Here is a 72089-nt window from a genome sequence, read left to right on the forward strand (position 1 = left end):
TGGTAACGTATACCCTTTGGCCTGAGCTTCAAGCCTTAAAGGAGTATATTGATGAAAATCTGGCCAAAGGTTTCATACGTCCTTCTTCCTCACCAACAGGGGGACCTATCTTTTTTGTAAAGAAGAAGGATGGGACCCTGAGACCCTGTGTTGACTATCGGGAACTCAATAAGGTAACCGTACAAAACCGTTACCCTTTGCCTCTGATTCCCGAATTACTGGAAAGAGTCCGCCATGCTAAGGTGTTCTCTAAACTGGATCTTCGTGGGGTTTATAATTTGGTGCGTATTCGTCCAGGGGATGAGTGGAAGACAGCATTCAGATGCCGGTATGGACACTTTGAATATCTTGTGATGCCCTTCAGGCTTTGTAACACCTCTGCAACATTTCAACACCTTGCTAATGACATTTTCAGAGATTTGTTGGACCAGTTTGTAGTGATCTATTTGGACAATATAGTAATCTTTTCTGACTCTCTACAGGAACATGAAGAACATGTCAAAACTGTTTTAAGACGTCTGAAAGAGAATCATCTGTATATTAAGCTGGAGAAATGCGAGTTCCATCGTTCTGAGATACAGTTCTTGGGTTATATCATCTCTCCCCAGGGGCTGAACATGGAATCTGGTAAGATTCAGGCTATCCTTGACTGGCCGGTACCCAAGAACGTTAAGGAGGTCCAACGTTTTATTGGTTTTGCAAATTTCTACAGACGCTTCATTTGAAATTTTTCTGATATTGTCCATCCTTGATAAAGAAGGAAAAGCCCTTTAAGTGGTCTTCACAGGCTCAAGAAGCTTTTGATCGGCTTAAGATCTTTTTCACATCAGCACCACTGTTGATACACCCAGATCCAACACATCCTTTCATTGTGGAGGTGGACGCTTCTGATAATGCTTTGGGGGCTATTCTCTCCCAAAGAACTGGAGAGAAGGGTCTGCTACATCCTTGTGCTTTCTTCTCCCATAGACTAACCTCAGCAGAGAAGAATTATGACGTGGGAGACAAGGAATTGCTGGCTATTATTGCGGCTTTCAAAGAATGGAGGCATCATCTGCAAGGAGCTGCACAACAGATCATAGTGCTAACTGACCATCGCAATTTAGAGTTCCTTAGATCCGCTAGATGTCTCTCCTCGTCAGGCTCGTTGGAACTTATTTTTAAATCAATTTAACTTTGTTATCTCTTACCGTCCAGGTTCTCGTAATGGGAAGGCTGATGCTTTATCCCGAATCCATGCTGCGGATTCCGTACCTGGAGCCCCGTCCAAGACCATTCTATCTGATGCCAATTTTATCGGAGTTATCCACGATCAGGACTTGTGGAAGGAGTGCAGGGAGGCCTATGAAGGTGATGCATTTCTGGCCAACCCACCTGTGGATATTAATCTTGTCTTTAAGGGTGGCATGTGGTTCAGAGATCGACGTATCTATGTCCCTGAGGTCATCCGTCTGCAGATCCTCAAGTTGGTACATGACTCCAAGTTGGCTGGTCACAGGGGGGGTACAGAAGACACAAGAGTTCCTGAGCCGATTCTTCTGGTGGCCAACTTCCCTGAAGGATACCAAGGACTATGTTCTCTCTTGCGAGGTATGTGCCCGTTTCAAGACTCCTCATGTGGCACCTACGGGTCTTCTACAACCATTACCTGTTCCGTCCCGCCCTTGGGGGTCTATATCAATGGACTTTATTGTGGAGCTGCCTACATCGGGGGGAATGAATACAATCATGGTGGTAGTTGATCGCCTGAATAAAGCTCATTTCGTTCCGTGCACCGGCCTCCCCTCAGCTAAAGATACAGTGAACTTGGTTATACAGAATGTCTTTCGGTTGCATGGGGTTCCGGATGAGATCTGACCGTGGAGTACAGTTCACTTCAAGATTCTGGAAGGGGTTTTGCTCTGCACTCAATATTAATATCTGTCTCTCTTCTGCTTACCATCCCCAGACAAATGGTCAGACTGAGCGTACCAACCAGATGCTGGAACAATATCTAAGATGCTATGTGAGCCATCTCCAGGATGATTGGTTGGAGTTGCTGCCGTTAGCCGAATTTTCATATAATAATTCTCAGAGCGTCTCCACTAAATTTACACCTTTCTTTGCCAATCTGGGTTATCATCCGTGTATTTTACCTAGGTCTCCAATTAATTCTCCGGTTCCGGCAGTGGAGGAAAGGCTGACTGCGATGAGACAAAATCTGGAGGTTCTGATGGAATCCCTGACCACAGCTCAAGAACGTTATAAGAGATCGGCTGATAGATTCCGTAAACCTGCACCCATGTTCAAGGTAGGAGATTCCGTGTGGTTAGCAACTAAGAATCTGAAGTTAAACGTTCCTTCACAAAACCTTGGACAGAAATTCATTGGCCCTTTCAAGATCAACAGTATTGTGAGCTCTGTGGCCTGCCAGCTGAAGCTGCCTAGGACAATGAAGGTACAACCAGTTTTTCATGCATCTTTACTAAAGCCTATATCTCCTAATACCTTCCAGGGACGTGTTGTGCCACCTCCGCAGCATGTGGTGATTGATGGGCAAGAACAATTTGTGGTGGAGGAAATTATTGATTCCAGGATTCACAGGAATCGGCTCCAATATCTGATAAGATGGCAGGGATATCCCCCTGAGGAAGACTCTTGGGAACCTGTGGAAATCATCAATGCCCAACAGAAGATTTCTCGTTTTCATCAGAGATTCCCTGAGAAACCAGGTCCAGGATAGTCCTGAGGCCGCTTCTAAGCAGGGAGTAATGTCAGAACTCTGAACATTTTTTACCTTTTGTGCATTACTGCCCTTTTCCAAGATGGCGTCTTTGGTCTCATGTGCACTGTGTCTTCCTGCTATAAAACTCCACCCCAGCCTTCAGTCTGTGCTAGAGTATTCTGCCTTGCATCCAGCTCCTGACCTCTGATTACTCCCTGGCTATACACCTGCTCCTGTGAACCTGTGTGGTGATCCTGCTACTCTGCTCTGAGTTCCTGCTGCATACAAAAGTTTCCAGTAATCCTCCTTCATCTGCTGCTCGTGTTTACTTCGCATTTGCTGGACATGTAAGCTGCTTCTGCTTTGCAATAACCTGAGACTATTAACCAGGCCTCCCTGGTTGAGCTAAGATATGATATGAACTGCCTTATAAGCATATCTATCTGTGTTTGGACTAAGACAAGTATTTATTCGTGTCAAGTTTCCTCAAGAATAATTGTGCTTCATAGACTTTCTGCTTGATTGCATTTCCCTCTGAAGTTTCCTATAGACTGCTAAGCTGCGTTTATTATTTGCACCAAGTGTTGTGGACTTGAGTTTCTCTCTGCACCTGTTTGAATCACCGTGTGATAATATAGACTTTACCACTTATAAAACTGTGTCCTGTAGTGGTCTTGTTCCACGCAAAGAGTCTCCTGAGTTATCCCCTATAATTATTACACACACCATTACTGACCCACTGCCAAACCGGTCATGCTGAAGGATGTTGCACGCTGCAGATCGCTCTCCACGGCACCTCCATAGTCTGTCACGTCTGTCACATGTGCTCAGTGTGACCCTGCTTTCATCTGTGAAGAGCACAGGGCGCCAGTGGCGATATGTATATACACTGCTCAAGAAAATAAAGGGAACACTTAAACAGAATATAGCTCCAAGTAAATCAAACTTCTGTGCAATCAAACTGTCTACTTAGGAAGCAACACTGATTGGCAATCAATTTCACATGCTGTTGTGCAAATGGAATAGACAACAGATGGAAATTATTGGCAATTATCAAGACATACTCAATAAAGGAGCGGTTCTGCAAGTGGGGACCACAGACCACGTCTCAGTACCAATGCTTTCTGGCTGATGTTTTGGACACTTTTGAATGTTGGTTGTGCTTTCACACTCGTGGTAGCATGAGATGGACTCTACAACCCACACAAGTGGCTCAGGTAGTGCAGCTCATCCAAGATGGCACATCAATGCGAGCTGTGGCAAGAAGGTGTGCTGTGTCTTTCAGCATAGTGTCCAAAGGCTGGAGGATTATCAGGAGACAGGACAGTGCAACAGGAGACGTGGAGGGGGCTGTAGGAGGGCAACAACTCAGCAGCAGGACCGCTACCTCAGCTTTTGTGCAGGGAGGAACAGGAGGAGCACTGCCAGAACCCTGCAAAATGAACTCCAGCAGGTCACAAATGTGCATGTGTCTGCACAAATGGTTAAAAACCGACTCCATGAGGATGGTCTGAGTGCCCGACGTCCACAGATGGGGGTTGTGCTCACAGCCCAACACCGTGCAGGACGCTTGGCATTTGCCACACACCATCAGGATTGGCAAATTTGCCACTGGCGCCCTGTGCTCTTCACAGATGAAAACAGGTTCACACTGAGCACATGTGACAGAAGTGACAGAGTCTGGAGACGCCCTCCATGTTTCGCCAGAGGTAGCCTGACTACCATTAGGCACCGAGATGAGATCCTCAGACCCCTTGTGAGACCATATGCAGGTGCAGTTGGCCCTGGGTTCCTCCAAATGCAGGACAATGCCAGACCTCATGTGGCTGGAGGGTGTCAGCAGTTCCTGCAAGATGAAGCTATGGACTGGCCCCCCTGAACCCTAGACCTGAATCCAATTGAATACATCTGCGACATCATGTCTCGCTCCATCCACCAATGTCACGTTGTACTACAGACTGTCCAGGAGTTGGCAGATGCTTTAGTCCAGGTCTGGGAGGAGATCCCTCAGGAGACCATCCTCATCAGGAGCATGCCCAGCCATTGTAGGGAGGTCATACAGGCACGTGGAGTCCACACACACTACTGAGTATCATTTCCTTGTCTTGAGGTATTTCCACTGAAGTTGGATCAGCCTGCAATTTGATTTTCCACTTTGATTTTGAGCATCATTCCAACTCCAGACCTCCATGGGATATTAGTTGTGATTTACATTGATCATTTTAATGTTTTACTTTTCTCAACGCATTCCACCACATAATGAATAAAGTTTTACAACCTGAATATTTCATTCAGTGATATCTAGGATGTGGGATTTTAGTGTTCCCTTTATTTTTTTGAGCAGTGTACATATATTTTTACAAAAACTCATTGACCATTTTTTTGTTCCAATGGTCAGACTGTCCACAGCTGACCTTTTGGCGCCAAGACACCCTATATCTGACCCCATAACCACATTCCTAAAAACTCAGTCACCCCTATTTTCCTGCACTTTTATTAACCCCCTCCTACTCCCTTGCAGTCCCTAGGCATGTTCTTAACCAGTTAATACCTTATTAGAGATGAGCAGGACACACAGATGGTGTCGCTCCAGTTCTGGCTAATGAAAAGCCATGTCGGGGACACTAGATGGCAAAAAATGTGCAGACTCCGGACCAGACACTAGGTACCACTGACCTGGAGGCTGGACCAGAGTCCCATGAATCGATCCGCTCACCTCTAGTCCCAACTGTCCCGGATACAGAAGACAGTCCCAGATCTGTGTCTACACCCTGAAGTCTCAGGCTTCTGCTGAAATTCCCTCACTACCACCACCCCTCTGACAGTTCCTCTTGCTGGGGCAGAAAGAAATGGTAAATTGCTGTGGATTGGGGTATGGCCAGGGGCATGACCAAAATTTGCCACGCCATGCTGCGCATTATCTGTCTCTCTTTCTGATCGATAAAAGTTGGGAGGTAGCCTGTCAGTCCATGGAAATCGGACTTCACTCAGATGTCATCCGAGTGCAGTCTGATGTTCCCACAGATTCATTGGGCTGCATGGTCAAGTGTCATCCGATTATTAGAACAAACGGGGGCATGTAGCAATTTTTTCCTTGTACCTGCTCGCTTCAAGGAAAAAAACAGACATGAGCCAGACCCCATAGAATAACATTGTGCAATGCAATGCTTTGTCAGATCACACCCGGACTGAAAATACGGCCATGTGCACTAGCCTTTAGTCTAATGAATCTGGCCAGGGTAGAGAGGCTTAATTGTACCCCCTCAGGCACTGGACACTCTGGGCAAATGCCCAGTTAGCCTCTTCCTAATAGACCCCATGCGCCCTAATTTATTTCTAACGCTAAACCTACCTTAGCATCATTAGTAAAACTTGTTTTGTTCTGTTAAATATTAAAGTCTTGCAAACAATAAGAATCACTGAGTCCATGAGAGTATTATGTTCTATAGAGACCAAGTAATATAACCATCACTAGGGGGCACTATGGTGTTAGTACAGAATATACGTCTAGGTCTCGCTGAACACTAGTGGGTGGGATCTCAGATGAATCATAACCAAACTCAAGGAAGAATCCCCTCACATATGCTCATGTCATGTCTATCAGTATCTTTCTTTTTCGGAAAATGCCAACATCGAATACGTTTTTCTTCAAGGACACATTACTATTCCTTTTATGTAAGTATTTGTCTGATGAAGGGATGTTGTTATATGATCTACATGTCAATGATTGTTGTCTAGATTTCTTAAAATATTTATCTTCTATGTCAGTGGTCTCCAACCTGGGGCTCTCCACGTCTTACTGAACTATAACTACCACCATGCCCTGACAGCTGCAGATGGGAGTTGTAGTTGGAGATACACGGATGGAGATGCTGCTCTACACTACACAACTGTATATGTTATAGTTACATTATCAGTGAATTAGTTACTAATCTCGTGTATGTTTTTTAGGTTCTTTTTGCTCCTGTAATATTATACAGAAAGACAGACAAGACGTGATATCAGGAGAGCACTGTAATCTCGGATGTGACCACGCCGCTATAACTACGAATGACTACATCCATTGGTACAGGATGATTCCCGGTGAAGCACCAGTATTTCTAATCAGTGGCTACAATAACAAAGAAGATAATAGGTTTACTATAACTTTTGGCAAAGACAGAAAGTCCAGTGTCCGCTATATACGGGCTGTGAAGCCTGAAGACAGCGCTGTGTATCTGTGTGCTCAGGGTGACACAGAGCTACACACAGATTTCCTGCCTGTACAATATAACATTATATGACTACACTGAAAGTGAAATACAGTGCTGACAGTCCAGTGGTGTATGGGATAAATATGAGGAACATACAGTCAATATACCAAATTATAAATGACTGCCTGGTGCACAAATAATTTGTTAGAATATCAAAATGTTGGGCTCATTCCAGCCACTTAAAAATAGTTCTCAATTTCAGCTCCAGCAGTCTCTATTTTATTGATTACAGTGGTGATTTGCTGCCCCAACATGTGACTGATGATGATGATGATGATGATGATGATGTCAACATGATACAGAATATAACTGCAGCATCTAATGACTGTCTGAAGCAGACAAATGTGGGCGAGCATGAAATTACGTATAAGCCGATTTGTTACAAGATTTCCCAATAATAACTGCATTTGCATAGATTATTTAATCTTATGAGGCTGGTGTACTAGCTTTAACAACCCATGTTATAATGGCTCTGTAATCCTTTCTGAAAGTTTTCCATATGGATATTAAAGAAGCACTACTACCTGCAAAGATTTTACCCTCTTAATATATTGCAATCATCATATTATATGGCACTGTGCACTTACAATTGCTCATTCTGCCCTTCTACCCAGCTAACTCTAGTCTTTCTCTGCTGTATGTAGAATGAGGAAGTCTCTTGTCCCTGCAGAAATCATTCCCGTTTAACTCCTCTCCCAGCTTCTCCCACCTCATCCCCTGCCAGGAATATTAGCAGTGACTCATGAATCATGCAGGGAACATTGACCTCCTGTTTCTATATAGAGCTTAGAAGGATTTAGCTAGTCAGTTTGGAAAAGAGAAAAATTAGCTGGGTAGAAGAGCAAAATCAGCAATTGTAAGTATACAGTAGTTACATTCCAGGCTGAGGAACTAACGCCTGTGATACCAGACACTTCACTGCAGCCCATTGATTTCTATACAGCATTTAGCTACTCACCTTCCTACCCCTTCCAGAAAAATCCTGAGCTGTTATTAGAGATAAGCGAATATTTCAATGTTTGGTTCCAATTACAATTGCCGAATCTGCAATATACACTGATTAATTAGTTGAATATTCGCCAAACATATCAGAATGCCATTCAGCAGATAAAACAAATGCATGCACTACACCTTATAACTGCCCCAAATACAGCCAAAACACATCAAATGAGGGACAGACACCTGAAAAGTGGCCTCAATTCACCCACAGTACAAATTTTAGCATGGAACTGCAACAATCAGCCAGGCATGAGGTACCGAGGTCTGGGACAGCATTTACAGCTTTCAATTGAACGTAACAGTAAGACGAGGTGGGTGAGGGATCGGTGTAGCCCCCTTTGCTGGGAGACCTGATACCATATGCAAGACCTCTACCTGCTTTCATGCTGAGCCACACTCAGGTGGCACAAATATCAGTTTTGTAGACTACCACTGTCAGAAAAATTAAAAAATAGTAACAGGGTAGTTGAGTCCAAGGAAGTATAGGCCTGATGGTGTCGGAGGCCTACTGCTACAGGCAATACACATGAAGGAGCCCTAACCAGGAGTGTTCGCATTTCCAAAAATCATTGGCAGATACAACCAAAGTGGCATCAATTTCACCACAGTAGAAATAGTGTAATAGGAACCGATAGGTCTTCCACTAAACCCAATCCAGCAGATGAGTGCAGCGCCCCAGTGTCCTGGTCATTGCAGTAATGCCGTTCTTCCACCAGGGGGAGTGATATTATGTCTGATGGCAATAAAAGAGATCTTCCTACCAGGTATCACAAACCATACACCACACTTCACACTCCAGTCCACCAGGGGGAGCCTTGCTCCTATCTACTAGGGCACTCCTCACAATAGGGTAAAACTGGTGGACTGGATAGAAAGTTAGTCAGAAGCTGACTGGGCTTTGCCCAGGCAACACCTGTCAGGCAGACAGGGGGAAAGGAGGAACATCTGAGCTGCAGACAGAGAGGTCCCTGGCAGGGGTGGGATCCTGTCAGAGGCCTAGCTAGAAGGCTACGGAGCTGCGCCTGCCCCACGTGCGGCAGCATCCTAAGAAAGGACACAAAGAGAATTGTGTTGTAGAGGGTGAGAAACAAAGTCATAGCACAAGGAGAGGGAGTTCTGCCCTGTAAAAGGCTGCCTCCTTCAGAGGCGCAGAGGCCGGTGGCCGGAACACCGAGGGAGCAACCGTCTCCAAGCCTTGCTCCAGAGACCCGCAGGACAGTCAATTCCACGTTGGCTGCCCGACCTTAATACCTAGGAGGCACGGTGGCAACTTGTGGGGGTCGGGGCATCTCTAGGGTCCCTGTAAAAAGCCTCAGGCCACCAGTCATATGGGTTTGTCCTATCCATACCATCTGGGGGACAGAGAGGAAGACATAACATCTAGAACATCTACAACAGTTGTGAGGACCTTACCGAGATACTCAGCAGGGAGGTACTACAACACACAGGTGCTAGAGGAAGGCTACTGATTTTTCACCTGGATAAGGGGACTCTGGATTTGCCTTCAGACCGGCCGGACTCTGCCTACCCTGTGATCTGGTGCCCTGGACTGTGGATGCTGAAGTCTTCAGTAAAGGTAAAGAGACTGCAACCTTGTGTCCCCATTCTTCACTGCGCCTTACATCATCCACCATCACCACCTACACTTCTGGGAAGCCCTGGGGATACACTTCACCTGTGGGAAGGGATACCATCTTGCTGCCATAACATCACCCCAGCGGACCCCTAAGCAGCGTCGTCACCCTGACCGAATACCACAGGTGGCGTCACGAACATTTCCCCTTTAAAGACCTTTCCCCATCTATCAAACGGACGTTCCCCTAGGGCCACGGACCGGGTCAGCCACCGTGACATCCCCTGAACTGAAGGACCCGGTACCGAGTACCCCATTGCCCTTACGTGGGGGCACTCCATGAACACTCAACCAGGAGTGTTCTTCACATTTAAACAAATGAGGTCCTTACACCACAAAAGTGGCAGAAATTTCACAAGAGTAGAAACAGTATAATAGGGACCAACAAGTCTTTCACTACACCCAATACAGCAGATGGACACCCAATCAGGAGTGTTCACATTTAAACAAATGAGGGCCTTACACCACAGAAGTGGCATCAATTTCATGAGAGTAGAAATAGTATAATAGGGACCAATAGGTCTTCCACTAAACCCAATTCAGCAGATGGACACCCAACCAGGAGTGTTCATATTTCCAAAAATTTCTGGCAGACACCACAAAAGTGGCATCAATTTCAAATCAGTAGAAATAGTATAATAGGGACTGATAGGTCTTCCTTTACACCCAATCCAGCAGATGGACACCCAACCAGGAGTGTTCACATTTTAAAAAATGAGGGCCTGACACCAACGAAGTGGAATAACTGTCATGAGAACAGAAATAATATAATTGGGACCGAGACATCTTCCACTACAGCTCACCCAGCAGATGTAGACCAACCATGACTGTTCACATTTCCACAAATTTATGTTAACATGAGTAGCAGCAGCCACAGAAGCCACACTATGATAACACAGAGTGCAGTTATGTGACATTAATGCATCACAGTAAAAAATGCATTATCACCTAGTCTGTACAGTCTGCTATTGGGGTGCAAAAGTCCTTGGAGATTCGTGACTTGCTCATCTAGATGAAATTTAGGCAGTCTACACTTTCAGGGGACAGCTGGCTGTGCTTATCCGTCAGGACACCACCAGCAGCACTGAAGACACGTTCTGAGAGAATGCTGGCTGCCGGTCATGATAAAACCTCCATGGTGTGTGAGGCGAGCTCAGGTCACTCAACCATTTTGGAAGACCAAAATGTGAAGCGGTCCAAACCCTCCCTGACGGTATTTATATTTAGTTCTAGATACTCCTGCACCATCCTCTCCATTCGTTCACCACGTGTAAGACTTGGACTCTATTTTGCTGGTGCAGGAGTTGGTCTAAAAAAAAGTGTCAAAGGACTCACAGAAATTGCTTCTTCCACTTCCACCACTGTTGCTGCTGCTGCTAATGTTTTGGCATTGACAAATTGACATGCTGGAGGTAGGAAGTCTACAGATGCGATGCGAACTGTGTGCTTCACTGCTGTCTTGGGAAAAAGATCTCTTAAGGTTGTGTTAAAATGTGTTTAGAAACTCCAGCATTCGCTGGTCCCTTTCTAGGGCAGGAATCATCTGGCAAAATTAGGTTTTATAACGTTGATCTAACAGAGTGGTAACCCAGTAGTCAGCATTATTCCTAGTCACAACTATATGGGGATCATGTTGCAGATAGTGCAGCAAGAAGGCACTCATATGTCGGGTTCTACCATGAGGTCCAAGCCCATGCTGTGTTGGTGGCTGGGTAACAATGATGCTTGCTTCCTCCATCCCCTACATCCAACCAGAAACAACAGAGAGGGGAGGATTATCCTCTTCATCTGACTGTTACTTGCCCATCACTTCTTCCTCTTACATTTGTTCCTTGAACCTTGCACCTTCGATAACACTTTGTCTGTTATCACCAGCCCCTTTCAATCGCAGTAATCCACCCACCCTTAGCAGCCACCTGTGTAACCACAGTCTTGAACGTAGAGACAATGTTATCCCTTCCGCATCCTCCTCTGCTTCCTCCTCTTTTTCTGGGACCACCATCTCCTTCCGCAGGCTATTCAAAGTCAGCTCCAATATATAGATGACGGAATAGTTATGTTGATGACGGCGTCATCAGTGCAAACCACCTTAGTAGCCATTTCAAAACTGTGCAGAAGGGTGTAGTGGTCCTTAACCCCTTCACCCCCAAGGGTGGTTGGCACGTTAATGACCGGGCCAATTTTTACAATTCTGACCACTGTCCCTTTATGAGGTTATAACTCTGGAACGCTTCAACGGATCTTGGCGATTCTGACATTGTTTTCTCGTGACATATTGTACTTCATGATGGTGGTAAAATTTCTTCGATATAACTTGCGTTTATTTGTGAAAAAAATGAATATTTGGCAAAAATTTTGAAAATTTCGCAATTTTCCAACTTTGAATTTTTATGCCCTTAAATCACAGACATATGTCACACAAAATACTTAATAAGTAACATTTCCCACATGTCTACTTTACATCAGCACAATTTTGGAACCAACATTTTTTTGGGTGACGGAGTTATAAGGGTTAAAAGTTGACCAGCAATTTCTCATTTTTACAACACCATTTTTTTTAGGGACCACATCTCATTTGAAGTCATTTTGAGGGGTCTATATGATAGAAAATACCCAAGTGTGACACCATTCTAAAAACTGCACCCCTCAAGGTACTCAAAACCACTTTCAAGAAGTTTATTAACCCTTCAGGTGTTTCACAGGAATTTTTGGAATGTTTAAATAAAATTAAACATTTAACTTTTTTTCACTCAAAATTTGTTTCAGCTCCAATTTGTTTTATTTTACCAAGGGTAACAGGAGAAAATAGACCCCAAAATTTGTTGTACAATTCGTCCTGAGTACGCTGATACCCCATATGTGGGTGTAAACCATTGTTTGGGCGCAGGGCAGAGCTCGGAAGGAAAGGAGCGCCATTTGACTTTTCAATGCAAAATTGACTGGAATTGAGATGGGACGCCATGTTGTATTTGGAGAGCCCCTGATGTGCGTAAACATTGAAACCCCCCACAAGTGACACCATTTTGGAAAGTAGACCCCCTAAGGATCTTATCTAGATGTGTGTTGAGCACTTTGACCCAACAAGTGCTTCACAGAAGTTTATAATGCAGAGCCGTAAAAATAAAAATCATATTTTTTCACAAAAATGATCTTTTCGCCCCCATTTTTTTATTTCCCCAAGGGTAAGAGAAGAAATTAGACCACAAAAGTTGTTGAGAAATTTGTCCTGAGTACGACGATACCCCATATGTGGGGGTAAACCACTGTTTGGGCGCATAGCAGAGCTCGGAAGGGAAGGAGCGCTATTTTACTTTTCAATGCAAAATTGACTGGAATTAAGATGGGATGCCATGTTGCGTTTGGAGAGCCCCTGATGTGCCTAAACATTAAAAACCCCCACAAGTGACACCATTTTGGAAACTAGACCCCCCAAGGAACTTATCTAGATGTGTTGTGAGAACTTTGAACCCCCAAGTGTTTCACTACAGTTTATAACGCAGAGCCGTGAAAATAAAAATTCCTTTTTTTTTTCACAAAAATGATTTTTTAGCCCCCAGTTTTGTATTTTCACAAGGGTATCAGGATAAATTGGGCTCCAAAAGTTGTTGTCCAATTTGTCCTGAGTACGTTGATACCCCATATGTGGGGGGGAACCACTGTTTGGGTGCATGACAGAGCTCGGAAGGGAAGGAGCGTCATTTGGAATGCAGACTTAAATGGTTTGGTCTGCAGGCGTCATGTTGCATTTGCAGAGCCCCTGATGTACCCAAACAGTACAAACCCCCCACAAGTGACCCCATATCGGAAACTAGACCCCCCAAGGAACTTATCTAGATGTGTTGTGAGAACTTTGAACCCCCAAGTGTTTCACTACAGTTTACAACGCAGAGCCGTGAAAATAAAAAATCTTTTTTTTCCCACAAAACTTATTTTTTGGCCCCCAGTTTTGTATTTTCCCAAGGGTAGCAGGAGAAATTGGACCCTAAAAGATGATGTCCAATTTGTCCTGAGTACGCTGATACCCCATATGTTGGGGTAAACCCCTGTTTGGGCACACGGGAGAGCTCTGAAGGGAAGGAGCACTGTTTTCCTTTTTCAACGCAGAATTGGCTGGAATTCAGATCAGATGCCATGTCCCGTTTGGAGAGCCCCTGATGTGCCTAAACAGTGGAAACCCCCCAATTATAACTGAAACCCTAATCCAAACACATCCCTAACCCTAATCCCAACGGTAACCCTCACCACTCCTCTAACCCAGACACACCCAACCCTATTCCCAACCGTAAATGTAATCCAAACCCTAACCCTATCTTTAGCCCCAACCCTAACTGTAGCTCCAACCCTAGCCCCAACCCTAACCCTAACCCTAGCCCTAACCCTAACACTAGCCGTAACCCTAGCCCTAACCCTAGCCCTAACCCTATCCCCAACCCTAGCCCTAACCCTAGCCCCAACCCTAGCCCCAACCCTTGCCCTAACCCTAACCCTAACCCTTGCCCTAACCCTAACCCTAGCACTAACTCTAGTCCTAACTCTAGCCCTAACCCTAACGGGAAAATGGAAATAAATACATTTTTTAATTTTTTTATTTTTCCCTAACTAAGGGGGTGATGAAGGGGGGTTTGATTTACTTTTATAGCGGGTTATTTAGCAGATTTTTATGATTGGCAGCTGTCACACACTGAAAGACGCTTTTCATTGCAAAAAATATTTTTTGCGTTACCACATTTTGAGAGCTGTAATTTTTCCATATTTGAGTCCACAGAGTTATGTGAGATCTTGTTTTTTGCGGGACGCGTTGACGTTTTTATTGGTAACATTTTCGGACACGTGACATTTTTTGATTGCTTTTTATTCCGATTTTTGTGAGGCAGAGTGATCAAAAACCAGCTATTCATGAATTTCTTTTGGGGGAGGCGTTTATACCGTTCCGCGTTTGGTAAAATTGATAAAGCAGTTTTATTCATCGGGTCAGTACGATTACAGCGATATCTCATTTATATCATTTTTTTATGTTTTGACGCTTTTATACGATAAAAACTATTTTATAGAAAAAAATAATTATTTTGGTATCGCTTTATTCTCAGGAGTATAACTTTTTTATTTTTTTGCTGATGATGCTGTATGGCGGCTCTTTTTTTGCGGGACAAGATGATGTTTTCAGCGGTACCATGGTTATTTATATCAGTCTTTTTGATCGCGTGTTATTCCACTTTTTGTTCGGCGGTATGGTAATAAAGCGTTGTTTTTTGCATTGTTTTTTTTTTTTTTTTCTTACGGTGTTTACTGAAGGGGTTAACTAGTGGGGCAGTTTTATAGGTTGGGTCGTTACGAACGCGGCGATACTAAATATGTGTACTTTTATTGTTTTTTTTATTTTATTTAGCTAAAGAAATGTATTTATGGGAATAATTTTTTTTTTTTTTTCTTTATTTAGGATATTTTTTTTTTTTTTTTTTTTTTTTTACACACATGTGGGGAATTGTTTTTTTAACTTTTTTACTTTGTCCCAGGGGGGGACATCACAGATCATTGATCTGGCAGTGTGCACAGCACTCTGCCAGATCTGTGATCTGCTGTGCAGGGCTGCAGGCTTACCAAGTGTCTGCTCTGAGCAGACACTCGGTAAGCCACCTCCCTCCCTGCAGGACCCGGATGCCGCGGCCATCTTGGATCCGGGACCTGCGGCGAGGAGGGAGGTAGGAACCCTCAGAGCAACGCGATCACATCGCGTTGCTCCGGGGGTCTCAGGGAAGCCCGCAGGGAGCCCCCTCCCTGCGCGATGCTTCCCTATAACGCCGGTACACCGCGATCATGTTTGATCGCGGTGTGCCGGGGGTTAATGTGCCGGGGGCGGTCCGTGACCGCTCCTGGCACATAGTGCCGGATGTCAGCTGCGATATGCAGCTGACACCCGGCCGCGATCGGCCGCGCTCCCCCCGTGAGCGCGGCCGATCGGCTATGACGTACTATCCCGTCGAGGGTCAGATAGGCCCAGGTCACCTCGACGGGATAGTACGTCTAAGGTCACAGAGGGGTTAATCTGTGCCCACTCCATAAGCGTGATATGTGCCACATCTGTACTGCATTGGCACTGGCTAAATGATATGACATACTGCGTCAGGGCTAGTTGCTGCTGCCAGAGTCACTGCAACATGCGCAGAGTGGAATTCCACTGTGCCGACACATCACATATCAGCCTGTTAACTGGTATGTACAAAGACCTCTGTTTTGATGCAAGTCAGTGACCTGAGGGGTGCGAATGGCGGAAATTAGCACACAGCTTCCGTACTTTCTGGAGCAGCTCACCCAGGCCATTATAGTAGTGAAGAAAACACTGTACCACCAGGATGAGGCCGTGAGCCATGCAAGGCACATGTGTGAGCTTACCTCACCATAGGGCTGCCACCAGGTTTGCATCATTATCGGACACGGCCTTCCCTGGATGCAGGTTCAGCAGAGATAGCAATTGCTCAAACTCAGCCTGTAGAGCCGCCCACAACTCTTCCGATGTATGACTGATCTCTAAGGCATATCAATTTTAAAGGGAGTCTGTCACCTACTTTTTCATATATAAGCTTCGGCCACCGCCATCAGGTGCTTATCTACAGCATTCTGTAATGCTGTAGATAAGCCCCCGATGTAACCTGAAAGATAAAAAATACAAGTTATATTGTGCTCACCTGGGGGGCGGTCCGGAGCGTTCCGGTCCGATGCACGTCATGGTCCAGCGCCTCCCATCTTCATGCGATGATGTCCTCTTCCTTGCTTCCTGTCGCGGCTCCTGCGCAGGCATACTTTATATGCCCTGTTGAGGGCAGTGTGAAGTACTGCAGTGTGCAGGCGCTGGGCTCCTCGGACCTTTCCCGGTGTCTGCGCACTGCAGTACTTTACTGTGCCCTCAACAGGGCAGATAAAGTATGCCTGCGCAGGAGCCATGACAGGAAGCAAGGAAGAGTATGTCATCGTATGAAGATGGGAGGTGCCAGACCCGGACCGCAATGCCCATCGGACCGGACTGCACCGGACCGCCCCTCCAGGTGAGTATAATCTAAAGGCCCCGTCACACATAGCGAGATCGCTAGCGAGATCGCTGCTGAGTCACTAGTTTTGTGACGCAACAGCGACCTCAGTAGCGATCTCGCTATGTGTGACACGTACCAGTGATCAGGCCCCTGCTGCGAGATCGCTGGTCGTGTCGGAATGGCCTGGACCTTTTTTTGGTCGTTGAGGCCCCGCTGACATCGCTGAATCGGTGTGTGTGACACCGATCCAGCGATGTCTTCACTGGTAACCAGGGTAAACATCGGGTTACTAAGCGCAGGGCCGCGCTTAGTAACCCGATGTTTACCCTGGTTACCAGCGTAAATGTAAAAAAAAACAAACAGTACATACTTACCATCTGATGTCCGTCAGGTCCCTTGCTGTCTGCTTCCTGCTCTGACTGAGCGCCGCAAAGTGAAAGTGAAAGCAGATCACAGCGGTGACGTCACCGCTGCGCTCTGCTCTCAGTGTACGGCGGCTCAGTCAGAGCAGGAAGCAGACGACAAGGGACACCGAAAGGCGAGTATGTACTGTTTGTTTTTTTTGGTAACCAGGGTAAACATCGGGTTACTAAGCGCGGCCCTGCGCTTAGTAACCCGATGTTTACCCTGGTTACCCGGGTGCTGCAGGGGGACTTCGGCATCGTTGAAGACAGTTTCAACGATGCCGAAGTCGTTCCCCTGATCGTTGGTCGCTGGAGAGAGCTGTCTGTGTGACAGCTCCCCAGCGACCACACAGCGACTTACCAACGATCACGGCCAGGTCGTATCGCTGGTCGTGATCGCTGGTAAATCGCTATGTGAGACGGGGCCTTAATTTGTTTTTCTTATCTTTCAGGTTACATCAGGGGCTTATCTACAGCATTACAGAATGCTGTAGATAAGCCCCTAAAGGCGGTGGCCACAGCTTATATATGAAAAAGTAGGTGACAGATTCCCTTTAACACTGCCTGATTGCGGTGAGCCCTGCCTGCGCAGTATGGAGATGGTGGGGATTCTCTCAGTACTGTTGGAACGCATGTCTCATTAAGGCAGAGGGGTTGAGGGTGCAGGCGGAGGCCCTAGAGGAGACAGAGGAGGAGGTAGAAGCAGTGGAGGATGTGTTAAATGTAGAGGTTTTTCCTGCAAGCCTTCGGGATTCCAAGACTTGTGGAGCAGCGCCTGCCCCCACAGCCACCAGAGTCACCCAGTGCCCAGTCAGCAAGATGTAATGCCCATGGCCAGGTTTACTCGTTTACTCGTTTACTCGTCTGTGGTGAAATGCACCCTGGCAGATATAGATTTAGGCAAGGAACGGGTGATGTCTGCGACATGATGGTGTAGCGCAGTCACAGCTTTCTTAGAAAAGTAATGGCGACTGGGCAATTGGTACTGGGGGACAGTGACGGTTATCAGCTGTAGGAAACCGTCTGTATCTACCAGGCGGAAAGGCAGCATTTCCGCGGTCAACAGATTGGAGATTGTGGAGTTCAACCTCTTAACTTTGTCATGCGTAGGAGGAAACAATCTTTTATGTTACTGTGGCGCCCCAGGGTCCTGGTCGTCACAGTAGCGTTGCTTTCCTCACAGGGAGAGTGATGTTACGTTTGGAAGCGATGAAGGATATCTTTTATCAGGTAACCACCATAAACACAACATGTTCACACTGCAGGCCACAAGGGGGAGCTTTTGATCCTATTTACTAGGTGACTCCCCTATATATATTGTGGTTTGGAGGAAAAGTTAGACAGTTCATGCCAGACAGCAGACTGAAACAGTCTGAGGCAGGAAGAGAGCAGTCTACAGGACAGGAGGGGCCGTTCAGCCAGAAAGTGCTGAAGCTCCTGGACAGATATTACACCGACAGCAGAACATCGTTGAGTGAGCGTGAAGGAGAGCAAAGCACAGGAGAAAGATATCAGGGAAGACCAGCTACGAGAAGGCTGCCTCCCTCTGAGGCGCAGATAACTGGTAGCCAGACCACCGAGGTTGTAAGGACTCTACGACTTACATCAAAGACCGGCAGGACAGCTGAACTGCAAGTTACCTGTCCGCCTTAATACACAGGAAGCACGATGACACCTATAGAGCCAGGGGCATGCTAGCATCCCCGTAAAAAAGGCTTAAGTCACCAGTCATACGGGTAATGTCCTATGCTATATGGGGGACAGAGAAGAACTGTGAGGACCTTATCTGAAGCCATAGGCAGTAAGGAACTACAACACCACCATGCTTTGAGGAAGGCTTTTAACTCCCACTTGGTAAAGGGGACTCTGGATTTGCTTCCAAATCGGACGGACCCTGCCTGCCCTGTGATATGGTACCTGGACTGTGGTTGCCTGGAGTCTTCAGTAAACCAGGAAAAGAGACTGCAAACCTGTGTCCTCGTTCTTTACTGCGCCATTCACCATCTTCCATCTACACACCGGGAACCCTGGGGATACACTTCACCTGTGGGAAGTTATACCATCTAGCTGCCATAACATCTCCCCAGATGACCCCTTAAAGCAGCGTCGGTCCCCACTGATCGAATACCACAGGTGGCATCACGAACATAAACTCTATTCACCAAATCCCTTTAAAGACATTCCCCTTTTACATGGGCGCCCAGGGCCACGGACCGGGTCGCCACCGTGACATCCCCCTGTGAACACCAGACTCGGTACCGGGTACCCCACGGCCCTGACGGGCGACTCATCTTGGCATCACGAACAGGATGGACCGACCCTGAGAATTGGGTCATGTGTGCCTAAGAGACTGTACTGTAAATTGCCGCCAAAACCGCCGGCATTACAGCCACGGAGGAGCCCCAGAGAAGAAGGGCGTGACAGCATTGGTGGAGACTACCAAAGTGGCGCGAACAGTGATGTACGCCCCCTTTACATGTTATTACATGACGAGGATGTGCCCGTCAGCCAAAGAAAAGAGGTCCATCTCCTGATCTGCTATGGCTTTAAACAACACTGCTGAGCAGGCACCATCTACAAATATTTACCATTTAAGGGGATCACCAACTGCATACCAAACAACAATGGAACAAAATAGAGCAAAGTGTATGCATGAGAAATGGGACCACCACAACAGTTTAAAATTTATACAAAAAACATCTTTGTTTTAGGAAACAAACACAACAACATAAAAACATTTAAAAACCCCAAAATATCAAGTTATACACTCTTAAATAGAGGTTAACACTCCATACCATACCCCATGTATGAGGAACTAACAAGGAAAATGGTGAATGGAATACAAAATATACTAGACACCAAGCAGATCCCTGGACCCTGCTGTGCACTGACCTAAGTCTTACCCTACCTAGCAGGCAGGCTGTACAAGGTTCCCGGGGTGGTGGGTTTAGTGGATTTCAATCAGGCTGTTCTGTTTGCTGAGACCCACGCGTATCAACGCCTGCGGCGTCTTCCTCAAGGTCAATATAACACAAGTGCTATGTTCCCTAACTTATATAGCTAAATAATTTCTTTTAACACCTACCAGGTGTGAGCAGCAGTGTCAGCCATAACGAGCTCTTCTCAGCGTGTCAGAAGTTCTAGTACACAAGTGCGCCGGCGTTCGTCATTATCATTTAACTGCAACAGTAGCCAGCACGTGCATACTCAATAGTTTCATGCCGCCCGTCTCCATGGAGACTCAGCGATACCAAATGGCGCTGCCCAGTATACAATGCGCCTGTGCACCTGAGCGCCTAGGTATAACTGGCGATTCTGATCACATAGTAGAATAAGTGCCAACTGGTGCTAGTAGTCATAGTGGTGGCGCTAGACCCAGAGAGCGCCTAAAGCAACATACCAGTTAACCTTACAAGCCCAGCCGAGCACGGGTTTGATCCCATTTACAATAACCATATAGTGCCACACAAAAAAAAAATAACGCAAAACCTAGTGAACAGAGGGTAAAGTAACCAAGGGCTCAAATCTCCCTAATATGATCATATATGCAGAACAAGCCTATATGGTCATAGAGTATGTATGCGCATACATTTTATTTTATTTTATTTTAAGGTGTGAGATACTCCACCCTAATAGAAGGACTGGAGAATCTCCCATCAGACCATAGGGGAGAATAAGTATCCAGTAACCTTTAGAACTGACGCAGTTATAGTATGTAGTAATTACCAAGAGACACTGTATGGTGACTGTATTACAACCTGGGATACAGATATTGCAGTATAAAACCATGATGAATAGCGCACAGAGTATACATATGCAGAGGGTACATAATTAACTAAGTTGGTGGACAGACCAGTAGACGGAGAAAAAAAATAAATAAATTTATAAAAAAAAAAAATCTCCCTGAGAATTGGGTCATGTGTGCCTAAGAGACTGTACTGTAAATTGCCGCAAAACCGCCGGCATTACAGCCACGGAGGAGCCCCGGAGAAGAAGGGCGTGACAGCATGGGTGGAGACTACCAAAGTGGCGCGAACAGTGATGTACGCCCCCTTTACATGTTATTACATGACGAGGATGTGCCCGTCAGCCAAAGAAAAGAGGTCCGCCTCCTGATCTGCTATGGCGGGAACAAGGAGGAGAAGGAGCCCCGCCCCCAGAAGACAGAGCAGCAGCGTGCACGTGTGGCCGCAGACTCGGGAGAGAGGATGGCGTCCAGCAGTCACCCGGAGCGTGGGGAAGCAGCTGAAAGGAACCTGAACTCACCGTTGCCAGAGAATCCGGACTTCCTGGAAGTGCAGGTGGAGGAGCTGAGCCGCCAGCTCCTGGACGCCGAGCTGACTGCAGTGAAGAAATGGAAAGCAGCCCTGCACAGGAAGATCATGCTGGGGGAGCTGCAACAGCAGCCAATGTCATCAGCCTCACCAGCCAAGCGGACTGACACCGGTGGAACCACATCAGATGCAGGTATAGGTATAGGAAACAATCCTGCCCCTGTGATCGACCCAGCTCCCGCGACTGCTCCTGCCCCAGCCAGTAGCCATGCTCCTGCGACTGCTCCTGCCTCAGCTACTGACTCTGTTCCCGTGACCACTCCTGCTCCAGCTGAAGGCCCTGCTCTAGTGACTACTACCACCGTCACTGCCGAGTCACTGGTAGGCCCGCTTCCCACTCCTTCAGCTCCCCGACCTGGATGGGCCACTACAACATCCCCTGGGATCAGGAATCCGGGATGGAGAGGCACCTGAGCGCTCCAGTAACACCCATCGGCACCCCACTGGAGGTGAGCACAGAGGTGGTAGTCTTCCAATGGGACAATCCGGGAGCAGAACTGATCGGGTTCCCTGGGGAGGCCCAGTCAGAGGGATCCCGTATAGAAGTCCTCACTTGGGTGGAGTATGGCCAGCATCTAGAGCTAAAATGGAGAAAGGAGGATGAGGAGTACCAGGCCAGGCGCAGAGCTTTTAATGAAAGGGATCTACACGCTAAGGCTCAGGCCCACAAGGACCGACAAACAAATCAGGTCCCGCTAAGGCAGGGCAGAGATTTAACCTTCAAGCTAAGGGTAGGCTGGGGATTTATTAAAGAGCCAGGCTGTAAGCTGAGGTCTTTGTTAACAGACAAGATATAGAATCGCGCCTCTGGGCAGGACACCCAGACTGGGATCTGTATCCAGGGGATATTGTGACATACACCAGACACTTTGGTGAAAAAGGTGGTACACCTTAAATGTGACAAAACTCAGAGACACTGCCCCAAAGCAGGCCAAACCAAAGGCACCAGCAGCACCCCCTAGTGCCAAAGTAGCCACCACCATTACCTCTCCAACTGTGCCATCAGCATCCCAAGCCACCACAAAAACGACTGTGTGCACTATAACAACGACTGAAACCACAGCAGTGGCAACCTCCCCAATCATCACGCGCACCCAGGCTACGCAAACCCTTATTGCAGGACATGATTTGACTGTACACGAATTCAGGACCCATGACGTCTACTTGTCACCAGGTGTGATGTTGGATCCAGATATTCCCAGGCCAGGAAGTATTCAGCGCCAAATCTTACCTTGGAGACAGCCAAAGTAAATATAAAGATGGAATGTGACTGTAAATAGTTGGAAGTTAACTCATTGTTGCTGAAAGTTTAAAATGACTGCTACAATTTAAAAGTTTTGATAAACCTGATCAGGTTTCCATTTAAAGGGGTCCCTCGCTTAAAGGAATCCTCTGTTTAAAGAGTTCATTTGTATAAAGAACATTTGGATCATGGACAGTGAATGATGCACAAACTTTATTGTACATAGTTGGCACCTATTGAGGTGCTTCCTACTGGTTTTACAAAGAAGCTTTTAAGAGACTGTTTCTAACATTACTGTGAAAGTTGCCTTGCTTTACAGAGACCTGAAGAAAAACCCGTTTGGCGTGGCAGGATTCCGGGTCTGGATACACGCCTTGTAGCCCGCCTAAGTCCTACGTTGAGGGTTTAAGACGGGTCCCTCGCATCGTTGCTGCTGTTATAAAGTTATTGATTGACTTGAGTATTAAATTGCACCTTTAAATGCACTACCTCCGTATTGAAAGACTTGAAAATGTTTGCACCCTTAAAGGGAATGTTGACTTGTTGCACTTTGTTGAATTAATATCTGAAGTTGGTTAGAACTGTACTCTACATGCCAGATAGTTAATATATTAGTGAGTTAATATAGTGAATAAAAATGAAACTGAAACTTGAATTCAGATAGTGTTATGTGCAGAAAGTATTGAAAATGTCAAATGTTGCACTTGTGAATTAAACGGACCTGATGTAGCATACCTGTAGGGGTAGTTACCGTTTGTAGGAAAGTTCTGCACTTTAAAGAAAGTAATATAACGTTTGTTTTGCACTTTGAAGCCTTAAGTTAGTATACCCGTAAGGGTAATTGCCTTTCATAGTTAGTTAGTTAGTTATTATACTGTTTTCTAATCTCAAAAGTATGGTTCTTGTAACGTTCAAGCATCCATACCTCCCATAAAGGGAAGCTCCAGTTTGCACAATTAATTTGTTTTACATGTTTACAGCATTTAAAAATTTGTATGTCTTATTGCTAATTCGTATTGTTGTTCTTCTTTTCCCAGTCTGGGAGTACTGGATTTAACGGGGGAGCCCAGGGTCCTGGTCATCACAGTGGCATTGCTTTCCTCATGGGGAGAGTGATGTTACGTTTGGAAGCGATGAAGGATATTTTTTATCAGGTAACCACCATACACACAACATGTTCACACTCCAGGCCACAAGGGGGAGCATTTGACCCTATTTACTAGGTGACTCCCCTATATATATTGTGGTTTGGAGGGAAAGTTAGACAGTTCATGCCAGACAGCAGACTGGAGCAGTCTGAGGCAGGAAGAAAGCAGTCTATAGGACTGGATGGGCCGTTCAGCCAGAAAGTGCTGAAGCTCCTAGACAGAGATTACACTGACAGCAGAACATCGTTGAGTGAGCGTGAAGGAGAGCAAAGCACAGGAGAAAGATATCAGGGAAGACCAGCTACGAGAAGGCTGCCTCCCTCTGAGGCACAGATAACTGGTAGCCAGACCACCGAGGTTGTAAGGACTCTATGACTTACATTAGAGACTGGCAGGACAGCTGAACTGCAAGTTACCTGTCCGCCTTAATACACAGGTGGCACGGTGACACCTATAGAGCCCAGGGCGTGATAGAGTCCCTGTAAAAAGGCTCAAGTCACCAGTTATACGGGTAATGTCCTATCCTATATGAAGGACAGAGAGAAGAACTGTGAGGACATTATCTGAAGCCATAGGCAGTAAGGGACTACAACACCACCGGGCTTTGTGGAAGGCTTTTAACTCCCACTTGGTAAAGGGGACTCTGGATTCGCTTCCAAACTGGTCGGACCCTGCCTGCCCTGTGATCTGGTACCCTGGACTGTGGCTGCCTGAAGTCTTCAGTAAACCAGGTAAAGAGACTGCAAACCTGTGTCCTCGTTCTTTACTGCGCCATTCACCATCTTCCATCTACACACCGGGAGCCCTGGGGATACACTTCACCTGTGGGAAGTTATACCATCTAGCTGCCATAACATCACCCCAGAAGACCCCTTAAAGCAGCGTAGGTCCCCACTGACCAAATACCACAGGTGGCGTCACGAACATAAACTCTATTCACCAAATCCCTTTAAAGACTTTCCCCTTTTACATGGACACCCAGGGCCAAGGACCGGGTTGCCACCGTGATATCCCCCTGTGAACACCGGACCCGGTGCCGGGTACCCCAGGGCCCTGGCGGGTGACTCATTACCACAACTGCGGTACCGTGGGATGGTCACAGTGCTGAGAGAGAGAGCGGAGTATATTGAAACGGAAAAACTGCTGCACCGTGAGAGAGATGCAGGCGGAGATCTTAAGCTACGTTCACATTTGCGTCTTGCAACGCAGCGTCGTCGACGCAACGCATGACGCACAGGAACGCACCAGAAAACGCACTGTTTTCGACGCATGCGTTTAACGCATGCGTCGTAAACCGCTGCATTTTTTGTGCGTTTCAGTGCGTTTTTCTAAAAAAACGCAGCGTTTTCCGACGCATGCGTTGTCAAACAATGATGTCATTTTCAGTGTCTAGACACTAGATAAAGACCATAAAGACCATCAATGGATAGAGGAGGGTGGGTCTAATGGACTTTTAGTATATATACCCCGGCATACATGAATTCCTCCCATTTTGCGTGTTTTTTACAGCATCAAGATGGAGCGTCCCATGGAGAGCATTTACCTCAATATGGAGCTGGATTTAGCCATGGCTAATGCTTACGCTATCGCCTTTCATGAACAAAGGAAAAGAGATAAACAACGGAGAAGGAGTCATCGGCGTTTTTGGCTACACCCTATCGTGGAAGTCCGTGAGAGCCGTGGAGCCTACCATTGTTTGTTTGGCGAGCTGAATGAGAACCTGGAGAAATATTTCGAGTATACCAGGATTTCTCAAGACAGCTTCCGCTATCTTCTGCGTCGGGTGGAAGGAGCCATTACCAGGCAGGACACGCAGCTCCGGAGATCAATTTCCACCAAGGAACGTCTGCTGGTGACTCTACGGTACGTAATGCAGCTATTTGAAGGACTAAAATGTTGTGCCCTTTTTTTAATTAACCTTTTTTTTTGGTTTTGGTGTGTGAGGGATGTAAATGTAATTTTTTTTTATAACAATGTACATACTTTTATTAAATTTATTTATTTTTCTTCTTGGCAGTTTCCTGGCTACCGGAGAGACCTTGAGATCCCTGCATTTCCAGTTTCGGACTGGAGTCTCTACACTTTCGGGTATTATTGCCGACACATGCCGCGCATTGTGGGACAATCTCCGTGAGGAATTTTTACCAATCCCAACAACTGAGTTATGGGAGGCCAACGCCCAAAAATTTGACCAAGTGTGTTCCTTCCCTAACTGTATTGGAGCAGTTGATGGGAAGCATATTAGGATTACAAAGCCTGCAAGAAGTGGTTCGCTGTTTTTTAACTACAAAAAATACTTTTCCACCGTCCTCATGGCCATTGCAGGTGCGGACTGCAGGTTTCTTGCCGTGGACATTGGAGCATTTGGCCGTGCCAATGATTCCCGGATATTTAAGGAGTCTGATATGGGCCGAAGATTGTATGAGAACAATTTTAATTTCCCCCAGCCAAGACGTCTTCCCAACACCCAAGGCCCGCCAATGCTATTTGTGGTTGTTGGTGATGAGGCCTTTCAAATGTCTGCCAACCTTCTGAAACCGTACTCAAGTCGGGGCTTGGACCACACAAAAAGGATTTTTAATTATAGACTGTCCAGGGCCAGAAGAACTGTGGAGTGCGCCTTTGGAATCCTTGTCTCCAAATGGCGGATTTTAGGATCCGCTATAAATCTGAAAATTGAGACAGTTGATCAGGTGGTGAAGGCTTGTGTGGTTCTACACAATTATGTTATTGCCAAAGAGAGAGTCAACGTGGAACTAGATGAACCCATAGCAAACCCATTGCCCGATTTCCAAGATCATCCTCTGAGGACAACTTTGTCAACAAATTGCTCAGATGAGGGATCAATTTGCATCATATTTTGTTTCTGATGTTGGCCGTGTGTCATGGCAAGATCAAATGGTTTAATGTATATACTGTACTTTATCCTGCTATAACTGTAAGTAAAATTTTTGGGATTAATAATAATCTAATTTAAAAATAATAAAACACTGTTGAGTCCATGACATTTAACAGCCAAATGTACTGTTCTTTAAATGTAGAAATAATTCTTGTTTTTATAATTTGTTGTGTTTTGAAATAAAGTTTTTTATTACGTTTTAAAAAAAAATTCTCCCCTATAAATGTTGTTGGCAATAAAAAAAAAAATTCAAAAAAATCTAATGTTCTAGAACCAATTGTGTGTACCATAAAATGTAGTAATGTGAGCACCGGTTCCCAAATTGACTCTGACAAAACAAACCAATTGTTCACATAGTATGTTCCATAGTTTTGAAAGCGAACATGATCGGCTCCCACCTTGTCAAGCAATTATCTTGCAGACTATTTGCATATGGAACCTGGCATCATGCAGCGTGATGGCTGAAGCAGGTTTTCTGCCGCTGTGCTGCGGCTGTGTGACAGGCACTACACATGCCTTGGATGTGCATGTGTTCTGCCTGTCACACAGCCTCTGAACATGTGGCTGCAGATCATATCCGCACTCCATGAAGCCAGGGGACATATGCTACTAGTCTGCAAGTGTTTTGCTTGACAAGGAGGGAGACTATCATGTTCGCTCAACTGTAGCGAGTTAACACTATTGAACTCAGGATGCTGGAATACGTCCTGAGTCAAATAGTGGCTACGCTTGGCCACGTGAACATTGCTACCACCTCACCTGACCAATAACCTTAAGGTACCGTTACAGAAACGATTAACCAACGATCACGACCAGCGATACGATCTGGCCGTGATAGTTGGTAAGTTGTTGTGTGGTCGCTGGAGAGCTGTGACACAGACAGCTCTCCTGCGACCAACAATGCCGAAGTCCCGTGTAACCAGGGTAACCATCGGGTTACTAAGCGCATGGCCGCTTAAGCCGATGTTTACCCTGGTAAGGATTGTAAATGTACAAAAAATAAACAGTATATACTTAGATTCCGGTGTCTGCCACGTCCATCGCCGTCAGCTTCCCGCACTGTGCCGGGCCAAAAGCACAGCACAGCGTTGACGCGGTGTGCTCTGCTTTTACTTTACGGCCGTAACTCAGTGTCACTCATTGCGGGAAGATGACGGCGAGGGACGTGGCAGACACCGGAATCTAAGTATATACTGTTTATATTTTTTACATTTACAATGGTAACCAGGGTAAACATCGGGTTACTAAGCGGCCCTGCGCTTAGTAACCCCATATTTACCCTGGTTACCAGTGAAGACATCGCTGTTTACCCTGGTTACCAGTGAAGACATCGCTGAATCGGTGTCACACACGCTGATCCAGCGATGACAGTGGGTGATCAGCGACCAAAAAAAGGTCCTGATCATATGCAGCGACCAACGATCTCCAAGCAGGGGCATGATCGTAGGTCGCTGTCACGCATTAAGATTTAGTTAACGATATCGTTGCTACGTCATAAAAATCAACGATATTGTTAACGAAATCGTTATGTGTAATGGTACCAGTATAGTAGGATTTGAAAATTGATATATTTTTTTTACCTATTTGTGTTTGTAACAACTCATAGTACAATGAGAGACAGGCCAAAAAAATTAAAACAAACTGCATAAAAATCTGTCATACATTGCAGATATGAGGTGTTGCAAACACAAGATTTGTGTACGGCGCACGGTGTGAGTTGGTGCAAACTTTATTTTAGACCAAGAACTCCAATATGGTTAACCAAATAACAATTTATTATGGGTGATAGGGGTGACACAAAACGAAAAATGGGGAAAGGTTCTAAGGGGTGGGAACTTCCGCAATTAAGGGAGATTGATATCCCCCAGTTTGGGAGTGGGTGGAGGGGGGGGAGGAGGAGGAGGAGGAGGAACCACCATACTGAAGAATGCTTGATGGTATGCCAATGTCTGACCACCCTGTGGTCAACGGTGGCGAGAATGCCAACGCAGGAGGGTAGGGAGGAGGCACGACCAGTGTCCTTGGAACTCTGGGCTGGCTCTGGCTACTCCTGCTCCGACTAGACCCCTGCCGAGAGCTTGGTGCAGGTATTGGAGCAGCCAGAGCCGGTGTAGCGGGTGATATTCTTGCCCGTTTTCTCCTCTCTCCCTCTGGTTGTTATTCCGCCTGCCGTCTGTGGGTCCTTGAAGGCCTGGCAGGAGCAGGACTTTGCGGCTCTGTTCTATGGTGTCGTCGGCAGCGGCGGCGGTGGCCCTCGGCACGTGGAGTTCGATGTGGCTGCTCTGCAGCAGGAGTCGGAGTCATGCTAGCCAGCGATGGTACTACGGGCATTGTAGTCGCTGACTGCATGGCCCGAGCCTGCTGCAGAGCAGTCACGTATGCATTGTTGCAGGCCTGCATCACCGAAATCTGGAGTTCCGGCGTAAGATGTTCCACCATGCCCTTCGCAATGGCACTAAAGAAATGTTTTGCCGGCCTCGAGAGCTTGGATTCCATATTTTCAAGGCGCCGGTCGATATTGGACAGAGCAGTGTCCATTCTATCGCCCAGCGCCTTGAAACAATTCTGGAATACCGTGCTCAAATGGAAAAATTTGGGCAGTAGCGGCCTGTCCGAGGCCCGCTGACGCTGTCGGGAAAACCCGAAGGAAGGAGCGCCAGTGGCCCCAGCCAGGGGAACATCTGATGGACCGGCTGCCAGTTCTCCAGATGGTGGTGCAAGCCTACTGTCGCTGTGAGATGGCTGTGACGGTCCAGATGGCGATTCACGAAGGACCGCTCCAGAGGGACGAACAGGCTCGAGGGTGCTGCTGTGTGTTCTGTGAAAACATAAGGAAAACATTAGTATACAAAACATAACATTTCACATTCGCCACCTCCTGTGTGTAATAAAAAGTTAACATTGCATCACACACTGTAACATTAAAATTTTACATAATTGTAAAGGGTCATTTCCGTCTGTCAGTCCTAACGGTATTATTTGCTGATTGTTACGGCCAGCTGCCTGTCATGGCTGACGCAACCAATCAGCGCCGGGCACAGTCCTCCTTTCTCCCCGCAGTGAATGCCTGTCGCCCGCATACTCCCCTCTGTCATGGATAAACACTTACCGGCGGTAACCGTTGCCGCCGTTAAGAAACCAAATTTTTACTATTGACACTGCCGATGACGCATCAATATTAAAAATTGAAACATTTTTGTGTTAAAAAATTAACAAGCTATATACCCAACCATGTTTGCCGTTTGTAACGGCCGCCATGGTTTACGCTTATCGTCGGAACTGTCATGACGTCACGGACATGTGACCGAGTCCGAGACGTCATCACAGGTCCTGCGATCAGACCAACCCTGGGTACAGAACCTGCCGTGGACTACAAGGCCTCCCGTGTCAATTATTTTAACGTTATACGAAACTGTGATATAACCTGGATGTGCAATATACTACGCCACAATGACATATTGCAAGTGGCTGGCCAATATACTATGTGTCTATGTGCTGTATACTACGTCACTGGCCAATGTAATAAAAATGGATGGGCAATAAACTACGTGGCTGGGGAATAGACTACGTGAATATGCATGTTGGACAGTACACGATGTGTGGGAATAGGTAATAATACTTACTGTCGGCGGGCAAGGGCCGGTCTCAGGAACTGCAGAATCCTGTTGTACTTGTATGGTATTGACCTTGCCGCTGCAGCACCACTACGAGCCTCTCCCTCATTCCGCAGGCCCCGATTGAAACGGTCCTTCATGGTGCGCCATCTGGTCTTCAATTTTTTGACTGTGGAAAAGTCAAACAATTAGTTTGAGAGAAACTTTTATTGATAACACAACCGTATGCGATGATACAAAAGTAGAACACATCACAGACGGTTGTGTATCCTGGCCTGATGGTTCAGAGCGGCATTTTGGCAATACTTACCAAATTTAGTTTGTTCAGTGGGTGAAGCGCTGTCAAAGCCATCCCACAGCGATTTGGCCACCTCAGTCCACATACGTTTCAAAACCACCTGGTCCGCGTGCTGGGGGTCACGGGGGTCCCACAACGGGCTTCGCTCCCGGATTGATGCTACCATGACATCAACATCAATGCCCTCTTCTTGGTCCCGTTGTGAAACCTAGAATAATAGGAAAACATAACGTTTTGCAATATAAATACAAATTGGTCTCCTTGGTCTCCCTCCCTTCCCCCCCCTCCAAAAATAAAAAATAAATAAATAATGATAGAAAAAAAATTTGGACTAAAATACTTACTCGCCGTCTTGCCACCACAGCTTGGCCCTGAGGTCGCTGCTCCTGCTGGCTATGTTCCTCCTCACTTGAAGAAGCCTGGAAAATAGTTTTAAAAAATTGAGTGACACATCTCCAAATGACACCGAATAGTAAGCAACAGTAGATCATGTACTCACCGGACTCCCCTGCGGTGTCGTGTGGCTCGAGTCACTTGCCATTGCGATGAAATTCTAAAATGACAAAAAAAAAAAATATTTACTATGCGCAATACCGAGTCACATATTGGAAAATATCCAAAATCCAAAAATCCATACATTAACATTACAACCACAACGAACAGTGCACTCACAGTACAATGCCAACTGAACAAGCGCTGAGCAAACAACACCGCCAACAAAACAAATAAACAACAGACCCTATGTACTACACAAAAAAGACAAAGAATTTTTTAGGCTACAATTTTATAACATTGATTTCCAAAAAGGCCCAAGAAAAGGCAAACCATAACGCCATACGTTACAATAGAAAAAAATAACAAAATAAAAAGAGTATGGCTACATATGAAGCCCTAAAATTCTTCAGAACCTGAGTAAAAAAGAAAATATTTATATTAAAAAAAAAAAACACAGTGGAACCACCGCATGCACAGAACAACCCAAAATTAAAAATTAAAACAGCAAAATACATTTCAGAAAAAAAAAAAAAACAACCCAAAAAAAAAAAAAAAAGTCAATCCTGGATACACCACCATACTTTACAATAAAACCAAGTAGGCCAGAGACAATGAAACACCATCATATAACGCCAGAAATATACATCACAACCAGAATAAAAAAACACCACAACAAAAAAGGAAAAGAAAAGTCAATCCTGAAAAGACCACCATACTTTACAATAAAATCAACAAGGCCGGAGACAATGAAAGCATATACAACGCCATACATCACAACCAGAATAAAAATACACCAATGTCCATACACAACCACAGTGCAGAATACACAACTTGCAATACAATTTAAAATAAAACATTAAAATGCCCAGAATCATTCTATACTTACATCTCTTGAAAGCAGATGATGAGCTCTGGTAGGTCTGGTCTCTGTGGTATGCTGTAGCCAAAGTGAAAAACAATGCAAACTTTATCTTTATATATGGGGGATGTTTTTTCACTGTCTAGACACAGTCTAGACACTTTTTGTGTAATTTTAATTAACGACGCATGCGTCGCACAACGCACGTACGACGCACGCACTTGCGTCTCGTGCGTTGTCAATTGGTTTCAATGGGGATTGTAACGCAATTACGACACACGGGCGACGCAAGTGCGACGCACGCGTTTTTACGACGCTACAAAAATGCAACACGTAGCGTCGACCGCGCCCCGCCAGGTGCATCCAAACGACGCATGCGTCGTGCGTTGTCCAAAAACGCATGACAACGCATGTACATGCGCCCCCAATGTTAAAGATAGGGGCGCATGACGCATGCGTCGACGACGCAAATGTGAACGTAGCCTTATGGTGGATTGAAAAACCTGTGGTGTGCTCGTTCTCTCAGATTGGTCAAAAACAGCAGGCATGTGCACAGGGGGAATCTTGATCTGTGTCTACTGCGGTCTCCCATTCTGCATCGGCCGCAGTGGAGCCTGCTCAGCGGAGATGTCGGTCCCAGTGTCTCACTAAGGGTCCCTTTCCACTTGCGAGATAAAAAACGGTCCGTAATCTGGACCGAAAAAACGGATGGAACGTATGCGATTTTCATGCGAGTGTCATGCGAGTACAATGCGATTTTTAATCGCATCATCCGTTTTTTATAATCGCATCATCCGTATGACATCCGTATTACTGTCCGATTTGTACGTACCGGTGTCCTTTGAAAAGCCGGCAATTCAGCGCGGTGTACAGTAAAATCACACTGACAGGTTAGAATAGAGTTGATATATACACATAGAATAGGTATATATACATATATATATGTCAGTGAGACACCTATATATCTAGATTTATATTTAATGCAGCGCTAGATAGCTTAAAAGCCGCTAATTCAATTGCCGGCTTTTAATTTCTCCTTCACAAACCCGACAGGATATGAGACATGGTTTACATACAGTAAACCATCTCATATCCCCCTTTTTTTTGCATATTCCACACTACTAATGTTAGTAGTGTGTATGTGCAAAATTTCAGCGCTGTAGCTATTAAATTTAAGGGTTAACTCGCGGAAAAAATTGGCGTGGGCTCCCGCGCAATTTTCTCCGCCAGAGCGGTAAAGCCAGTGACTGAGGGCAGATATTAATAGCCAGGAGAGGGTCCATGGTTATTGGCCCCCCCGTGGCTAAAAACATCTGCCCCCAGCCACCCCAGAAAAGGCACATCTGGAAGATGCGCCTATTCTGGCACTTGGCCACTCTCTTCCCACTCCCTGTAGCGGTGGGATATGGGGTAATGAAGGGTTAATGCCACCTTGCTATTGGAAGGTGACATTAAGCCAGATTAATAATGGAGAGGCGTTAATTAAGACACCTATCCATTATTAATCCAATTGTAGGAAAGGGTTAAAAAACACACACACACATGATTACAAAGTAGTTTAATGAAATAAACACAGCGGTTGTTGTAATAATTTATTGTTCTCCCATTCCATTTCCAGGACCTCGCTTGGCAACATAATAAACGCACAAGATACATACCTTCTGCTGTCAGATCTCGTCCCACGAAGTAATCCATCTGAAGGGGTTAACTAATATTACAGGCAGGAGCCCTGCAAATGCAGCTGTGCTCCGTGCTTGTAATCCCCGGGGAATGAATGAAATGTAGGTCATTGACCTACATTTCCTTCAGTCGCGGTGATGCGCCCCCTGGTGGATGTCCTCATATGACCTGGAGCGTGGGAAAAAGTTCCCAGGCTGCAGTTCATGAGAACATCCAGCAGGGGCGCATCACCGCGACTGAAGGAAATGTAGGTCAATGACCTACATTTCATTCATTCGCCGGGGATTACAAGCACGGAGCACAGCTGCATTTGCAGGGCTCCTGCCTGTAATATTAGTTAACCCCTTCAGATGGATTACTTCGTGGGACGAGATCTGACAGCAGAAGGTATGTATCTTGTGCGTTTATTATGTTGCCAAGCGAGGTCCTGGAAATGGAATGGGAGAACAATAAATTATTACAACAACCGCTGTGTTTATTTCATTAAACTACTTTGTAATCATGTGTGTGTGTGTTTTTTAACCCTTTCCTACAATTGGATTAATAATGGATAGGTGTCATAATTGACGCCTCTCCATTATTAATCTGGCTTAATGTCACCTTACAATAGCAAGGTGGCATTAACCCTTCATTACCCCATATCCCACCGCTACAGGGACTGGGAAGAGAGTGGCCAAGTGCCAGAATTGGCGCATCTTCCAGATGTGCCTTTTCTGGGGTGGCTGGGGGCAGATGTTTTTAGCCACGGGGGGGCCAATAACCATGGACCCTCTCCTGGCTATTAATATCTGCCCTCAGTCACTGGCTTTACCGCTCTGGCGGAGAAAATTGCGCGGGAGCCCACGCCAATTTTTTCCGCCATTTAACCCTTTATTTCAGCAGCTACAGCGCTGAAATTTTGCACATACACACTACTAACATTAGTAATGTGGAATATGCAAAAAAAAGGGGGATATGAGATGGTTTACTGTATGTAAACCATGTCTCATATCCTGTCGGGTTTGTGCAGGAGAAATTAGAAGCCGGCAATTGAATTAGCGGCTTTAATGCTATCTAGCGCTGCATTAAATATAAATATACATATATAGGTGTCTCACTGACATATATATATGTATATATACACATTCTATGTGTATATATCTAGTCTATTCTAACCTGTCAGTGTGATTTTACTGTACACCGCGCTGAATTACCGGCTTTTCAAAGGACACCGGTGCGTAAAAATCGGACAGAACTCGCATGGTGCGAGTGCTGTGCGATTTTTTTCTCGCACCCATTGACTTGCATTGGCGAGTCTCGTCCGAGAATCGCAGCAATACGCAGCAGGCTGCGATTTTTTTCTCAGCCGATCCAGATTTTTCTCAGTCCGATTTCGGCTGAGAAAAAAATCGCAAATCAAAAGACACCTATTAACTAACATTGGTCCGAGTGCAATCCGATTTTTTATCGGATTGCACGCGTCCGTTTTCCTCGCAAGTGGAAAGGGACCCTAAGACTGATACTGTGCAAAGGGTTACTGCTGCCTCTCCAGGCTCTGCTAATGTACCCTGCACTGATCTGCGGCGAGCAGGCTTTTCTGGGACTAAGTCCTGCTTTGCACACACTGAGCATGCCCAGGGTAAGATCTCTCAGTGGAGATCAAGGGTCACATGCTCAGGTACTGCAGCCAAATCTATTGGTCCTTCTAGGAAAGTCCTGTAGGTGCGCAGGCTCTGTAGCAGCCTCTCATTGGTCCTTCTAGGAAGGTCCTGTACGTGCTGCAGCTATTTAAGGCTCGCATGGCCACACGGCCATACGCTAGTATCTTCCTAAGTTATGTGCTTTGCGCCAGTGTGGTCATGTGTTTGTATGTGTTCAGGGACCCGGCTGAAATAAGCCCCTAGAATGCTGGCACCTCTGGCGAAGAGATTGTGTTTGTGTGTATTCAGGGACCTGGCTGAAATAAGCCCCTAGAATGCTGGCACCTCCGGCGAGGAGTTTTGTGTGCATGCATGACCACTGGCTGCTCTCATTTGGGTAGTTAGCCTGTGCCTTTGTGAAAGTCTAACAGGGCACAGAGCTTTGCTTTCTCGGCCGCTCTGTGAAGCTAACAGAGCTAGTTCATACCGCCATATAGTGCCGCCAATTACTTAGCAGCAGGTTCTTTCCTGCACGGTGGATCCCGGGTCGCGAACGCACCAATCCCATCTAATAAATATATTCGGTGCGTTCCGCCAACCTTAACAGCATGTCAACTTCCATTACAGCTGACGGGGGGCTCTCAGTCAGCGTGACTGGAGCGGGTAAGGAATCCTAGGTTCTGTACTGTAGTCGAAGACCTGAGCCTGAATAGTTGTCACAGTAACAGAGGAGGAGGAGTAGCAGCAGAATCAATTGATGGGGCGGCTGATGCTTGTTGAGGCTCTCATTTTTGCACAGTGGGATTTCCACAATAATGCATGTTGATTGTGCATGTTAAGGTTCATACATGTAGTAGTCAAATTATTGCACTTTTTACCTCTACTCAGTTTTTTTTAACAAAGTTGGCAGATTATGTGAGTTGGCTCATCCTTTGCAGTGTCAAAAAAGGCCAAGTCTAGGCAACCCTTGCCACCCCTGCAAGCTGTAGACCCACCATTGCTGCTGGTCGCAGTTGTGGCTGAGGATGTATTGCTCATCATGGCATCATTACTACATGTCTGCGATGTACGGCGCAACATAACCTCCTCGTCTTCCTCCTCAGATGAGCTACTCAGCTGTGTGCCTCTATGTTTATGCCAACTGGGTTCTAACACCTCATCATCATCATACTCTGAGTTATCACATTCCTTGCTCTTAGATCCGTCCTCCTCCTCTTCCTGCCCTGACAGCACAGTACAATCTGTGTGAAACTCAGAACTAGGGCTGCAATGGTGAGTACAGGTTGGACAGCCTGGCATTGTAATACTAATGCCAGGCTACCTAGCTGTTCGCAATGATGGAAGAAGTCACCACTGAGTGGGGACAGCAGTGTTACAGACTTCTTCCAGTGATGAGAAAAGCTTTGCACACTCTTGGCATTCTCTTGATGAGTTTCGAGAGGAATTCCGGGAATGGTCTTCCAACAATCTTGAAGGAGTTCCCAGGGATGCTGAGCACTTGTTGGCCCTTTTGCCTTCACTCTGCAGTCGAGCTCACCCCAAACAATCTCGATTAGGTTCAAGTCTGGTGACTGTGGAGGCCAGGTCATCTGACGTAGCACCAAATCACTCTCCTTCTTGGTGAAATAGCCCTTACAGAGCCTGGATGTGTGTTTGGGGTCATTGTACAGTTGAAAAATAAATGATGGTCCAACTAAACGTAAACCGGATGGAATAGCATGCCGCTGCAAGATGCTGTGGTAGCCATGCTGGTTCAGTATGTGTTGTGAACTGTGTTTCTGGGCTCCCTCTTGTGGTCACAAGCGGTATGGTATAGTTTTGTCTTTCTTCTGGCTTGGACTTCAGCTGTTTCGTTAGGGCTGTGGGTGTTCCCTATTTAGCTCTCTTGGAGCCTCAGTCTTGTGCCGGTCATCAATGTATTCAGTCCAAATCTGTTTCTTCCTGATTCCTGCCATCTGTCTCTAGCAAGAGAAGCTAAGTGTTGTTTGCATACTTTGGATTATTTGTCTTATTCATGTTTTTTGTCCAGCTTGCCAAAATGTGATTTACTTGCTTGCTGGTAGCTCTAGGGGTGCTGATATTCTCCCCTCACACCGTTAGTCGGTGTGGGGGTTCTTGAATATTCAGTGTGGATGTTTTACAGGGTTTTCTGCTGACCGCATAGTCCACTTCCTATTTTCAGCTATCTAGTCTTAGTGGGCCTCACTTTGCTGAATCTGATTTTCATCTCTATGTTTGTGTTTTCCTCTTACCTCACCGTTATTATTTGTTTGGGGCTTCCTATATCTTGGGGTCAATTTCCCTAGAGGCAAGTGAGGTCTTAATTTCCCTCTAGGGGTAGTTAGTTCTCCGGCTGGCTCGAGACGTCTAGGAATTGTTTAGGTACGTTCACCGGCTACTTCTAGTTGTGTGTTAGGATTAGGTATGCGGTCAGCCCAGTTACCACCTCCCTAGAGCTGGTTTTTAGTTTTGCAAACCTAGCAGGAATACAAGAGATCCTTTCCCACTAGGATCATAACAGTATGACCGGCCACAAAGGAAATGTTTAATGCATTGCAGAAGCGGGATCAAAAAGAAGTTCTGAGTACTTTTTTTTTTTTGTTTGCTGCAGTCTGTCTAGCTTCTTTCATCCCCTTATACTCGGAGTGGCTTTGAGCTCTGATGCAGACATGAATCTTCAGACTCTGATTTCTAGTGTGGATCAGCTTACTGCAAGGGTGCAAGGCATTCAGGATTTTGTCACTCGTAGTCCTATGTCTGAGCCAAAGATACCTATTCCTGAGCTGTTCTTTGGAGATAGATCTAAGTTCCTGAATTTTAGGAATAATTGTAAATTGTTTCTGTCTTTGAACCCTTGTTCCTCTGGTGATTCTGCTCAGCAGGTTAAAATTGTTATTTCTTTCTTGCGTGGCGACCCTCAAGATTGGGCCTTCTCTCTGGCGCCAGGAGATCCTGCATTGGTGAATGTTGATGCGTTTTTTCTGGCGCTTGGATTGCTCTATGAGGAGCCTAATCTTGAAAAACAGGCAGAAAGGGCTTTGCTGGCTATCTCTCAGGGTCAGGATGAAGCTGAAGTGTATTGTCAGAAATTTCGGAAATGGTCCGTGCTTACTCAATGGAATGAGTGTGCTCTGGCCGCAAATTTCAGAAATGGTCTTTCTGAAGCAATTAAGAATGTGATGGTGGGGTTTCCCATCCCTACAAATCTGAATGATTCTATGACTCTGGCCATTCAGATTGATCGGCGTTTGCGGGAGCGCAAATCTGCTAATCCTCTGGCGGTGCTCTCTGAACAGACACCTGACTCTATGCAATGTGACAGAGTTCTGACCAGAGCCGAACGGCAAAATCATAGACGTCAAAATGGGTTGTGCTTTTACTGTGGTGATTCTACGCATGTTATCTCAGCATGCTCTAAACGCTTAAAAAAAGTCGTTAATCCTGTCGCCATTGGTACTCTACAGCCTAAATGTATTTTGTCTGTGACTTTAATTTGTTCATTGTCTTCTTACTCAGTCATGGCTTTTGTGGATTCTGGTGCTGCCCTGAGTCTGATGGACTTGTCGTTTGCCAGGCGCTGTGGTTTTGTCCTGGAGCCTTTGGAATTTCCTATTCCTCTTAGAGGAATTGATGCTACACCATTGGCAGAGACTAAGCCTCAGTATTGGACACAAGTAACAATGTGCATGACTCCTGTACATCAGGAGGTGATTCGTTTTCTTGTACTGCATAATTTGCATGATGTCGTCGTTTTGGGTCTGCCATGGCTACAGGCCCATAATCCAGTTCTAGATTGGAAAGCTATGACTGTGTCAAGTTGGGGTTGTCAGGGAATTCATGGCGATGCTCCGTTGGTGTCTATTGCTTCTTCCACTCCTTCTGAGATCCCTGAGTTTTTGTCTGACTACCAGGATGTATTTAATGAGCCCAGGGCTAGTGCCCTTCCTCCTCATAGTGACTGTGATTGTGCTATAAATTTGATTCCTGGTAGTAAATTTCCTAAGGGACGACTCTTTAATTTATCTGTACCAGAACATGCCGCGATGCGGAGTTATATCAAGGAGTCTTTGGAGAAGGGACATATTCGTCCATCCTCTTCCCCTCTTGGTGCAGGATTTTTTTTTGTAGCCAAGAAAGACGGGTCTTTGAGACCTTGTATTGATTATCGTCTTTTGAATAAAATCACGGTTAAATTTCAGTATCCTTTGCCATTATTGTCTGATTTGTTTGCTCGGATTAAGGGTGCCAGTTGGTTCACCAAGATAGATCTTCGCGGTGCGTATAACCTTGTGCGCATTAAGCAGGGAGATGAATGGAAAACAGCATTTAATACGCCCGAAGGCCATTTTGAGTACTTGGTGATGCCTTTTGGACTTTCTAATGCTCCTTCTGTGTTTCAGTCCTTCATGCATGACATCTTCCGGAATTATCTGGATAAATTTATGATTGTTTATCTGGATGATATTTTGGTTTTTTCTGATGATTGGGATTCCCATGTGAAGCAGGTCAGGATGGTGTTTCAGGTCCTGCGTGATAATGCTTTATTTGTGAAGGGCTCAAAATGTCTCATCGGAGTACAGAAGGTTTCCTTTCTGGGTTTTATTTTTTCCCCTTCTACGGTGGAGATGGACCCAGTTAAGAGACATTCATGACTGGACTCAGCCCACGTCTGTTAAGAGTCTTCAGAAGTTCTTGGGTTTTGCTAATTTTTACCGTCGTTTTATCGCTAATTTTTCTGGCATAGTTAAACCTTTGACGGATATGACCAAGAAAGGTTCTGATGTTACTAATTGGTCTCCTGCGGCCGTGGAGGCCTTTCAGGAGCTGAAGCGCCGGTTTACTTCAGCGCCAGTCTTGTGCTAGCCAGATGTCTCGCTTCCCTTCCAGGTCGAAGTGGATGATTCTGAGATTGGTGCAGGGGCTGTTTTGTCGCAGAGAAGCTCTGATGGCTCTGTGATGAAGCCATGTGCTTTCTTTTCAAGGAAATTTTCGCCTGCTGAGTGGAACTATGATGTTGGTAATCGGGAGTTGTTGGCTATGAAGTGGGCATTTGAGGAATGGCGACATTGGCTCGAGGGAGCTAAGCATCGTGTGGTGGTCTTGACTGATCACAAAAATCTGATTTATCTTGAGTCTGCCAAGCGCCTGAATCCTAGACAGGCTCGTTGGTCGTTGTTTTTCTCCCGTTTTGACTTTGTGGTCTCATACCTGCCTGGTTCGAAGAACGTGAAGGCTGATGCTCTTTCTAGGAGTTTTGTGCCTGACTCTCCGGGAGTCTCAGAACCGGCTGGTATTCTCAGAGAGGGAGTGATTTTGTCTGCCATTTCCCCAGATTCGCAACGAGCGCTGCAGAAATTTCAGGCTGATAGACCTGATCGTTGCCCACCAGAGAAATTGTTTGTCCCTGATAGATGGACCAGCAGAGTTATTTCCGAGGTTCATTCTTCGATGTAAGCGGGGCATCCTGGGATTTTTGGTACCAGAGATTTGGTGGCTAGGTACTTTTGGTGGCCTTCCTTGTCACGGGATGTGCGTTCCTTTGTGCAATCCTGTGGGATTTGTGCTCGGGCTAAGCCTTGCTGTTCTCGCGCCAGCGGGTTGCTTTTGCCCTTGCCTGTCCCGAAGAGGCCTTGGACGCACATTTCCATGGATTTTATTTCAGATCTTCCAGTGTCTCAGAGAATGTCTGTCATCTGGGTGGTGTGTGATCGTTTTTCTAAGATGGTCCATTTGGTGCCCTTGCCTAAGTTGCCTTCCTCCTCTGATTTGGTTCCTTTGTTCTTTCAGAATGTGGTTCGTTTGCATGGCATCCCTGAGAATATTGTGTCTGACAGAGGATCCCAGTTTGTGTCCAGATTCTGGCGATCTTTTTATGCTAAGATGGGCATTGATTTATCTTTTTCGTCGGCTTTCCATTCTCAGACTAATGGCCAAACCGAGAGAACTAATCAGACGTTCGAAACTTATTTAAGATGTTTTGTTTCTGCTGATCAGGATGATTGGGTGACTTTCTTGCCACTGGCCGAGTTTGCCCTTAATAATCGGGCTAGTTCTGCTACTTTGGTTTCGCCCTTTTTCTGCAGTTCTGGTTTTCATCCTCGTTTTTCCTCGGGTCAGGTTGAGCCTTCTGACTGTCCTGGGGTTGATTCTGTGGTGGATAGGTTGCAGCAGATTTGGAACCATGTGGTGGACAATTTGAAATTGTCACAGGAGAAGGCTCAGCATTTTGCGAACCGCCGCCGCGGTGTGGGTCCCCGACTTCGTGTTGGGGATTTGGTTTGGTTGTCTTCTCGGTATGTCCCTTTGAAGGTCTCCTCTCCTAAGTTCAAGCCTCGCTTTATCGGTCCTTATAAGATTTTGGAAGTTCTTAACCCGGTGTCTTTTCGTTTGGACCTCCCAGCGTCGTTTACCATTCATAATGTGTTCCATAGGTCTTTGTTGCGGCGCTATGTGGTGCCTGTGGTTCCTGTTGTTGAGCCTCCTGCTCCGGTGTTGGTTGAGGGCGAGTTGGAGTACGTGGTGGAGAAGATCTTGGATTCTCGTATCTCTAGACGGAAGCTTCAGTATTTGGTTAAGTGGAAGGGTTATGGTCAGGAGGATAATTCCTGGGTTGTCGCCTCTGATGTTCATGCGGCCGATTTGGTTCATGCTTTTCACGCTGCTCATCCTGATCGCCCTGGGGGTCTCGGTGAGGGTTCGGTGACCCCTCCTCAAGGGGGGGTACTGTTGTGAACTGTGTTTCTGGGCTCCCTCTTGTGGTCACAAGCGGTATGGTATAGTTTTGTCTTTCTTCTGGCTTGGACTTCAGCTGTTTCGTTAGGGCTGTGGGTGTTCCCTATTTAGCTCTCTTGGAACATCAGTCTTGTGCCGGTCATCAATGTATTCAGTCCAAATCTGTTTCTTCCTGATTCCTGCCATCTGTCTCTAGCAAGAGAAGCTAAGTGTTGTTTGCATACTTTGGATCATTTGTCTTATTCATGTTTTTTGTCCAGCTTGCCAAAATGTGATTTACTTGCTTGCTGGTAGCTCTAGGGGTGCTGATATTCTCCCCTCACACCGTTAGTCGGTGTGGGGGTTCTTGAATATTCAGCGTGGATGTTTTACAGGGTTTTCTGCTGACCGCATAGTCCACTTCCTATTTTCAGCTATCTAGTCTTAGTGGGCCTCACTTTGCTGAATCTGATTTTCATCTCTATGTTTGTGTTTTCCTCTTACCTCACCGTTATTATTTGTTCGGGGCTTCCTATATCTTGGGGTCAATTTCCCTAGAGGCAAGTGAGGTCTTAATTTACTTCTAGGGGTAGTTAGTTCTCCGGCTGGCTCGAGACGTCTAGGAATTGTTTAGGTACGTTCACCGGCTACTTCTAGTTGTGTGTTAGGATTAGGTATGCGGTCAGCCCAGTTACCACCTCCCTAGAGCTGGTTTTTAGTTTTGCAAACCTAGCAGGAATACAAGAGATCCTTTCCCACTAGGATCATAACAGTATGCCTACAATTTTGAATAAATCTCCAACAGTGTTACCAGCAAAGCACCCCCACACCATCACACCTCCTCCTCCATGCATAATGGTAGAAACCAGGCATGTAGGGTCCATCCGTTCACCTTTTCTGCATCGCACAAAGACACGGTGGTTGGAACCAAAGATCTCACATTTGGACTCATCAGACCAAAGCACAGATTTCCACTGGTCTAATGTCCATTCTTTGTGTTCTTTAGCCCAAACAAGTCTCTTCTGCTTGTTGCCTGTCCTTAGCAGTGGTTTCCTAGCAGCTATTTTACCATGAAGGTCTGCTGCACAAAGTCTCCTCTTAACAGTTGCTGTAGAGATGTGTCTGCTGCTAGAACTCTGTGTGGCATTGACCTGGTCTCTAATCTGAGCTGCTGTTAACCTGAGATTTCTGAGGCTGGTAACTCAGATAAACTTATCCTCAGAAGCAGAGGTGACTCTTGGTCTTCCTTTCCTGGGGCGGTCCTCATGTGAGCCAGTTTCTTTGTAGCGCTTGATGGTTTTTGCCACTGCACTTGGGGACACTTTCAAAGTTTTCCCAATTTTTTGGACTGACTGACCTTCATTTCTTAAAGTAATGATGGCCACTCGTTTTTCTTTACTTATCTGCTTTTTTCTTGCCATAATACAAATTCTAACAGTCTATTCAGTAGGAAGATCAGCTGTGTATCCACCAGACTTCTGCACAACACAATTGATCGTCCCAACCCCATTTATAAGACAAGAAATCCCACTTATTAAACCTGACAGGGCACACCTGTGAAGTGAAAACCATTCCCGGTGACTACCTCATCAAAAGACTACCTCATCAAGAGAATGCCAAGAGTGTGTAAAGCAGTCATCAAAACAAAAGGTGGCTACTTTGAAGAACCTAGAATATAAGACATAATTTCAGTTGTTTTACACTTTTTTGTTAAGTATATAATTCCACATGTGTTAATTTATAGTTTTGATGCCTTCAGTGTGAATGTACAATTTTCATAATCATGAAAATACAGAAAAATCTTTAAATGAGAAGGTGTGCCCAAACTCTTGGTCTGTACTGTATGTGCGCAACGTATCATCTGCATATGCAAACGCATGCCAAAACGCAGGCAAGCGCATATTTACGCAGCGTTTTTTATCTGCATCAGCTTACACATGACAGCAAAAAAAACGCTGCGTGTGCATGCGTTTGTATGCGTCTTTTGCCTGCCTTTGCAATTTTTATGCGAATGCGTTTGATATTTCCAGGAGGACGTGTCTCAATGGGCATGTCTCAATCAGTTCCTGGACATGCGCAGTACAAAGTACCCAAGCGCATCGAACTCATAGACAATAATGCGTTTTTCTAACGCACTCATCTGCATGCGCATGCATGCTCATATTTGATGGGTTTTTGACGCCTCCAAAAATGCATCATGCTGTTTTCGCCGGACCACGCCGCATACCGCAAAACGACGTATGCGTATGCAAAAGCATGCGAACACCATGTTAAATATGTGTACGCATGACGCACGCGGTGTATGTGGATCAAACACTGCACGAACAGACACAAATGTGAAACCAGCCTTACCTGCATATGACATAATGGTACGTCATATACCGGCTCCCTAACTTTGATGCAGACTCAAACTGAGACTGCATTTCTGTTGGCGGACAATGGCTAGGTTATTATTATCTGCCTCTAAAGCCGGCGTCACACTAGGCGTATGAAAATACGGTCCGTTTTGCAGAAATTGTCCTAAAACACTGTTCTGTATTCAATGCGAGGATGCCTTTTTTACGCACAAATTTATCCATGTGTCATCCGTATGGCATCCGCATGGCTTCCGTACATCGTTTTTTTCATGCAAGCTTGCAAAATGTTTCATGGATAGTGTTGAGCATTCCGATACCGCAAGTATCGGGTATCGGCCGATACTTGCGGTATCGGAATTCCGATACCGGGATTCCGATACTTGCCGCGTATCGGATACCGGAATCGGAAGTTCCAAGATTCAAAATGCAGAAATTCAGCCAATGAGAATGATTCCAAGTGTGGGCACATCCTGTTTAGCATGGAGGGCATGAAACTACTGGCAAGGCTGTGATTGGCTGCTGAAATGATGTCATGATGCAGTTTAAAAGTCGCTGGCGCCATTTTGCGATCACTCTGCTGTGAATTCAGTTAGTGACAGGACGCTGTTTGCTGACTGAGGGACAGTTTAGAGATAGCGATTTGCTTCTTTGTGCTTTCCAAAGGCTAATTTAGCAACCGCTGTGTTCACCTATTATTCACCTAGCTTTTGCCTTGTAGCGCTGTTTTCACAGCGATCTGCAAGGTCTGTGTGTGTGTGTGTGTGTGTGTGTGTGAGTGCAGCCCACTCTCTAGTCTGAGTGCAGCCACATAGGCCATCCATAGCTGGTTGTATTCAGTTCAGGGAGGGTGGTTCATTGCCTCATACTGTTCTTTTTTTTTTTTTTTTTCAAGTAGTGTAGTCTGCTGCTAATTTATTCAAAAAAATCCTATTAGTGTCTTTCCACCCGTCTCCAGCTAATTTGTGGAAAAACACTACATAGGATAACGTAGAGGAGGGTTTTTGGGCCTTGCAGCGCCGTTTACGGCTGTCTGCACGGTCTCCGTGTGACTGCAGCCTGTAGTCTGTGAGCAGCCGTAGCCTGGTTGTCTCCAGCTCAGGGTTGTTCACTGCGTCATACCGCCAAATCAATTTTCATTTTGTTTTAAGTAGTGCAGGCTGCTGCACATTTTTTCAAAAAATTCCTATTAGTGTCTTTCCACCCGTCTCCAGCTAATTTGTGGAAAAACACTACATAGGATAACGTAGAGGAGGGTTTTTGGGCCTTGCAGCGCCGTTTACGGCTGTCTGCACGGTCTCCGTGTGACTGCAGCTCGCCCTGTAGTCTGTGAGCAGCCGTAGCCTGGTTGTCTCCAGCTCAGGGTTGTTCACTGCGTCATACCGCCAAATCAATTTTCATTTTGTTTTAAGTAGTGCAGGCTGCTGCACATTTTTTCAAAAAATTCCTATTAGTGTCTTTCCACCCGTCTCCAGCTAATTTGTGGAAAAACACTACATAGGATAACGTAGAGGAGGGTTTTTGGGCCTTGCAGCGCCGTTTACGGCTGTCTGCACGGTCTCCGTGTGACTGCAGCTCGCCCTGTAGTCTGTGAGCAGCCGTAGCCTGGTTGTCTCCAGCTCAGGGTTGTTCACTGCGTCATACCGCCAAATCAATTTTCATTTTGTTTTAAGTAGTGCAGGCTGCTGCACATTTTTTCAAAAAATTCCTATTAGTGTCTTTCCACCCGTCTCCAGCTAACTTGTGGAAAAACACTACATAGGATAACGTAGAGGAGGGTTTTTGGGCCTTGCAGCGCCGTTTACGTCTGTCTGCACGGTCTCCGTGTGACTGCAGCTCTATCCGTTGTCAGTTCAGCCCCAAAAAAATAAATAAATAATAAAGTTCACCAAACACACCAGTTACACCACTTTACATTTGTGTAGGCCACATTAGCTCATATTAAAGTCTAGTCCACACTTTAGAAAATTAGTGTTTCTTATACCTGTTAGGAGGAGTTGCTCAGGAATAAGCACACAAAGCCGTTAGTACTTTTCTGCTTATCTTTATCAGTCAACCAAGATGAAGAAGGCAGTGAGTAAGGCACGTGGGCGTGGGCGTGGGCGCGGAGCAGGGAGGGGACGTGGGGATTCTGTGCCTGCTGCGGGCACTGGTGACTCATCAGCACCCACATTCACCAGGCAACAGTTGTTCATGCGCAGCTTTGTGTCAGAGCGCCCTACACCGCTGCTGCGTGAAGACCAAATTGAAGCCGTTGTCGGATGGATGGCAGCTAATGCATCAACTTCAATTAGTGCCACATCCTCTCAGACACAGAGCACTGGAGAGCAGCCATCTGTCTCTTCACCACCTGCCAAATTGCCCAGGCAGACAGAGAGCCCAGGACAGGAGCCGTCTCTACTTCTGTTCTCTGAATCTCTTGGCTTGGAAACAGGGGGCCAGCCAAGCAGCATTGGAGAAATGGAAGAAGAGGCAGGGTGCAGTGATGCCCAACAGCTTTTTCTCTCTTCCTCTGAAGAGGCGGGTGGGCCAGTGGCTCCGGTCACCACATCGCAGGCCGCATCAGCTGATGATGACACTCAGGTGCCACTTACTGGTGCGTGCTCTGCTGCTGAGACTACCCAGGAGGAGCAGTTGGGGGCAGAGGGTAGTGTAGATGATGAGGTCCTTGACCCATCTTGGCGTGAGGGACAGGAAGGTGGTGGGAGCAGCTCTGAGGAAGAGATTCCCCGTACGGCCCAAAGAGGGAGAGGGAGGGGGAAGACTGCGGATCCTGCAGCCTCCGCTTTGGCACCCGTTAGGAGCATGTCTCTTCCAAAAGCCAAAAAGGGCGCTCCCAAGACTTGCAGTGCCTGGGCCTTTTTTGACACAGTTGCAGATGACATTTGCTATGTCAAATGCAAGGTGTGTTATCACAAAGTAAAAAGAGGTCGAAATGTCAGCAGCCTCAATACCTCCAACATGTGGAAACATGTGCGCACCAGGCACCCGGCGTTGTTAGAAAAACACACTGAAGAGCTAGGCCAACCAACAGCGGCAGCTACCACCTCTTCAGCTCGTGTTGCCTCTTCCTCCAGCTCACACGCAGCTGGTTCGGCTTCCTCCCAGGATCGCCGTGGAAGAACCTCTGGCCCTGTTGTCCAGAGACCCGCTGTAATTCCACCCGCAGCACCACTTTCCCAGTCATCCACACACTCCCAGCCCAGTCTACAGCCATCGGTAGTACAGGCATGGGAGAAAAGGCGGCCTTTCTCGTCAAACCACCCACGAGCACAGGCTCTGACTGCAGGCATTGCCAAACTTCTGTCACTGGAAATGCTGTCATTCAGGCTGGTGGAGACTGACAGCTTCCGTGACTTGATGTCATTGGCAGTCCCACAGTACAATGTGCCCAGCCGCTTTTACTTCAGCAGGCAAGCCGTCCCTGCCCTGCACAAGCATGTGGAGGGACACATAAAACACGCGCTACTGAATGCCGTCAGTAGCAAGGTCCACCTCACCACCGATGCGTGGACCAGTCAACATGGACAGGGGCGATACCTTTCCCTCACTGCCCATTGGGTTAATGTCGTTGAGCCGGGTACAGACCGTGCGAGTGACGCAGGACGTGTCCTGCCCACTCCAAGGATTGCAGGAATCCATTCTGTACGCATTGACTCCTCCTCTTACACCAGTTCCTCAGAATCATCGCTGCAGGAGCCGTCACAGTCCACCTCCACATGGACCCGTGATGAACGTGTACCTGTTACGACCGACATGAGCACAGCCGTGGCCAAACGTCAACAGGCCGTCTTGAAATTAATTTTTTTGGGGAATCGTAGCCACACAGCGCAGGAGCTCTGGAATGCCATCAAGCAGGAGAGCGATGTGTGGTTTGTGCCAGCGAATCTCCAGCCAGGCATGGTAGTGTGTAGAGTTGAGCGACTTTCATTTTTTTAAGATCGAGTCGGGTTTTGTGAAACCCGATTTTGTCCAGAGTCGAGTCGAGTGCAGTCGGCCGATTATCGCTAAAAGTCGGGGATCGACCGAAACACGAAACCCAATGCAAGTCAATGGGGAAGCATAGTCAGCAGTGAGTGGAGGCCAGGAAAACACCTACAGTGCCCATTTTAATGCCAAAAACATCCATTCTTGTTTCTGAAGCTTGTCAATCTTAATTAACTTTATAATAATAGTTGGGCATAGGGAATTGGGGGTCATTTGGCAAAAGTTGTGGGGGGAGTAGGGCCGGCTCAAGTTTTTCGTGGGCCCAGGAAATGCGGACTACGTCACGGCGGTGTTGCAGGGAAAGGTAAGTATTTCAACGTTGCAAGTGCTGTGATCCTGAGCAAGCAGGGGGGGCCCACTCGTTCGCATTGGCACTGGCACAGGGCCCCTCAAAGTACAGCGATGTGTGTTTGCATGGCGGGGGCGCCTCCCACCAGCAGCGACACTTTTGCGTACTCTGAGGGGCCCTGTGCCAGTGACGTCGCCAACGAGTATGCCCCCCCACCTGATGAAGGAACCTGCACTTTCATCTGCACCTTCCTCTCTGTCCCTGTGTAAGGTGGTATAACATGCGGGAAGGGGAACCTTACTTTCAGCAGGGTCAGATTCTGGCTGTGTAGAGTATAAGGGGAATGTAGTGGTCTAGGTCAATGTACCAGCAGACTCATCTAGCAGTGGCTGGGCAATGGGCAGGATGAGGAGGAAACAGATATAGGGCCAAAGAATAAAGTAGGCTAAATGCAGTTCAAAATTGGTAACAGGACTAAACAGGCGGCATTGCTTTGTTCAGTGGAGTAGCAAACCCAAGAGCAGCAGACACTGTTTCAAGGGCATAACCACACTAGTAGGCCAAATGCAGTTTAATATCTGATAGTATAGGGCGAAAGCCAGAATGTGGAAGCTCAGCTTTGTTCAGTTGAGGACAACACCAGGCAGGGGCAGACAGACACCTTTAGTAGGCCGGAACAGCCAATTGCATTTTTAAAAATGGTAATTTGGAACTGAAGGTTGAAGCTCAGCTTTATTCAGTTGAGGACAACACCAGGCAGGGGCAGACATTCACCTTTAGTAGGCCGGAACAGCCAATTGCATTTTTAAAAATGGTAATTTGGAACAGAAGGTAGAAGCTCAGCTTTATTCAGTTGAGGACAACACCAGGCAGGGGCAGACATTCACCTTTAGTAGGCCGGAACAGCCAATTGCATTTTTAAAAATGGTAATTTGGAACAGAAGGTTGAAGCTCAGCTTTATTCAGTTGAGGACAACACCAGGCAGGGGCAGTCAGACACCTTTAGTAGGCCGGAACAGCCAATTTTTTAAAAAAACAGCAGTTAGTAAGAGGCAGAAGGTAGAAGCTCAGCTTTATTCAGTTGAGGACAACACCAGGCAGGGGCAGACAGACACCTTTAGTAGGCCGGAACAGCCAATTGCATTTTTAAAAATGGTAATTTGGAACTGAAGGTTGAAGCTCAGCTTTATTCAGTTGAGGACAACACCAGGCAGGGGCAGACATTCACCTTTAGTAGGCCGGAACAGCCAATTGCATTTTTAAAAATGGTAATTTGGAACTGAAGGTTGAAGCTCAGCTTTATTCAGTTGAGGACCAGGGCCGGTTTTAGACAAAGTGGGGCCCTAGGCAAAATTCAAAGTGGGGCCCCAAATTCTGAAACATTGCACTAACAACCACACTACAGTCAATTCAGTGCATTGAAGTGAGTTTTTAACTAGTAGCAACATCTTTAACCCCCAAGAAGCCACTAAATAACAAAGACAAAATTTCTGTCCAAGGAGTAAAACATATCACAAGGTTGGGTTTGTTCTTTGTTGACTACAACTAGTTAAGTCACTAAAAACACATTTTCTCGGGTATCCTCACTCTAGTTGTATCCTACAAAGAACACAGCTTTGTAATATGTTTTAAATTCAGTACAAGAAAATGGATATGTGGAAAATATGTATATTAAACAATATTATTACACCATTGAATTTTGCATTCTAGGTTTATTTATCACTCATGCACAATATCATGCAATATCTTGTGAATTTAGTCTTGTCATCTATATGCTTAGTTCGAACAATCATATCAGTAAGATCTTTTCATGAACATCTATAGATACTTAGAACTAAGTAAAAAAAAAGTAAAGTGCTGCTGAAACCAGCATAAATACAATCAAAAATATAATTTTACACTTTGCCAAACATAAATAATAAAAATAAATTAACATATCTTAAATGAGTATTCTCACCGTAAACATTTATGGTTTAATCAAAGGGATCCACAACTGAAATAAGAGTCAAAACAAGAGCAAACTAGAAAATATTCAAGCAAACTATTTCTAAAGGAGCCCCTATAGGGCTGTGTAATAAAGCTGGCATCATAGTGAATGCTTTCTAGAAGCGAACCTTTCTGGCTTTTGCTGAGGCAAAATCCTCAATTATTTTGGAGAAGTCTAGATTTCTGCAAATATCACGCTCAATTGCAATCTCTGCTAGACCATTTAGGCGATCTTGTGACATTGAAGACCTTAAATAATTTTTTATTAATTTCAAACGTGAGAAACTTCTCTCGCCTGATGCTACTGTCACAGGAACACTCATTAGGATACGCAATGCCACACTAAGATTTGGGTACAAATCCAATAGATTTGTGCAGTAAATGTAATTAAGCATGTTCAATGGTGAATCGGAAACATCATCTGACATGCTCCTTATTGCTGAACATATTTCAGCATTCAAGTCATTGGGATCAATATCACCCATTTCTTCTGAAAATTGTTTGCAGAGTTCCTCAAGCTTTTGATCATCTTTCGCGGCTTTCATTTCCTCCTTGTTAAAAAGGAATCCAAAAAGTTTGTAAAAATCTTTTACCTGAGAAAATCTCTCATTTATGCCCACAACTGCAGCATCAATCAAGGTTAAAAAGAAAACCCTCTTCACCATTTCCTCTGGAGTGCCGTTTTCCTCATCTGCGCTTTCATAATCAAACATTCTCCTTTTTTTTTGTTTTCTTTTTATTGGCAATGAAAACTCTACATCTGCTTCTTCAGCTATACTTTTTGCAATAGAATAGCATGATTCAAAACCATGTTCCCTGTAATCTTGCAGAAAATTAAGTACAGATTCAATTTCTTTCTTAAGTGTGTCCATGCCAACTTTTGTTTTCTGAAAGATCTTGCTTGCACGATTAATATGGTATAAAACATCATACCAGGCAACAATGCAAATGATAAACTGACCAGAAGAAATTTCATTTGCAAGGCTCTTGGCCTCTGCAGCTTTTACATCATCTTTTTTTGATGCAGCATAGACGACAAGGTCTTCAAGCGCAGAACAAACTTCCCCTAAGTTGTAACGAAGAACCTTTACACTATCAATCCGACATTCCCAACGAGTATCAGAGAGTGGTTTGAGGGTCAGGTTGGTTACATTTTTCTTTAAAATTGCCCATCGCTGGGTTGAGGAGCTGAAGAGCACATAAATTTGCTGCAAGACTCCAAAGAATGTGACAGAGAGGACAGATGATTTAGCAGCATCAACGATGACTAAATTAAGAGTGTGGCTACTGCATGGCATGTATAACGCTCTTTTATTCATGGCCAAAATTCTTGACTGCAGACCCTGTTTCTTCCCTTTCATATTACTGCCATTATCATAACTTTGGCCTCTGCATTTATCTATACTAATCTTTAGGCCTTGTAAGTGTTCTAAGAACACATTGCACAATGCCTCCCCAGAAGTTTTTTCAACTGCAAGAAAACCTGCAAAGTATTCAGACACTGAAGCACCAACTGACAGCTCACATTGAACAACTCGAATTGTGACAGACAATTGTTCAACGTGACTTGTGTCTGGTGTGCAATCCATGATGACTCCGTAATATTGTGCACTGTTAATTCTGTGTGCAACTACATCAAGTATGGTTTTACCCATCTGCTTAATAAGTTCGTTTTGAATGTCCTTACTCAGGTAGTGATCTTTAATTTTTTTATTTTGTATTCTTCTCACATGTTCATTCATTGTAGCATCATACTTGGCTAAAAATTCCACTTGACCAAGAAAATTACCATTATTTGGATGGTATAACTTATCTGTGGTTCCTCGGAGAGCTAAGTGGCGTTCAGCTAAATAACATATGATGTGAATTACTCTGCTGAGGATAGATCTCCAGTACATTTTCTCCAATTCAATTTGATGCATATTGGCACTATCAACTGTTTTTTGTTCACAAATACCTCTTTTCAGGTAATGCCAGTCCTGCATACACTGCTCATGTGCAGCTGAGTGCTCATGTTCTTTAAGATGACTATGGATATTCTTCCAATTGTTAAAGCCATCTTTGGAGATTGCAGTGTCCCGGTTTCCAAAAAGAGTGCAGCAGAAACAAAATACTTTGTCCACGTGTTCAGAATATACCAGCCAAGTGCGTAGGATTTTGTCTCCATTATCCACTTTGGTATAATAGTTTTCAGATGTGAAACGTCTTGGGAATTTTGACTTCTCCTGTGGGAATATCATTTTCATAATTTGCTTCGGTCCCCTTTTCACCAGCTCACATCTTTGGGTACTAGATATTGTTACTGGCCATAATGCTGGATCATCTGACAAATTTTGAGGAACATCCAGGGTCTCCTCGGTTAAATCAGAGCTCAGGAACGCAACATCATCTGTCGTTTCAACACCTTCTTCATATGTGGTTGACTGTACATGCTGTCTTGTTTCTTTTGTTTTCGCATGCTGGGCAGCTTCTTCAGAAACAGTTGATGGTGGTTGTTCAGTGATATCACCAGAAGTTGAGCTTTCTCCTTGGCTGGATTCTTGTCGCCCTTTAAAGAATGCTGTTAACTTCGGATAAGAGACCAGAGTCTTGCTTTTTTCTTCTGCTCTTTTTCTTTTTTGAGAACCACTGACGTAGGAGCGCTTCATATTGGCAAATTTGGGACTTTTATTCCTTGTTCATAACAATAAATTACAGAAAATTAATGATATTGCTGATATACATATATACACATTTATGTATATATTAACTATATGTTTGATCCGAAGGGAATCTGTCACCTTCGGGTCATATATGACCTATTAATATCGGCATACAGGTAAAAGAAATGTTACACTAGTGCTACCTGTATGCCTCATATTAACAGTCTTGTTGTTGAGTAATGTTATATTCTATCTTTATGCTAATGATTTCTTCCAGGCTCCACGGCGTGCGGTGCCTTGAAGAAATCTGTGACTCCTCTCCTCATTGTAATACTTACCCCCTCCCATGTACATCAGTTATGGCCCCGGAATCCTGTACTCCCTCAGAAATACCATACATACCTCATCCTCCCTTTTATGGGCACCGCATTCAGGAATCTCCTGCGCAGGTGTCGGTGAGTCACTGTGACATCTGATATGCACGCCGATAATATGGTCTCCCCACTTCCTCTCTGCACAGTCATCGCAGCACGCTATGTACACATGGTTCCTAGCGATGTCTATACAGGGCAGTTGGGAACAGCCAGGCAAAGCGCCAGAATTAGCTCAGCTAATGTGATGTGTCACTTCTGGGGAGGTAATTTTAGGCTGCAAATGGCCCAATAACCAGGGACCTTCCCAGTCTGATAATATAAGTCCGCAGCTGTCTGCTTTACCTTGGCTGGTTATCAAAAATAAGGAGTATCCAGAGGAAAACCCACACAAACACAGGGAGGACATACAAACTCTTTGTAGATATTGTCCTTGGTTGGATTTGAACACATGAGCCCAGTGCTGCAAAGCAATAGTGCTAACCACTGAGCCACTGTGCTGCCCTTTCTCACAGATACCTATCTATATAGCATCTATCTCTAATCTATCAATTATCTATTTTCTATCTATCTATTATCCATCTATTTATCTAGCTATTATATATCTATTATCTATCTATCATCTCTCTCTCTTACTTGCATAACCATCTATATCTTTGCACATCTTTAACACCTAAACATCTGTCATTTCTACTCTGCATTCTATACTTGTATGTGTCACACAGACACCACACGGACGCCTCATGGACAGCACACTGATGATGCACATGCACACATGGATGCCACACAGGTACCACAAGTGTTTCACACGAACACACAACCCTCATCACACTGGTATTGGTTTTTCCAATACCGGTAAAATCAGGCCGTGTGAAGGTAGCTTAATTCTGATCCTGTCTAGGGGTCTCTAGCCTTATCCAGATGACTTTCAGCTTCAACACCTGATCTGAATGTCTGTCTGGGTCATAAGACTCACAATCGAATCAGAAATTGTGAACATAAAGCTTCGAAAATACAGACACGCTATGAATGCTAAAATTGTGTTCTCAAGTTTAAAAGTGATCCTGTATTCAAGGAATAACTTTCCGATCGCTGGTGATCTTGCCACTGTGGCCTCCACCAATTCCAAGAGTCAGGAATTTAAAGAAGTCTGGGTTAAATGAAGCGGAGGTTGACAATGCACACTACCGCTCTACTCAGTCTAATAGGAGATCAGTCAAGCACTGCTCTCTGCAGTCTCTGGTTCTCCCATTAAGGGCTGGGCTCATACCCATATGTGTGAAAAAAAGTTCCGATATCAGGACCTAAAAAGCGGACGAGTGTCATGCGAGTACAATGCGATTTTCACACCTAGCATCTGTGTATAAACCTATTCTATTCTAACCTGTCAGCGTGAATTTACTGTATGCGGCACAAGAATGGCCGACACCGATGTGTAAAAATCGGACAGCACTTGTGCGATTTTTTTTATCACATCCATTGACCAGTCTCGTCCGAGATACGCAGCAAATCGCAGAGTGCTGCGATTTTTTTTCTCAGTCTGATTTAAGCTGAGAAAAAAAAATTGCAGATGAGATGCCAACCATAGAATAACATTGGTCAGAGTGCAATCCGATTTTTTCTCGGATTGCACTCGTCCATTTTTCTCGCAAATGAGTATGAGCCCTAAGAATGGATAGAGTTGTGGTACACCTGATCAATCTCTGCTCCATTCAGCTGGGGCTCTGAAGCCCTGATTCTTGGGAATAGTGGGGGTCTTGGCAGTCAGACCGCAGAGATCTTAAAATTATCCCGTGGATGAGTTAAATCTTCTAACCTTGAGAACCCCCTTGAAGTGATGTCTGAGCTAAATATAATATTGCATGGCAGCGTTAATTCACTAGAAATGATGAAATGAATGAGAATGATACCTGCGGTCACTGATCAGGATCCTGCACAGGCTGCTCTGTGGTGTGCACTGGTACCAAGAGTGATGATGTCACTGATCGCTAGTGCCAGGACCACTGCGTTCTGTAATAGGCTGCAGCAGTCTGGTGATCTGAGCAGAGCACCATTATGGAAACATACAATGATGTGCATGGTACAAGTCACCTGACTGACGCAGATTATGGACTTGCTTACAATAGTGTATAAAACGGCCGAGTGCTATGTGATGTTTTATCGCATAGCAGCACTCAACCTAAAGTTATACTGTGGGGCAGTGCAGATCTGCATAAGACTATCGCAGTGTGCTGCGAGTGGCTCTGCAAACTGGACCATTTGCACCTATACAAGTCTATGGGTGTATGTAAGACATCGGACTGCACTCAGATGTTATCTGAGTGCAGTCTGATGTATGCACACAGAGACATCCTGCCCCCGTGTCTCTCATTCTGCCTGTCTCCATCCTGCCTGTGTCTCCATCATGCCCCCGTGTCTCAAATCCTGCCCCCGACTCTCCATTCTGCCCCATGTCTCCATTCTACCCTGGGCAGAATGGAGACATATGGTCTATGTGTCTCCATCCTGCCGGCGAAACATATTGCATCTTGCTGCTTTCAATAAATATAATAAAAAAAAACAAAACACCTTTCTCCTTACCTGGCTGCGCTCCTGCGGCAATGATCCCTCCAAGCGTTTCAAGCTCGCACTCGCCGGCCAATGACAATGTTGTAATACGCCGGTGGCGTGCGTGCAGACGTCAGCTGTCAGCCTCCGATTGGCTGGTGCTTTATTGCCGTGCGGGCCCGCACAGCGATAGAGTAACTGAACCTGTGTCTCAGACGCAGGTTCAGTTACTGCACAGGCAGAAACCTGCCACTGGGGCCAGGAGCAGAAGAGATGGGGCCCAATGTGGTGTCATTAGGATAATCATCGCAATTATCTTGCATGAGAGAATATACACTAGCGTGAGCGACCCCTATAAGGATATATGCACACGTTGTGGATTTGGCTGCGGATCTGCAGCGGACTTGGCCCTGCGGATTCGCAGCAGTTTTCCATGTGGTGTACAGTACTATGTAAACCTATGGAAAACCAAATCCGCAGTGCCCATGGTGCGGAACATTCCACACGGAAACGTTGCGGTTTATTTTCCGCAGCATGTCAATTCTTTGTGCGGATTCTGCAGCGTTTTACACGTATTCCATAATAGGAATACAAAGGTGTAAAAACGCAGGTGGAATCCGAACAAAATCTGCATAAAATCCGCAGATAATCCGCGGTGAATCTGCAGATAAAACGCAGGGGTTTTACCTGCTGAGTCTTCAGAATCCAAGCGGAAAAATCCGCAATGGAATCCGCAAAGTATGCACATATAGCCTCACAGAACAAAGTGGTCCCGTGGCTAGCGATCAGTGACATCATCACTCTTGGTGCGTGCCAGCGCACACTGCAGAGCGGCCTGTGCAGGATGCTGACAAGTGACAGGTCAGTAGGTATCGTATCATTCATTTTTTTATATCACTTTTTTTTCTATTTCTTTTTTACGTTAATTACATTGGAGTTTTGGTTGCGTTGCTGACTGCGCAGACTGCAGTGTGTAACTGGTGTGGTACTGCAGTTGAAAAAACTCACCAGTAAGCAGTGGTGTCTTCTATATCTATGGGAACACTTGACTTCTGGGTGGCACTAGCACAGCTCCCGCATTTTTGTGTCCCTGACAGGGGCTGCTGACTGCTGTGCAGCGTCAGGACGTCAGTGGTCAGGTGACCGTGTCACATAGGAAGGTCCTGCCGCTGAACAGCAGCTGCCAGCCCAGGACACAGTATAAATTATAACCTGGAGCCTGCTGCACAGTGAGGATGGACGGCCACAGCGGAAGGAGAACAGGAGGGAGAACAACATGCAGAGCGCAGGTCAGGTCAGTATCACACGCGGCACGCCTGACTGCTTCTGCCTAGGATTGCAGCCGTGCGCTGAGCCGACATAGATAACAGACAAGGCAGTGCAGCCAGCGCCGCCAGGAAACACAATTGCAGAACAGATAATAAGAGACAGACAGATGCACTTATGTCTTATTATGCAAAGCAAAGCACTGCCTTGTGCTAATTTAATTGTAAGCAAGCTCCATTGTGGTTTGTGGTCATAGAACCAGCAGGGGGCCCTTGGAGGAGCGGGGGGCCCCAGGCAGCTGCCTGGTCTGCCTGTGCTTAACGCCGGCCCTGTTGAGGACAACACCAGGCAGGGGCAGACAGACACCTTTAGTAGGCCGGAACAGCCAATTGCATTTTTAAAAATGGTAATTTGGAACTGAAGGTTGAAGCTCAGCTTTATTCAGTTGAGGACAACACCAGGCAGGGGCAGACATTCACCTTTAGTAGGCCGGAACAGCCAATTGCATTTTTAAAAATGGTAATTTGGAACTGAAGGTTGAAGCTCAGCTTTATTCAGTTGAGGACAACACCAGGCAGGGGCAGACAGACACCTTTAGTAGGCCGGAACAGCCAATGGCATTTTTAGAAATGGTAATTTGGAACAGAAGGTAGAAGCTCAGCTTTATTCAGTTGAGGACAACACCAGGCAGGGGCAGACATTCACCTTTAGTAGGCCGGAACAGCCAATGGCATTTTTAGAAATGGTAATTTGGAACAGAAGGTAGAAGCTCAGCTTTATTCAGTTGAGGACAACACCAGGCAGGGGCAGACATTCACCTTTAGTAGGCCGGAACAGCCAATGGCATTTTTAGAAATGGTAATTTGGAACAGAAGGTAGAAGCTCAGCTTTATTCAGTTGAGGACAACACCAGGCAGGGGCAGACATTCACCTTTAGTAGGCCGGAACAGCCAATTGCATTTTTAAAAATGGTAATTTGGAACAGAAGGTAGAAGCTCAGCTTTATTCAGTTGAGGACAACACCAGGCAGGGGCAGACATTCACCTTTAGTAGGCCGGAACAGCCAATTGCATTTTTAAAAATGGTAATTTGGAACAGAAGGTTGAAGCTCAGCTTTATTCAGTTGAGGACAACACCAGGCAGGGGCAGACAGACACCTTTAGTAGGCCGGAACAGCCAATTTTATAAAAAAAAAGCAGTTAATAAGAGGCAGAAGGTAGAAGCTCAGCTTTATTCAGTTGCAGCTTCTTGGCAATAATATAAAGAAGACGCGACAGGACAACGCTCGGTGGATGCCATATCTGTGTTTTCAATGGAAAAAAACCTTTCAGTTAACTACTTGCAGGAGCAAGTTTTTGTAGCTGGTGGACAATTTTTTTAAAAAAAAGCAGTTAATAAGAGGCAGAAGGTAGAAGCTCAGCTTTATTCAGTTGCAGCTTCTTGGCAATAATATAAAGAAGACGCGACAGGACAACACTCGGTGGATGCCATATCTGTGTTTTCAATGGAAAAAAACCTTTCAGTTAACTACTTGCAGGAGAAAGTTTTTGTAGCTGGTGGCCAATTTTTGTACTGTACCAGTTTTTTGTTGTATGTGTTTTTGTTTTTAATGTTAAAATGTCTGCATTTGATATCTCTCCAGTATTTTCTTTTTTATAAGCAAAATACTGCAGTTTTACATCGGTTACATGGATACACAGGCAGCTTGGTGGTGAGTGGAGGAGTATTTAAAGTAGGGACCGCAGACAGGCTATCAAAGGCCTAAAATAACAAACAATAGGCTCATGGCAGCTTTACAGCGGTTACATGGATACACAGGCAGCTTGGTGGTGAGTGGAGGAGTATTTAAAGTAGGGACCGCAGACAGGCTATCAAAGGCCTAAAATAACAAACAATAGGCTTATGGCAGTTTTACAGCGGTTACATGGATACACGGGCAGGCAGCTTGGTGGTCAGTGGAGGAGTATTTAAAGTAGGGACCGCAGACAGGCTATCAAAGGCCTAAAATAACAAACAATAGGCTCATGGCAGCTTTACAGCGGTTACATGGATACACGGGCAGGCAGCTGGTGATGAGTGGAGGAGTATTTAAAGTAGGGACCGCAGACAGGCTATCAAAGGCCTAAAATAACAAACAATAGGCTCATGGCAGCTTTACAGCGGTTACATGGATACACAGGCAGCTTGGTGGTGAGTGGAGGAGTATTTAAAGTAGGGACCGCAGACAGGCTATCAAAGGCCTAAAATAACAAACAATAGGCTTATGGCAGTTTTACAGCGGTTACATGGATACACGGGCAGGCAGCTTGGTGGTCAGTGGAGGAGTATTTAAAGTAGGGACCGCAGACAGGCTATCAAAGGCCTAAAATAACAAACAATAGGCTCATGGCAGCTTTACAGCGGTTACATGGATACACGGGCAGGCAGCTGGTGATGAGTGGAGGAGTATTTAAAGTAGGGACCGCAGACAGGCTATCAAAGGCCTAAAATAACAAACAATAGGCTCATGGCAGCTTTACAGCGGTTACATGGATACACAGGCAGCTTGGTGGTGAGTGGAGGAGTAGTGCAAGGAGTGTCTGTCCCAGTACTCCCAAAATATAAATAGATGTTAATGTCTCGCAAAACAACCAAAACAAAAAAAAAGGTGGCATACTTAGGTACAGGGGTGGGCTCATCTACTGAGTTTCTGACATAGTAATTTGGCAGTAACTATTTAATGGTGCCAATATAGGACACAGACACAGACTACTTTAAGTTGCATCATAGATGTCTACAAATTTGTATTGTCAGTGCCAGACATTGAATGATGTCAGCGAATAGACTAAAGATTGGTGGAGCTGTGCGACATAATTTTGCACGTGGTAGAGCACATTTTGAGCTGGGGTAGGGGGGAACTCTCTTGAGGCCGGCGGGACCGCCCCAGGGCCCCTCATGTTACAACGGTGTGTCTGACGTTGGGTGCGCACCACCACCGCCAGAGACACTACATTGTACTATGAGGGACCCAGTAGCAATGCCGTCAACCAAAAGCGAGCACACCCACCTCTTCAGACAAACAGCAGTCTCACGGGTGCTTGCGCCAAGTCGCGATACCACGGCCCCGTGTGGGGAGTTTTGCCATTTAGGGAGGTGTAAACATGTCGTATGCTGTACAATCAGCTGCAGCAAATTAGACATTAGAAAAGTAATTCACAGGCAAGAGCTTTTCATAGGAAAGCTAGGTGTCGGCCGGGCAAGGTGGGGCAAAAGATTTCGAAATCCAGTTGTGGTTCATTTTAATGAATGTTAGATCGTCAACATTTTCGGTAGCCAGACGAGTCCTTTTTTCGGTTAATATTGAACCTGCAGCACTGAATACTCTTTCTGATAGGACACTTGCTGCCGGGCAAGCAAGCTCCTGCAATGCATATTCTGCCAATTCTGGCCAGGTGTCTAATTTGGAGGCCCAGTAATCAAATGGGAATGACGGTTGAGGGAGAACATCGATAAGGGATGAAAAATAGTTAGTAACCATACTGGACAAATGTTGTCTCCTGTCACTTTCAATTGATGCAGCAGTACCTGTCCTGTCTGCGGTCATAGCAAAATCACTCCACAACCTGGTCAGAAAACCCCTCTGTCCAACGCCACTTCTGATGTGTGCACCCCTAACACTCCTAGTCTGCTGCCCCCTGGAGCTCGTGTGAGAACGATCACGTGCGCTGTGTGCTGGGAATGCCTGAAGCAAACGGTCAACAAGAGTTGATTGTTTGGTTGCTAATATTAGTTCCAAGTTCTCATGTGGCATAATATTTTGCAATTTGCCTTTATAGCGTGGATCAAGGAGGCAGGCCAACCAGTAATCGTCATCGTTCATCATTTTCGTAATGCGTGTGTCCCTTTTTAGGATACGTAAGGCATAATCCGCCATGTGGGCCAAAGTTCCAGTTGTCAAATCTCCGGTTGTGATTGGTTGAGGGGCAGTTGCAGGCAAATCTACGTCACTTGTGTCCCTCAAAAAACCAGAACCCGGCCGTGACACGCAACCAATTTCCTGTGCCCCCGGGAAAGGTTCGGCATTAAAAATATACTCATCCCCATCATCCTCCTCGTCCTCCACCTCCTCTTCGCCCGCTACCTCGTCCTGTACACTGCCCTGACCAGACAATGGCTGACTGTCATCAAGGCTTTCCTCTTCCTCTGGTGCAGACGCCTGCTCCTTTATGTGCGTCAAACTTTGCATCAGCAGACGCATTAGGGGGATGCTCATGCTTATTACGGCGTTGTCTGCACTAACCAGCCGTGTGCATTCCTCAAAACACTGAAGGACTTGACACATGTCTTGTATCTTAGACCACTGCACACCTGACAACTCCATGTCTGCCATCCTACTGCCTGCCCGTGTATCCTCCCACAAATAAACAACAGCACGCCTCTGTTCGCACAGTCTCTGAAGCATGTGCAGTGTTGAGTTCCACCTTGTTGCAACGTCTATGATTAGGCGATGCTGGGGAAGGTTCAAAGACCGCTGATAGGTCTGCATACGGCTGGCGTGTACAGGCGAACGTCGGATATGTGAGCAAAGTGCACGCACTTTGAGGAGCAGGTCGGAGAACCCAGGATAAGTTTTCAATAAGCACTGCACCACCAGGTTTAAGGTGTGAGCCAGGCAAGGAATGTGTTTCAGTTGGGAAAGGGAGATGGCAGCCATGAAATTCCTTCCGTTATCACTCACTACCTTGCCTGCCTCAAGATCTACTGTGCCCAGCCACGACTGCGTTTCTTGTTGCAAGAACTCGGATAGAACTTCCGCGGTGTGTCTGTTGTCGCCCAAACACTTCATAGCCAATACAGCCTGCTGACGCTTGGCAGTAGCTGGCCCATAATGGGACAACTGGTGTGCAACAGTGTCATCTGCCGATGGAGTGGTTGGCAGACTGCGTTCTGTGGAAGAGCTGTAGCTTCTGCAGGAGGACGAGGAGGAGGAGGAGGAGGGGGTGCGAACGCCTACAGCCAACTGTTTCCTAGACCGTGGGCTAGGCACAACTGTCCCTAAATTGATGTCGCCTGTGGACCCTGCATCCACCACATTCACCCAGTGTGCCGTGATGGACACATAACGTCCCTGGCCATGCCTACTGGTCCATGCATCTGTAGTCAGGTGCACCTTTGTACTCACAGATTGCCTGAGTGCATGGACGATGCGCTGTTTAACATGCTGGTGCAGGGCTGGGATGGCTTTTCTGGAAAAAAAGTGTCGACTGGGTAGCTCGTATCGTGGTTCAGCGTACTCCATCAGGGCTTTGAAAGCTTCGCTTTCAACTAACCGGTAGGGCATCATCTCTAACGAGATTAGTCTAGCTATGTGGGCGTTAAAACCCTGTGTACGCGGATGCGAGGATAAGTACTTCCTTTTTCTAACCAGAGTCTCATGTAGGGTGAGCTGGACTGGAGAGCTGGAGATCGTGGAACTTTCGGGTGTGCCGGTGTACATGGCAGACTGAGAGACGGTTGGAGACGGTATTGTTTCCGCCGGTGCCCTAGATGCAATATTTCCTCCTACAAAACTGGTGGTTCCCTGACCCTGACTGCTTTTGGCTGGCAAAGAAACCTGCACAGATACTGCCGGTGGTGCGGAAAATGGTGGCCTTACAGTGACGGAAGGGATGTTGCGTTGCTGACTAGCTTCATTGGCCGAGGGTGCTACAACCTTAAGGGACGTTTGGTAGTTAGTCCAGGCTTGAAAATGCATGGTGGTTAAGTGTCTATGCATGCAACTAGTATTTAGACTTTTCAGATTCTGACCTCTGCTTAAGCTAGTTGAACATTTTTGACAGATGACTTTGCGCTGATCAGTTGGATGTTGTTTAAAAAAATGCCAGACTGCACTCTTCCTAGACTCGGATCCCTTTTCAGGGATTGCAGACTGAGCTTTAACCGGATGGCCACGCTGTCCTCCAACAGGTTTTGGCTTTGACACGCGTTTTGGGCCAGATACGGGCCCGGCAGATGGAACCTGTTGCGATGTTGATGCCTGCTGCGGCCCCTCCTCCACCTCCACTTCTGAACTACTGCCGCCTGCACCCTGTTCCCCCAATGGCTGCCAATCGGGGTCAATAACTGGGTCATCTATTACCTCCTCTTCGAGCTCGTGTGCAACTTCGTCTGTGTCACTGTGTCGGTCGATGGTATAGCGTTCGTGGCGGGGCAACATAGTCTCATCAGGGTCTGATTGTGGATCTGTACCCTGAGAGGGCAATGTGGTGGTCTGAGTCAAAGGAGCAGCATAGTACTCTGGCTGTGGCTGTGCATCAGTGCACTCCATGTCAGAATATACTTGTAATGGGCATGGCCTGTTAAATGTTTCACTTTCTAAGCCAGGGACGGTATGTGTAAAGAGCTCCATGGAGTGACCCGTTGTGTCGCCTGCTGCATCCTTCTCTCTTGTTGTAGTTTTTGCTGAGGAGGACAAGGAAGCGACTTGTCCCTGACCGTGAACATCCACAAGCGACGCGCTGCTTTTACATTTACCAGTTTTGGAAGAGGAGGCAAAAGAGCTAGAGGCTGAGTCTGCAATGTAAGCCAAAACTTGCTGTTGCTGCTCCGCCTTTAAAAGCGGTTTTCCTACTCCCAGAAAAGAGAGCGTTCGAGGCCTTGTGTAGCCTGACGACGAAACTGGCTCCACAGTTCCAGACTTAGGTGGAATATTTTTATCCCCACGACCACCTGATGCTCCACTACCACTACCATCATTACAAGCTGACAATGAACGCCCACGACGACCTCTTGCACCAGACTTCCTCATTGTTTTAAAATCTTAACCAAAGTAACTTTATTTGTTGCTGTCAAACAACTTACACGGTGAGCTATAACTTCAGTATGATTTCAATATCCCTTAACAGGTTGGTGAGACCACAAGGAAAATCAGGCACAATGTTACACACTCTGTTTTCTGTGGCACAAAATCACAGAGATGACACACACGCAGGACTGTCACTCAAGCACTAATGTCAATATTAATCTCCCACCTAATTTATTTATTTTTTTTTTTCAGGGAGACTTTAGAAACCAAATAATATTAAAAAAACCAAAAAAATAAATAGCCTTTCTATGGCCCACTGAATGAGAGAGAGAGGTGGCACACCCAGGAGTCAAGACTGGCACACAAGCTGAAAGGGCAATATTACTCTCCCACTGTTTTTTTACGTTTTTTATTTTTTTATTTTCAGGGAGACTTTAGAAACCAAATAATATTAAAAAAACCAAAAAAATAAATAGCCTTTCTATGGCCCACTGAATGAGAGAGAGAGGTGGCACACCCAGGAGTCAAGACTGGCACACAAGCTGAAAGGGCAATATTACTCTCCCACTGTTTTTTTATGTATTTTTTGTTTTTTAAGGGAGACTTTAGAAACCCAATAATATTTAAAAAAATAAATAAATAGGCTTTCTATGGCCCACTGAATGAGAGAGGTGGCACACCCAGGAGTCAAGACTGGCACACAAGCTGAAAGGGCAATATTACTCTCCCACTGTTTTTTTATGTTTTTTTTTTTTTTCAGGGAGACTTTAGAAACCAAATAATATTAAAAAAACCAAAAAAATAAATAGGCTTTCTATGGCCCACTGAATGAGAGAGAGGTGGCACACCCAGGAGTCAAGACTGGCACACAAGCTGAAAGGGCAATATTACTCTCCCACTGTTTTTTTTTTTTTTTTTTTCAGGGAGACTTTAGAAACCAAATAATAAGAAAAAAAATAAATAAATAAATAGGCTTTCTATAGCCCACTGAATGAGAGATAGCACACACAGCAGTGGCACACAAGCCCTGACTGAGGCCAATATTTTTCTCCCACTGATTGATGTAGTGTTTTTGTGTTGAGGTAGATTTTAGAACACAAATCAAGGAAAAAAAAAAAAATGCTTTCTATGGCCCACTGAATGAGAGAGGTGGCACACCCAGGAGTCAAGACTGGCACACAAGCTGAAAGGGCAATATTACTCTCCCACTGTTTTTTTATGTATTTTTTGTTTTTTAAGGGAGACTTTAGAAACCCAATAATATTTAAAAAAATAAATAAATAGGCTTTCTATGGCCCACTGAATGAGAGAGGTGGCACACCCAGGAGTCAAGACTGGCACACAAGCTGAAAGGGCAATATTACTCTCCCACTGTTTTTTTATGTGTTTTTTTTTTCAGGGAGACTTTAGAAACCAAATAATATTAAAAAAACCAAAAAAATAAATAGGCTTTCTATGGCCCACTGAATGAGAGAGAGGTGGCACACCCAGGAGTCAAGACTGGCACACAAGCTGAAAGGGCAATATTACTCTCCCACTGTTTTTTTTTTTTTTTTTTTTTTTCAGGGAGACTTTAGAAACCAAATAATAAGAAAAAAAATAAATAAATAAATAGGCTTTCTATAGCCCACTGAATGAGAGATAGCACACACAGCAGTGGCACACAAGCCCTGACTGAGGCCAATATTTTTCTACCACTGATTGATGTAGTGTTTTTGTGTTGAGGTAGATTTTAGAACACAAATCAAGGAAAAAAAAAAATGCTTTCTATGGCCCACTGAATGAGAGAGGTGGCACACCCAGGAGTCAAGACTGGCACACAAGCTGAAAGGGCAATATTACTCTCCCACTGTTTTTTTATGTATTTTTTGTTTTTTAAGGGAGACTTTAGAAACCCAATAATATTTAAAAAAAAAAATAAATAGGCTTTCTATGGCCCACTGAATGAGAGAGGTGGCACACCCAGGAGTCAAGACTGGCACACAAGCTGAAAGGGCAATATTACTCTCCCACTGTTTTTTTATGTTTTTTTTTTTCAGGGAGACTTTAGAAACCAAATAATATTAAAAAAACCAAAAAAATAAATAGGCTTTCTATGGCCCACTGAATGAGAGAGAGGTGGCACACCCAGGAGTCAAGACTGGCACACAAGCTGAAAGGGCAATATTACTCTCCCACTGTTTTTTTTTTGTTTTTTTTTTTCAGGGAGACTTTAGAAACCAAATAATAAGAAAAAAAATAAATAAATAAATAGGCTTTCTATAGCCCACTGAATGAGAGATAGCACACACAGCAGTGGCACACAAGCCCTGACTGAGGCCAATATTTTTCTCCCACTGATTGATGTAGTGTTTTTGTGTTGAGGTAGAATTTAGAACACAAATCACGGAAAAAATAAATAGGCTTTCTATGGCCCACTCAGTGAGAGATGGCACACACAGGGATGGCACTGTAGCAGAAATGCCAATCTTAATCTCCCACAAAAAAAAAAAAAAAAAAAAAAAACAGGGACTGTCCTACAATTACTATCTCCCTGCAGTAATCTAAGCCAGGTATGGCAGGCAGCAATAGGAGTGGACTGATGCACAAATTAAATAAAAAGTGTGGACAAACAAAAAAGATAGCTGTGCAGAAAGGAACAAGAGGATATGTGCTTTGAAAAAAGCAGTTGGTTTCCACAGTGGCGTACACACAGCAATACAGCTATCACGGAGCCTTCTAGGGCAGCCCAATGAGCTACAGCGCTGAGGAAAAAAAAAAAAAAAAATAGCTTCCACTGTTCCTGCACACCGAAGGTGGTGTTGGACAGTGGAAATCGCTACAGCACAAGCGGTTTGGTGGTTAGTGGACCCTGCCTAACGCTCTCCCTGCTTCTGACGAAGCGGCAGCAACCTCTCCCTAAGCTCAGATCAGCAGCAGTAAGATGGCGGTCGGCGGGAACGCCCCTTTATAGCCCCTGTGACGCCGCAGACAGCAAGCCAATCACTGCAATGCCCTTCTCTAAGATGGTGGGGACCAGGATCTATGTCATCACGCTGCCCACACTCTGCGTTCACCTTCATTGGCTGAGAAATGGCGCTTTTCGCGTCATTGAAACGCGACTTTGGCGCGAAAGTCGCGTACCGCATGGCCGACAAGCACAGGGGTCAGATCGGGTTTCATGAGACGCCGACTTAGCCAAAAGTCGGCGACTTTTGAAAATGATCGACCCGTTTCGCTCAACCCTAGTAGTGTGTGATAATGGCCGAAATCTGGTGGCAGCTCTGGGCCTCGGCAACCTCACTCACATCCCATGTCTGGCACATGTGCTCAATTTGGTCGTGCAGAGCTTTTTGAGGGACTATCCGGATCTTGATGCACTGCTGCACAAGGTCTGCCTAGAGTGTGCTCACTTGCGGCGTTCCAGCACGGCAAAAGCGCGCATTGCGGCTCTGCAGCGCCGACACCGCCTGCCGGAACCTCGCATTATATGTGACCTACCTACCAGGTGGAATTCCACGTTACATATGTTGGAGCGGTTGTGTGAGCAGCAGCAAGCTGTAATGGAGTACCAGCTGCTTCAGGCGCAAAGAAGTCGCACTCAGCGCCGTACAGACTTCACAACCACAGAGTGGGCCACTATGAATGACGTCTGCCAGGTTTTGCGTCCCTTTGATTATTCCACGCGGATGGCGAGTGCAGATGATGCACTAGTCAGCATGACTGTCCCCCTTATCTGCCTGCTTGAAAAATCACTGCAAGCGCTAAGGGATGATGTTGTGGAAGAGGTGGAGGATGAGGATTCACCATTTCCATCATCTTCTGGACAGTCAGCGCCACGTGGTTCCTCACAAACGCGTAGGCAGGGGACAGTTTGTGAGGAAGATGAGGAGGAGTCAATGGAGGAGGAAGACATCCGTCCAGAGGAGGGAGTTACCGAATTGTCCAGTACTCAGTGTGTACAGCGAGGGTGGGGTGATGACGAGCGGGCAGAGATCACGCCTCCAGCAGGGGACAGCATTTCTTGGGCAGTTGGCAGTCTGCAGCACATGGTGGATTACATGCTGCAGTGCCTGAGAAACGACCGCCGCATCGCCCACATTCTCAACATGTCTGATTATTGGGTGTTCACCCTCCTCGATCCTCGCTACCGGGACAACGTAGAAAGCCTCATCACACCGTTGAACCGGGAGCGAAAAATGCGGGAGTACCAAGACACACTGGTCAATTCCATCATCTTCTCCATTCCAACTGAGAGAAGTGCTGCTAGTGCATTCCAAAGCAGCTCAGTGCGTCCAGGCAGTGGTGGAGGCTCTGCACAAAGAAGGAGCAGAAGCAGTGCCTCTGCCCAAGGCAAGACCAGTATGGCCCAACTGTGGCACAGTTCTCTGTGCCCCCCACAAAAGTCTACACCATCACAGACGGCTCCAGTCAGCAGGAGGCAACGGTTCCGTCAGATGGTGACAGACTACATGTCTTGCCCTCTTGCTGTACTCCCAGACGGCTCTTCCCCTTTCAAGTTTTGGGTCTCAAAGCTGGATACATGGCCAGAGCTAAGCCAGTATGCATTGGAGGTGCTGTCTTGCCCTGCGGCCAGTGTATTATCGGAACGCGTCTTTAGTGCTGCAGGTGGTGTACTAACTGACCGTCGCATGCGACTATCCTCCGATAACGTTGACCGGCTTACTTTCCTGAAAATGAACAAGGCCTGGATCTCGCAGGAATTTGCCACTCCTCCTCCTGATTAAATAATTAGGTCACTGTATACGTTATCCAGGTCTCCTGTTGTGTTCATCTTTCTACCACCTGAACTTAAATTCCTGGGCTCCAACACCGCCAGTTGAGGCTCAGAAGTGCCGTCTGCACAGTCAAAACATACGACCCAGTGTTATTGGGTTTCAGTAACGTCAGCTGATCCCCAGCTGTGTAGCCGGCAATGTGTCATGCGACCGCCACGCTGACACAACAACTGAAATGTAAGGGAATCTGTCCCCCCCCCCCAAGGCGTTTGTTACTGAAAGAGCCACCTTGTGCAGCAGTAATGCTGCACAAGGAAAAGGTAGCTATTTTGTTTTAGCTCCTTGCACACGCAGAACTTAACACTTATAAAATGTGTCCACTGATACCGTAAAACCGTCCCGGAGGTGGGACTTTCCTTCGTAATATGACGCAGCACAGCCGTTATTCCTACCCCCCCGGCGCCGCGCCCCGGCTCCTCAGCGTTGTTTGATTCCGTCCCGGAGCCTGCGCTGTTATGTTATCCCGTGGCCAGGCACACTTAGCGCTGCCCGTCTTCTGGCATCATTTGGTGTCAGGATGGCTGCGCCTGTGCGGCCGCGCTGGCCGAGAGCCCGCCTCGCAGTGTCTTCTGATTTAATCCCACTGGGGGCCTGGGATCCATGGACATGCGCAGTGCATATCTGAACCTCCACCTCTCACTCATCTCCCTATGGCTTCTTCAGACTGTTCGGTGTCAGCTGGTCCCTAATAGCATGCCACGGCCGTGACACCGCACAGTCTTAAGAAGCCGTAGGGAGGGGAGTGAGAGGCGAGGATATGCACTGCGCATGGCCATGGATCCCAGGCCCCCAGTGGGATAAAATCAGAAGACACTGCGAGGCGGGCTCTCGGCCAGCGCGGCCGCACAGGCGCAGCCAGCCTGACACCAAATGATGTCAGAAGATGGGCAGCGCTAAGTGTGCCTGGCCACGGGATAACATAACAGCGCAGGCTCCGGGACGGAATCAAACAACGCTGATGAGCCGGGGCGCGGCGCCGGGGGGGTAGGAATGACGGCTGTGCTGCGTCATATTACGAAGGAAAGTCCCGCCTCCGGGACGGTTTCACGGTTTCAGGGGACACATTTTATAAGTGTTTAGTTCTGTGTTTGCAAGGAGCGTGATGAAAAGAGCCACCTTTTCCTTTTGCATCTTTTGTGCTGCACAAGCTGGCTCTTTCAGCTACAAACGCCTTGGGGGGGGGGTTAAAGGTTCCCTTTCGACTTTCTCAGGCTTCGGCCTACATTGTGTTCCTCTGCTTTTCCACCTGTCCCTGGGCTCCAACACCGCCAGTTGCCGTCCAGAAGTGCTGTACGCACAGTCAACAGTCCCTCCTCTGTTATTGGGGTTCAGTAACGTCAGCTGTTCCCCTGCTGTGTGTGTGGCAATCCCTCCTACCTCCTCCTACTCCACCTGTCCCTGGGCTCCAACACCGCCAGTTGCCGTCCAGAAGTGCTGTACGCACAGTCAACAGTCGCTCCTCTGTTATTGGGGTTCAGTAATGTCAGCTGTTCCCCTGCTGTGTGTGTGGCAATCCCTCCTACCTCCTCCTCCTCCACCTGTCCCTGGGCTCCAACACCGCCAGTTGCCATCCAGAAGTGCTGTACGCACAGTCAACAGTCGCTCCTCTGTTATTGGGGTTCAGTAACGTCAGCTGTTCCCCTGCTGTGTGTGTGGCAATCCCTCCTACCTCCTCCTCCTCCACCTGTCCCTGGGCTCCAACACCGCCAGTTGCCGTCCAGAAGTGCTGTACGCACAGTCAACAGTCCCTCCTCTGTTATTGGGGTTCAGTAACGTCAGCTGTTCCCCTGCTGTGTGTGTGGCAATCCCTCCTACCTCCTCCTCCTCCACCTGTCCCTGGGCTCCAACACCGCCAGTTGCCGTCCAGAAGTGCTGTACGCACAGTCAACAGTCGCTCCTCTGTTATTGGGGTTCAGTAACGTCAGCTGTTCCCCTGCTGTGTGTGTGGCAATCCCTCCTACCTCCTCCTCCTCCACCTGTCCCTGGGCTCCAACACCGCCAGTTGCCGTCCAGAAGTGCTGTACGAACAGTCAACAGTCCCTCCTCTGTTATTGGGGTTCAGTAATGTCAGCTGTTCCCCTGCTGTGTGTGTGGCAATCCCTCCTACCTCCTCCTACTCCACCTGTCCCTGGGCTCCAACACCGCCAGTTGCCGTCCAGAAGTGCTGTACGCACAACAACAGTCCCTCCTCTGTTATTGGGGTTCAGTAACGTCAGCTGTTCCCCTGCTGTGTGTGTGGCAATCCCTCCTACCTCCTCCTCCTCCACCTGTCCCTGGGCTCCAACACCGCCAGTTGCCATCTAGAAGTGCTGTACGCACAGTCAACAGTCGCTCCTCTGTTATTGGGGTTCAGTAACGTCAGCTGTTCCCCTGCTGTGTGTGTGGCAATCCCTCCTACCTCCTCCTCCTCCACCTGTCCCTGGGCTCCAACACCGCCAGTTGCCGTCCAGAAGTGCTGTACGCACAGTCAACAGTCCCTCCTCTGTTATTGGGGTTCAGTAACGTCAGCTGTTCCCCTGCTGTGTGTGTGGCAATCCCTCCTACCTTCTCCTCCTCCACCTGTCCCTGGGCTCCAACACCGCCAGTTGCCGTCCAGAAGTGCTGTACGCACAGTCAACAGTCCCTCCTCTGTTATTGGGGTTCAGTAACGTCAGCTGTTCCCCTGCTGTGTGTGTGGCAATCCCTCCTACCTCCTCCTACTCCACCTGTCCCTGGGCTCCAACACCGCCAGTTGCCGTCCAGAAGTGCTGTACGCACAGTCAACAGTCCCTCCTCTGTTATTGGGGTTCAGTAACGTCAGCTGTTCCCCTGCTGTGTGTGTGGCAATCCCTCCTACCTCCTCCTCCTCCACCTGTCCCTGGGCTCCAACACCGCCAGTTGCCGTCCAGAAGTGCTGTACGCACAGTCAACAGTCGCTCCTCTGTTATTGGGGTTCAGTAACGTCAGCTGTTCTCCTGCTGTGTGTGTGGCAATCCCTCCTACCTCCTCCTCCTCCACCTGTCCCTGGGCTCCAACACCGCCAGTTGCCGTCCAGAAGTGCTGTGCGCACAGTCAACAGTCCCTCCTCTGTTATTGGGGTTCAGTAACGTCAGCTGTTCCCCTGCTGTGTGTGTGGCAATCCCTCCTACCTCCTCCTACTCCACCTGTCCCTGGGCTCCAACACCGCC

This window comes from Ranitomeya variabilis, chromosome 1 (genome assembly GCF_051348905.1).
Source record: "Ranitomeya variabilis isolate aRanVar5 chromosome 1, aRanVar5.hap1, whole genome shotgun sequence".
Classification (NCBI taxonomy): Eukaryota; Metazoa; Chordata; class Amphibia; order Anura; family Dendrobatidae; genus Ranitomeya; species Ranitomeya variabilis.